The 72,089-nt window shown below is 40.6% G+C and overlaps 1 protein-coding gene and 1 long non-coding RNA gene across 3 annotated transcripts in view; one reads left to right on the top strand and one right to left on the bottom strand.

The window, feature by feature from the left end:
• LOC122773242 overlaps positions 1–5,319 on the bottom strand; it is a 16,988-nt gene extending 11,669 nt beyond the window's left edge. Inside the window, exons 1-2 of one of the 2 annotated variants that reach the window (XR_006360874.1) lie at positions 3,751–5,319; positions 3,382–3,513 (exon numbers count right to left, since the gene is read on the bottom strand). This is a non-coding gene — a long non-coding RNA (uncharacterized LOC122773242). Of the gene's footprint in view, positions 1–3,381 lie in introns of both variants that reach the window. The other variant, XR_006360872.1, reaches the window with a different exon arrangement.
• Positions 5,320–30,064: 24,745 nt separating this feature from the next.
• Positions 30,065–44,971, top strand: LOC122780876. Its single transcript, XM_044044240.1, has 4 exons — positions 30,065–30,093; positions 31,717–32,313; positions 33,748–33,818; positions 44,392–44,971. Exons 1-4 carry the CDS (start codon positions 30,065–30,067, stop codon positions 44,400–44,402), a joined length of 708 nt encoding a protein of 235 aa, XP_043900175.1. The 3' UTR covers positions 44,403–44,971.
• The last annotated feature ends 27,118 nt before the right edge of the window (positions 44,972–72,089 follow it).

The raw sequence follows: 72,089 nt of genomic DNA, 5'->3' as shown, positions 1-72,089 counted from the left end.
GAGGTGGAGCAGTGCGTAGACAATGAATGAATGAATGAATGAATGAATGGATGGATGAATGCATTTTATCAGCATTTTGCTGTATGGCCAAACAAAGTGCAACACAGTGTGATTAACAATGTTATTACTATCATGATGAAACATGATGTTTTCACACTCCTGGGTGAGGGTGAGTGTGAGTGTGAGGGTGAGACCCTAAATGTGACGAGAGTGTAGTTTGACTGTGTGAGACTGAGACTGTTGTAAACTCAAAGTATTTCTGTCGACACAAACTCTGCGAGAATGAAACCAGAAGCTTCTCCGTCCACTTCTTGAACATGTGTTTAATTCTAAACTGTCACAACTAGAATAACGTGAAACTAACTGTCCACAGAACTCACATGTGTCAGCACTTGAAACAGCTGATTACTTTCATGTCAACCAGTTCATTCACTGTGAACTTCACTATTATCTTCAGCTGCACAAGCCCATCGTGGCCTTCCCTCCGCCTGCTGGTAACCCTCCAGTGCTCATCAACTCATGAGCACAACTGGCCACCATACCATAATAACCTCCCAAGCATACAACGTACATACAATAATACAATATCCTCCTCTAGCAGCCATCTCAATAACACACATGATCATCACTAGTCTGTAATTTGGTACTTTTTCTTCACTCATTCTATAAATATGTTTTGCACAATAAAGAAAATTAAAAAAACCAAACAAACCTAAAGTATATGCAGCTCTGTGTTCTCCACAATAAAACAGAAAACACAATGATTTGACAGAAGAAAATGAAATGTGACAAGAAACAACATCCAATTTGACTTAAACGTGAGAAAAGATTTCCATTGAAATTCAATATTTTCTGTTCTTTAACCTCAAACTGACATCTTTTCAAAATAATAAGGTCACTTTATTTAACATGGTATTATTAACCTATGATAACAAAGTGATTGCTGTTATGACATAGTTATATCGTAGGTTTCAGTTGTATATTATGGGATGTAGCGGTTGCTTACAGCCTTTATATGAGAGACCTGTTTCCTTTCCTTCCACCGTTTGTATCCGGCGCTCTATTATCTATCAGAGTTCAACTGCAGTTTTCCACTCATTGCTATATTAATATTTTCACATCACATGCCCCGCCCCCCCCCGCCTCTTTCCTATTCATTCCTATCTGTCATCATTAACCTCCACTCCAATACTACCTTATTTTTTCCTTCCTTCCTTAGCTTTCTTGTTCTGTCACATCTCCTCCTCATTCCCTCTTCCCTCCTTTTTAATCACCCTCTTCCCTCCTTGTCTCGTCCCAGCTCCTCCTCATCCAGAGGGGCTCATTAAGGCAGCAAACACACACACACACACACACACACACACACACATAGAGAGTTGGTTAATTATTTAGGAAAACAAAGTGCTTCAGTCCCATCTCTAGAGGACTCAGCCATGTTTAATCTCCATAATGTTGCAGACACTATTTATCTATTTATTTGTTCATCTGGATGTGAATACTGATGTTGCTGGGTAGAACAGTCGTGGTTCTCATCACTGCCCAGCATTGTTCAAAGCCACTAACATACAGCACATACGTGATGTTGGCAGCTGATCGACAAAAACAAACCATACACGTGCCGACCACGTCACGAGCTTCTGTCCGTGTGTGAAACATTCACATCATAAGTCTATGACATCATCAGTATACAGTATTCCCTGACAAAGAAACAAACAGAGACACAGAACATCCATAAAGAACTCTGGTCCTCAAGCAAAATGGGACTCGGGACTTGGTGGAGAAACCCTGGTTGGTAAGAGGTCAGATGTGTCTTGTATTTGGTCACCAGGTTTTCACACATCTCAGGAGAGATTTTTACGCCTCCTCTTTACAGATACTCTCAAAATCATGTAGGTTTCCAGGGTGTTGCTTGGCAACTCGAGGTTGATGCTCCCGCTCCTGAATTTCTGTGGGACTGAGGTCCAGAGACTGGTCCAGAGACTGGTCCAGAGACTGGTCCAGAGACTGGTCCAGAGACTGGTTCAGAGACTGGTCCAGAGACTCCATGACCTTCATTTACTTCTTCTTGAGCCTCTTTTTTGTTGCCTTAGCCAATTGTTTTGGAAGACCCAGACTTCAGTGTTCTGACTGAGGTTCTGACTGTTCTCATCCAATATTATACAGTGCATGGCCGTGTTCTTCTGTCCTCCATGTTTGACAGTGGGGACGATCATATTCAGCATTTCTCTGCCTCCAAACATGTATATGTAAATATACATATACAGTGTATATATACATATACACTGTAAGTCTGGAACAGTCCGTGTAGATCTTTAGGTTGTTTATTTTTGTGCAGCATCAGTGAGATGGTGAATTTCAGCCCTGAACGCTGTTTTTAGTCAGTCCTAAAGCAGCACTGTCTTCCAACCTGAAGGTCAGGGGTTTGACCCTTGGATCCACTGCTGCACATGTGCAGCTATGAAGAACAATCTGAAGACCATGCTGTTGGTGCCATTTAGAATGCTTAAACCACAGTTGCTGACCAGTGACTGAGCGGATGTGACGTCAGTAGAATATGGTCCAGTCCCAGCGTCCACACACACACAGTGACAGTGTGTGTGTGTGTGTGTGTGTGAGTGTGAGTGTGAGTGTGTGTGTGTGTGTGTGTGTGTGTGTGTGTGCGCGCGCTCTCAGCCATGTTAAGAACTACAATCGGCCACAGTTCAAAGTGTGTTGATAACAAACAGAAAACAAGCGAGTGAAACAGCATTGAGCGGCCAAGCAACCCTCATGTTGACATTTCAAAGACTTTGTTCTGTAAACTAAATAACACTTTGTCCAGTGTGTATACAGTATATACAGTACATACAGTATATATACAGTACACATATATATACATATAGTGTGTAATCATTCTGTCTGGTCAAGTACAGCAAAAAGAATGAAAAGTCAAATCAAAACAGATGGGACTCTTTGTTTATTCAAAGCAATGTTTCATCGTTGGAGGTAATTTGAACCTTATTCCCTCGTCTCCTCTGTCAGTGTGACCTCCCTGTTTTTGCCCCCACCTTCTGTCTTCTCCCTTATACTCTCTTTTTCTTCCCAGTGTCCCATCAGGCCATGCCAACCTAATTAGGAGTGTTGTGCCTCAAACACCACTCGTGTTTATTGCAATTAGCACGGCCATTAACAAACACTTCACAGCAGCGGGGGGCGCCGTGCTCTGCATTATTTATCAAGTGAGGGAGGGAGAAGGGTGTACTTCCTGTCTTTTCTCGAGAGGGATGCTCTCACCTCACCTCTCCTCTGACTGCTTTAACGTTATTCCTGTATAACTTTACATATTATGTGAAGTTATGTATTCTGTCCTTCACTGAAGCTGTAGAACACACTGGTTCTTACCGTGACTCCAGTCGAACAGAAGTGGACACGTCTGACCCGAGGATTAGACTGCATGCGTTTGCTGTGTGCACTTGATCCTTCCACACCCACCAGCTCCGTTTACAGCTTCACCAGCAACTGGACAGCACATCCCTGAAAAAGCACAACAAACGTTCCTCTCACTTGTTTCTGATGTTTTTACAGAAATGTTGTAATATTGCAACATTGGGCCTCGACGGGACCAGAATATTTCACTGTCAGAACAAATATACAGAACTACTTACAAAACACTCCAACAGTAAATATCATGAATAATAAGAATCACACGGTCACATTTTTATGAATCATTAGGTTAATTATATAAAACTGAATGAAAAGTTTGGGGCAGACCCGTTCATGCTGGAGGAACCCAAGTGGGAGAAAATGACGATGTTCAAAACCCTGTGTCACTTTCTGCACAGTGTATTACAGTGGCCTTTATTACAGTGTCTGCAGCATCTGTTCTGTGTCTTCTCTGGGAAATGTGCCATCATGTCTTCAGAGCAGTCACATCTGGGATGTCAACGATGATGCCACTGTCTGACTGACAGGAACATGTTGGCTGTAAAACAAAATGAACTCAGACAAGTCAATATATTCTATTTGTAATTGCAAATAAATCTGAGGTAACTATAGTGCTGTTCTGTTTGGGTTGGTGGTGCTGACCCTCATGGAATAATGATGATCAAATGTATGGTATAGTATATAATAGTATGTATATGTGTATATATATATATATATGGGATATGAAAGTGCATTTGGTCCACTTCTTGATTGTTGGCCTGGACACACAACAGATAAAGTGGTGTCTACTCCTCTGCTGGAATGTTAAAGTGCAGCAGGATGAAATGGAGGCCGGGTTATCAGTCGGCTCTGATGGACTCTGGGTTCCACTTCACTGTCCTCTATGAGCTCAGAGGGCAATGGAGCATCCAGGAGCACGGAGTGATCCTCAGAAACTCCACAGACAGAGTGAGAGATGGCGGGTCACGGGCAGCGACGAGCCTCAGCTCATCATCTGCTGGAATGACTCCCAGAAATCCTTTTGCTCTCATCTGTAAGCATATAAAAAGTTCTGATAACAATAGTCAGGTGTAATAACTTGAATTATTTCCATGGAATGGAAGATTCCAGTAAAGACAGGACTTTAATCACGTGCCATGATGGAACTCTAGACCACGAGACTTCACTGAATCCTAATATTTGGCTATTGATCACAAGACTTGTTTTTAAAAGCAGGGCTAATTATTTTGTTTAACCTTTACGTGATACATTCACATGTGAACACAAATATGAATATGAATATATATATAAATATGAAACAACGTCTGGACCCAGAGCTCCAGGAATGATCCGTGGTTAATGAACTGGTCTGAACACAGAAATAACAGAATAATGTACATTTAGTCCACACTTGGTCCTAAGTTTGTCTTACTGAGGACAAATGCACCAACATTTACATCAGACGACTGAGAGTGACGTCCACACCATTTCAGTAAGGAAACGTGTTCTAGGAGCAACGGTCGAATGGAACTTGAAGACAAATACAAACTGCTGCTAGATGTTGCTTCTCAGTTCTCAGTTCTCTTGCTTGTCAGTATTGTGTTAAGCTTCTAATGATCGGTTCCCTTTTGTAGGAGATTGTGTAGCTGGTTAAAACTGTGTCGCATGAAGTTCACCCAGTTTAGAAACGTCCTCACTGTGATAGTAAAAAAAAAACAATGTCTTTACTCAGGTTTCTCTATTTCTGTGACAGCTGCTGAGACACACACACACACACACACACACACGTGTATCTCACCTTAAAATAAGGATTAAAAAAGAAACACATTTGACATAATATTCATGATTACTATCATCATCATGGGCCACACGGTAGTGTAGTGGTTAGCACTCTCGCCTTGCAGCGAGAAGACCTTTCTGGGCCTTTCTGCATGGAGTTTGCATGTTCTCCCCGTGTGTGCGTGGGTTCTCTCCGGGTTCCCGCGACCCTCTGGTGGAGGATAAAGCGGTTAGATGATGACTGACTGATTATCATCATCATTATTCACAGGATTCAAGTCAGTCGCCTTGAACTTTGAATAATTTATTGTAGAAAAACAGGAATTCAAATGCTGAGAAATTGCTTCCATAATTCAATTGAATCCGAACGTTAATGAAATAACAGAATAAGAGTTATTCTGCTGCCCCTCAGCAGCTTGTGTTCTGACTCTTGACAGACTGTGGATCATGTGCCACTGACACATTTACTGATCGTGGAAACTGGTGCAGGTTTCAGTCACGAGTGGTCGCTCACGGCAACGACACTATTATTCTATATCATTATTCTACATTAATATCAAACCTTTCTTTGACCACTGTGCAGTCTGACAGCAGCTTACAACTGTGACTTTGTGTTTAGCCACAGAATTAAACATGTTTCCACGCTTCTACATCACAGGTTCGTGCTTTAACCTTGTTCTTGTTCCTTGAAATGTGTCTTTTCTTTTTCGGCCGCCTTCGTTGCTGCTACATTCGCGGTTGTTTATGAGACAGCAGGTGTGAGCAGGAGGAATCTGACCCTCTGTCAGCAACTTCCTGCAGTTTTTGACAGATCAATGAGTATTTTGTCTGATTGTAGGTCACTCAAGTTTGTTCCCATTAACTTTTGATAAGAATTGATCCACTGATGACGACCGTCATTAAGTAAACCAGTCATAAATTGGGATGTTTCATTTGAGCAAATATTTCATATTAACATTCGATTCCTTTATAAACTGAGCCATCCAGTAGCAAGAGTTTAAAACTGTTTTCACGCTGGTTACTTCTCCAGAAACACGAGATCAGCACAGATAAGTGTGAAGACGGGATAAATAAATCCAGCATGTTATTTCAAACAGATACATACATCTTGAGTAAATGACTGTAAAAGAAGTGTCTTTAAGCACACATTCCCCTTGTTGTTTTTCAAGAGACCAGAGTCAATGGTCCTTATATATATAATGTATATATATATATACATTAGGTATATTGTGACAGGTCACAGTATGGACACATACACACGTGAATAATGAAACACTCATGGCTGAGTTCCATTAAGCATCTTCAGGTCATTCTCACAATGTCCTGACTTCCTCCTAAAATATGGAAAAACAACAACTTATTATTACTTCACTTTCAACTTTACATGCTTCCAAATGTCAGGTCTATGTTTGTTGACATTAGCTTCAGTCCCGTCTACGAGGATGAATAACATGTGATGACTTCAGGCTGCTGGTCCACAGCAGAGGCAGCACAATCCGTACGCTGCCGTGATTATTAGAGCTCAAATTAAATTCAAATCAGATATTAGTGATGCACAAGCGCTCGTCAACAGTGCCATTTCCCCGGCATATGCAAGACATTATCCAGAAAGCATTGCTCTCAGCCCAGTTAATCGCCCCTCTGCTGCTGATTCACCGAGTACTGAAACAAACACTTGGCCGTTTCAATACAGTCCAATTTAATGCTAAACTGCAACCAGACAACACAAAGAGCACAGCAGACACACACACACACACACACACACACACAGGGAACAATGCAGCTGTGATTAGTGATTTGGGATTGTTTTTTTACAGGGCGTATAAATTGAAAAATTCCAGTCAGTAAGCATGCAGAATTGATTCTGTTGAGGAGGCTGTGCCGGAGCGTTTAGCATTGTCTGCACGAGCAAAAGAATTCAATGCTAATAGGAATGGTGGCTGGAGAGTGAGGGGAAGAACATCCAGGCAACATTTCACTCTTTGTTGCTGGAGAGTGGAGAGCACACTGTGGCTTTATGAGAATCTCTTTGTTTTGTGCATGTGTGTGTGTGTGTGTGTGTGTGTGTGAGTGTGTGTGTGTGTGGCGTGTGTGTGAGTGTGTGTGTGAGTGTGTGTGTGTGTGTGACAGAGAGTGAGAGCAAATGGAGGTGAACGTTGTGTTTTCCCGCTCAGTGTGCTTTGATAATCGAAGGATTAGGGTTGTATATATTCCAACAGGCCCACACATTTGTATATACTGTATATCTATATCTATATACAGTAAATATGTATATACATATACACATCTATCTAGACTTTCATTCAAATGTTGTTGTATGTAACCAGCAGAGTCTGTCCTCTGGTGGCTCAGTGCTACGTTCATCCCATTTCTCAGGCTTCACTTTTCAAATGTCGATCTGTTGGAGCGGTAGAATTCACTTCTTTGTGCTTTTAGTCGTGCAATGTTGCTGTTGCCTCCATCTGTCGAGATGTAAAATGAATCACTTCCTGTGTGGAGCATGGTAATGTGACATACGGACTGAACATTGCGACACAGCAACACAGAGCTGATTGATTTCCTCAGCATTGTGTGAACTCATGTGAACTCACGTTTGTTTGATGGTTTTGAGAACTAAACACTTAAGGGTGGACACATAGTCCTCAAACTATAAGGGAAACAGGATAAACCAGGTCTTGTGTAACAATCCCCTCACAAAAATTCAACTTACAGTTCTTTGAGAATATTCCTGGTGGTAAGACATTGTGTGGATTTGTGTCAACAAAAATCAGTGTGGGTGTTCATGGCAACTGTGTATGATGACAGTGGAGCAGTGTGGCACACAGGAATAACAAGCACACTGCGCTCTCTTCACATCTGACACTGGTTTAAGGACCACAATGATCCAATAATCCACGTACAGACAAAACTTTTGACTGACAACAATACACTGACTTCCATGTCTATATCTATAATATCTATATCTATAATTTGGGAAGTGATGTTATCTTCCCAGCAGCCTGAGCCGAGTGCTCTCTGATTACGTTAACAAATAGCATTCCCCATTCAAGTCAACAGAAAGGTTTTCAATGACAGCTTGCTTGACAAAAGGTCAGCGTCAGGCTCAGCACTGCTAATTAAGTCCAATTGGTGAATGTCAGATCCACAAAGGGCAAAGCTAATCCCCAGTCTTGCCTAAATAGGGCTCTTTGCTTTGTGTGTGTGTGTGTGTGTGTGTGTGTGTGTGTGTGTGTGTGTTACCTCTTTAGGATCTTTTCTGACGTTGTCAGGACCAGAAGTCCTAACATGTTCCAGTGCATCTATAAATAATAAACTAAATTGATCAATGTATGAGAAACTCTGGAAATGTTCGGCTACTCACACAGGCTGGTGCTGGGGATGGCCCAGGTCTGGTCCGGGATGGCCCAGGTCTGGTCCGGGATGGCCCAGGTCTGGTCTGAGTCCTCCACCAGTGGGTTTACAGGGGAGTCTTTCAGAAGCAGAGGGATACCGTGTACGTCTGTCAGGTGACGCCTTGGGATGAGAACGGGTTGGTAGTCCTCATGAAGACCAAAACCTGGTCCTTATGAGGCAGAACCCCATTTCTGATGATCTGGTTAAGATCGGAATTGTAGTTAGGTTAAGGTTAGGTTTAGGCATTAACTTTGTTTAGCCTGTCCAAATAAATGAAAGTCAATACTATGTCCTGAGGAAAAGTGTGTGTGCGTGCGTGTGTGTGCGTGCATGTGTGTGTGTGTGTGTGTGTGTGTGTGTGTGTGCGTGCGTGTGTGTGTGTGTGTGTGTGTGTGGAGATGAGACAAAGTGATGACAGTGTGAGTTTGGGTGCAGACAACAGTGTATCAATAAAGTCCAGGAGCACTGAGGGGAGGTGACAATGTTACACTAAACCATACATATGTCATACTTAATATTGCTGTGCATAACTTTTAAATAGAATGAACTCCATCTACCGGCTAACTTTGGTGTCAAAGAGGTCCATGTTTTGCTATTGAGCAAAACCATATGGATTTAAACCTTGACCTTTTGAACTCTATTTAAATGTTATGTGTTCAGGAGTCTGAAGAATAGTTGTGCTTGCTATATATATTGTATATATGCTCTACATTGAGTCCATAGCTATAAATATACTGCTTGATCTCTTTTCCTTGCTGTTGTTTTTTCTGTGCAAATATGACCTTTATGGTGTGTATAATATATGCGTATAAAATGCACAGATATATTGAAACAAAGGAGTGTAATAAGACTTGTGCCCACTGAGTGAACTTTAATCAGGAGGGAGGCGTTGACAGTATTTACTTTCCCTGCTGTTTTTATCCAGAAATGCAGATCGGTAAATGCCTCCGTCTTCTCTCTCTCTGCTCGCTGTGGGAGGAACGTGTGCCTCGCTGCAGTGTTTGATTATCAAGTCCCTCTGGGGATGTGTGTGTGTGTGTGTGTGTGTGTGTGAGTGTGAGTGTGTGTGACAGCGAGGCCACATGTAGCTTTAATGAGCCCCAGTGGTGGATCTCCAGTGGGCTTGCCTATTGATCATTAGCCTGCTGTCCACACTTTAATTTCCAATAAGGAAGCACCAGTTACAATAAGAGAGAGAGAGAGTGTGTGTGCATGCGTGCGTGTGTGTGTGTGTGCGTGCATATGTGTGCGTGTAGCTGGGTTTGATGTGAGACGTGAAGGTTTGATGTGTGTGTGATGTGTGTAGTGAGGCAGCAGGCTGCCTCCACTTATTAGGTTGTTTAAAATCAGAAAGCCAAAGGTTAGCAAGTTCAGTTCTGACACACTGAGCTTGTACAGAGGCCCAGCGCTGAACACAGTGGAGCTGCTGCAATCGACACCACGTATGGTGGACCTGTCTCCTTCACTACAGCTTATACTCTCTGATATGCCAGGAATGAGTAACCAATCAATATGCCTGTGGTTTGCTTTATTTTTATCCTAATTATGCAAGATTAACACAACAACAACAACAACAACAACAACATCAGTTAGTCCTGGTAACAAAATGTTGTTTTGAACCAGAGTGAACCCTGTTTAAAAAAGGCAATTAACACCATTCCTATTGCCAGTGGTTCTTTTGCCTTGTGGTGTTTTTTTTTCACACCTGCATGAAATGTGGTGTCATAAACATGCGAGAAATTAGTCAGAGGAAGAGAAGAAAACAACAAGTGGAGATCAGAGACAATGTCACAGTCAATGCTTCTTCTTTACATTCAAACTCAACAGCGAGGGAACAATTTTCCAGTGCTACCAATAAAAAGATGACAAAGACAAAGATATGACGCGTTCTAAGGAAACACTCTGAACTGAACACCATACAAACACTGCTACTGTTATCGTTAGCACTTATTTGTTCTTTGTTTCACAGTAAATCGTCGTACACATAGCACTGTTTAATTCTTAATGCTTCACTGTTGCTAACAATGGCTAAACCAAGATATGTTTCCGACTTCTCAACTGGAACACAGTGAACTCGCAGTTCCGACTTACGAGTTGTGATGTAAATGCAATTCAGCGATAATGAGCTCTGTAACAAGCTCTAAACACATTAATGGCTATGCTAACAGCTGGAACATGAATACGTGTCCTATGAAGATAAATTATTGCGCTCATCCAGGTGTTGCTCTCATCAGCAGAGTCATGTGACCCTGGAGTGAATGAAAAAAAACAGTTTAAATAGGTATATATTATAAAGTTCTAATACTATTATAGCATAAATGATCTTATATATAATTAATAACATCACTAATCATCATGGTTTATGGTCTTAATCATTAGTTTCCACTCTATATACATCCTGGTGTCCACTGATAGCAAAGCATACGGTGGTTGGTCATAAACAATGTGTGTGTGGGTGGATATGCAGTGGACGAGCTCTTTGTCAGGCTCCGCCCCTTTCCTATTTCACTTTTTTCTGCTGCTGTGAAATATATTGAGCAGGAGTTATGAAAACACAATGCACATAATAGACCAGCAAATATACATATCATGAGAAAATAAAGTATCTTATGTAAGCTTATCAGATATCAGTCAATGAAGGTCTCACACACACACACACACACTCACACACACACACACACACACACACCACACACACACACACACACACACACTCACACACACACACACTCACACACACTCACACTCCACACCTGCACACACACACCTCACACTCACACTCACACACACACACACACACACACACACACACTCACACACACACACACACACACACACTCACACACACACACACACACTCACACTCACACTCACACTCACACACACACACTCACACACACTCACACACACACACACACACACACACACACACTCACACACACACACACACACACACACTCACACTCACACACACACACTCACACACACACACACACTCACACACACACACACACACACACGCACACACACACACACCTGATTTCCATGACAATTAAAGTGGTGCTGTTGGATGCAGGGATGCGTTTGCCCAGCAGGAGACTAATGTGAACGCCTGTATGCTCGGCCAGGTGTCTGTGTCCTCCCCCACTAACACTGACACACACTTTGGCTGGGGAGGAGGGGTAGCAATGTGTGTGTGTGTGTGTGTGTGCTTGTATTTGTTACCTCTATAACACCTCTCCTGCCGTAAACACTGACTGTCAGGACCAGTAGTCCCTGTAGAGACCAAAATCTGGTCCCTATGAGACAGAACATCATTTCTGAGGAACTGGTTACGATTTGAATTGCGGTTAAGGTTAACTAGGTTCGGGATAACTCTTAGTTTAGGCTGGTTCTATGACTGGAAGTCAGAAGACTAGCTGCACAAACGTGTGTGAGAAAAAGATAAAGAAAGCACAAATGATCAATGGTTCAAAATGGTTGAGCAGTGTATAACTAACACCCAGGCATTTGATTGTGATCTGCTATGTGACATGATGATGAAAATGATAAACATTCTTGTCCTTACAGGACGCTGAAAAACTAGTTCATGCTTTTGTTACATGTAGATTAGATTACAGTAACTCCTTATTATCAGGATGTTCCAACAAGTCTGTTAAAACTTCAGATAATGCAAAATGGAACTAGAACGAGAGACTATATCAGTCCAGTGTTAGCTTCTCTACAGCCGCTCCCCATACAGTTTAGAATTCAATTTAAGTTCCTCCTCCTCACATACAAAACACTTAATCACTTAATGGTCACGCCCCTTCATACCTGAAATACCTGGTCTTACCTTATCACCCTAACGGATGACTTCAGTCCCAAAATACAGGTATACTTGTGGTTCACAGGGTCTGTAAGAGCAGAATGGGAGGCGGAGCCTTCAGTTACCAGGCTCCTCCTCTCCTGTGGAACCAGCTCCCAGTGTTGGTTCGGGAGAAATGATGTTATTACATTACATTACATTACATGTCATTTAGCAGACGCTTTTATACAAAGCGAATGGAATTGAGCACAATCAGGGGTGGAGTCAAACTTGCGACCATTGCGACCATGGTGTCTTTCGCACACAGGGTACCGGTCTTAACCACTGAGCCACTCCACCCCCCTATGTGGTGCACTCACACTCTTTATTACATGACATTAACCTTGTTCTTTCTCTCCCTAGTTTGTGTCTTTCCTTCCTGTCCTCTCTCTCACTCTCTGTCCTCATCTTGCAGGCTGCAGGATCCAGATCCAGTTTTGAGGCCGTTATTATCATTAGCAGTAGTAATATTGTCATTATTATGATGCTATAATTGAAGTTGTTATTGGTATAATTTCTGCTGCTGCTTGTATAAATGATATTGTAGTTCTATGAACATGTCATAACTGATTCAGACCCGTCTCCACCTTGCCTCCCTCTTTCACTCTCTCTCTCTCCCATTTCTTTCACCCCAACCGGTCGAGGCAGGTGCTGCACATCTTGGTGGTTGGTCTGGTTCAGTGTTTGCACATTGTGTGAACTGTTGGGTTTCTCTTCTCTCGATAACGACAGTGCCTTGTGATTTTCATGTCCACAAATATCTGCTGTTTTACAACAGGTTTATTGAAGACATGCTTGATCATTAAAATACACATGTTGCAAACTCATGTGAAGTTTGCTAATACACAAGAACAACTTTCAGTCCCATCATTCCAGTCCAAATGCCAAAGATCACAGAGTTAGACGGACATAAGGACAACAAAGCTGGTGATGCTCTTTGTGGAGACTTTTGCTCAGTGCTGTACTTTTACTTTCTTGTTTGCATCACTTTTCAAATGTTTCAGGAAAAAAAGAACTCAATAACATTCTGGGGACTATTTATAGTGTATTCTTAGTCTGAATTTAATCATTTTTAATGATCTCATGTTCTTAACATTTCCCTTTGTTAAATGTCACCACTGTCTGTCGTTATTAGCCTCTCCTCTAATATTAGATGAAGTTCCTTAATCACAGTTCTGACAATAATTTGTCTATAATTAACAACTTCTCATTTTCACGAGAATTTGAAGAAGGGAAGGTCATGACAGTGAGTATTGGAGGTGTTTGAAAACCAAAAATTCAGCTTTAGACTGTGTGTTCACGACTAAAGTCCAGACTCTTCTCTCCAAAATTGTTCTCCAATTATTCAACATGCATTGTATGTGTCTATTTGTTCTGCACTGGGTTCAAATCAAGGTGACCATAATTCAAGTGGTCTATTCGCTGCTTTCAACTGAAATCAATCCATTATAATTCTTTACAAATGTGCCCTGGACCCCTCAGCCCATGGATACAAGCATAACTCATACAACTAGACCACTTTTACACAAACAATACAATCTAAATATAAATGGCAAAACCCAAATGTGAAGTCATTACTCAGAAAGGTAGACACATGTTTTCATCTGAACACGAGCGGCTCACTGGTCCCCGTTTGAGCCTCTGAGCATGTGAATGTGATGCTTTTCTTGACCCTTGACATTTCCAGTCTGCTTCTCATACAATTCTCTGGGCAGTGAAGCATCATGCCATGGGCTGATTGATCGCTCTGTTCCACTCACGCTGCTATAATGTTGTTAAAGAGCCACAGTGTAACCAATCAGGTGGTCATTTCCCATCCATCTGCTTCTATCCGAGGATTTGTCTTGTTAATGTTACAAGGCAGCTGCTTTAACCAGAAGAAATTCCCCAGACTATGAGATATGACACACACACACACACACACACACAGCACTCTATTCCAAACAATTGAATAAAACTTAAATTGTCATTGATTTTAAATGGTTTACAAATGTAGGTTTGTGACAGGCACAGTGGAATAGCATCACCACTGACAATGTGCTCGACAAAAACAACACAGCATTATCCTATAGGAAGGCTTTTCTTGCCAATATCAATACTTTCTTGAAATATAAATATTGAGTTTACCATCATTGTGTTAGCACAGTGACAATGTGAAAGTGTTCAAGTGATAAATCAGGAGTATTTGTGGCACTGACACAGTGCACAGTGTCAGTGCTGACTGTGCTGCGCCATGAACCGACCAATTTACCTAATCCCCATGCTGCATATGTTTGGACTGTGGGAGAAAACCCACTCACACGGGGAGAACATGCACACTTTACGGGTCTTTCCATGTTCTCCCCGTAAAGCTCATGTACCAGGATTGAAACATTCATCGTGTATATGATTTCTTGGACAGAGCCACTTTTGAATTAAGGGAAATGTGCATTGAACAGAGGCATCTGATGCTTTAAATGTTTAATTAGGGTTGAATCACAGTGACCACAAGGTTCCCGCCAAAATGGTTTTTGTTCTTAAGGCAAATCCCAAATAATTTAACAGCATTAAATTTTGATTTCATCATTTCAAAAACACCATTCACTCTGACAACAAACAAAGTCCAGCGTGACTGGAGAGAGCAGTGTGGTAATGAACAGTTTAATGACGCCCTCTGCATTTGTGATCCCACGTGCTCTATGCAAAGCAGTGGAGTCAGCACAAATGTGGCATTATCAACAAAAACAAACATGGCAGGTGCAGTCGCAGCAGGCCACTGAATTTAGTTTTCATTTCAGGCATAAAGTGTGGCATTTCAGTTACAGCCGCTGCTAGTGTTGAGCAGCAGCACAGGAAGTGTCAATATTCTGCATTTATTTGTTCATTGTTATGAAGAAAAGATGTGGCACTTAATCTCAGATCCATCTATTATCTATACTGCTTATCCTTTGAGGGTTGCAGGGGGAAGCTACAGACAATCCCACCTGATATGAGAGGCGGGGTTTACACCGGACTGACATACAGAGATAAAGTGTAATTACTATGTGAAAAACCCCCAAAACATTCCAGTCTTTTTTTTTCCATACTCCAACTCCAGTTTTTTGTCTTTGTTGATATTGTTATGGTCCAACCAGGGCTGCATGTTCCCCCCCATGCGTGTGCGTTTTCTGCAGATTCTCCAGTTTCCCCCAACAGCAACAGGTCTAAACACCTCTTTACTGAGAATCACAGAGTCTCTGAGAGGCTTCATGTGACAATGGTTTGAATCTTTGAATTTTGTCCATGTTGAAAAGTTGGTTGTGTCAAGTTTGAAAAGAATTCCTTTCAGAGATTGTTGCAGGACAGCGTTCATAAGAACAGATGCATGGACAGACATGGAAACGTTAATACCTGCAGTCATGGCTGTTTGGAGGTTGTGTAGCGGGATGATTTCTGTATTATGTAGAACCTGCCCTGACCACTCCTGGGCTCCACACCTCTGAGTTTTGTTTTGTTTTGTTGAGTCTAGACAGCAGCATGACTCGGACAAATAAAATAAAAAAAAATAACCCTCAACCACTCCCTCCAAACACAGAAGATTTCAGAGGCTGAGTTCCTGTTTTGTTAAACCCCCCAACCCATATCAAGAACCTGTCAAAAAATTAGTTCCACCTCGATTCACTCACCCTCTTCCTTTTCCTCCCACCCTGCCTCCTTCCCCTGCTCCGTGTGATAGCCCATCGCTCATGGATAAACACTGCTAATGTGTGCCAGCAAGTAATGAAGAGCCAATCGAGCTCCAGCACAACGAGAACAACTGTAGCAGAGACGGAGAGAGAAGCTAGGGTGGGAGGGCGTGTGTGTGTGTGTGTGTGTGTGTGGGGACAAGAACCTTGACAGTTAATTATCTGGAGAATATGGCAATCAGAGCAGCAATGAGTGTTTTTGAGTGTCTTTCTGTTATTTGGTCCTTCGAGATGTGTCGTCGAATCCTTTCAGCAGACAATCAGCTGAAGCCTGAAGGCCTCTCTGCTCCTCTCTGCTCAGCTGTGTCCGTCACCAGATCCATTCTTACTTTCTCTGATTATTCACAGAGATGGAAATTTCTCTCCAGCTGGCTGAAGTCATGCATTCACACAAAAAGCTGGATTCTTTTGATCAGCATTGAGATTTACATGAATATGAAGGTTTGGTCAAATGCAGTTTGGCTAAATAGTCCACTTTTTAAATGATCCATGACCTGATTTCCTCCATCCTTGCAGTGCAGGTGAATCACAGTCCAAGGTTTTAATACACATCAACTTTTTTTTCAAGTATAAAATAAAAGTACAAAATAAATTTAGCAGATTACCTCGTGTTATCATCCTGGGTTAGGACGCAGTACAAGTACAAATATCTTTCCATAAAATGACTTTGGTAGAAGTTAAAGTCACCTTTTACAATATTACTTGAGTAAAAGTCTTAAAGTAGCTGACATTTACTGTACTTCAAATCAAAGTCATTTTCTGATTATTAAATTATTATCTGTACTAAATTATTATTAGTACAGAGTAGTTAGTATTAGAAGTAAAAGTAAAAGTATTTAAATGTGAGATTTGCAATTACAATTTTGAATATGACATGTATTATGGCTTCTTAACAATAAAAGCATAATAATAGGTACAGGCGATCAACTTCAAACAATATTAAAATTAACCTTCGGTTATGAATGATGACAAACTCTCTCTCTCTCTACCTCCCTGTGTCTGCTTGTATTTTTGAAACTTTTGGAGTTTGTGGAACTTTGTGGACACACTGATAAATCTGTGGTTTATCTGCATGAGCTCGCTAGCTCACCGGTTGGCCGCTCAGCTAACCCGGAGACAGGAGACCAGAAACCCGGAGAGCAGAGCCTCGGTGTCGGACACAACGGTACAACGAGCCGCTGGTGTGTTTTAAGTCCACTTGGAGCCGAAATCTGCGGCTGACAGCTGAGTGGCTAACAGCTGGTGCCGCTAAAAACAACTAGCGACAACAAACGGGCATTACGCCACCAACTTAACCTTTATTTTGTAGTAACGAGTAACGAAGATGGTTAAGAAAAATGTATCAGAGTAAAAGTAAAAGTTATCAGAAATATAAGTAACGAAGTACAGATATGGGAAAATTCTACTCAAGTACATTATAACACTGAACGACATCTATAACCATCTGATAAGCTTTCCCTCATTCTATTCTGGAGCGCGCTTTCACATCACAATAAAAGCATGTCAAATAATGGAAACTTGGGTTACAATGATTGTGTCCCTAACCTTTTACATAAAAACTAGTAAAATCATGGTATGTATAATTCAAACCAAGTTTTCACTCAGGCAATACTGAAAAACAGTTTATTCAGAAAACAGTTTGGTTATACTTTCAGTGACCATTTATGAAGAGGTAATCGAGGTAATGAGGTCCTTTGTGAGTTATTTGCTGAGGGTCTAAGTAGAGCATACTGCGTGCTGATGATAATGTGGGTGTTGTGGACATGGCTAACATTACTGAGACACTTTATTAAAAACTGAAATACCTTTTTTTATCCAGAGCATTAACAGGGGCCCCAGATAAAAAGGGTTCACTGCACCAAAGACAAAGCTGTGAGTGCAGTAACTTGTGATTTCAGTTACTATATTTAGTTTCTGAGGTCTCTCATTTCCACCTCTGTTGCCATGGTAGCAGTTGTCACATGTACTAACTTGGTAGGGTGCAACTTGTGGTGGGAGCCCTCCTATACCCTTTCAATGCAAACCTGGAGGTGGATGATCCCTTCACTCCCACATTTGCAGGTTTAATTGCTTCAGGTCCAGTAGCATTTTTAATCAGTCGTTCATGACCCATCTTGTCCACTGAGCCAGACTGGAAACCATTTGGACTTACTCAGTCCTTCAAATGGCTCAAAAGCCAAAGTAGAGTTCTGCTAGTAGCATCACTGACTTTGTTTGGGGTTGCCTCTGGGTTGTTGTTGTTGAATCAAACATCTTGTCAGACTCCACCCACTGGCTTCAGTTATCCTGAACCTGACTTTCACAGTGTGAAAGCACTGAGGATAACCATTTACTTTGATACTCACCTGGAATAAAACAAGAACAACAGCCTTCGCTGAGCACTTATTATTCTCTGCTACTTCCTGTTGACGCAGAGTACAGCGCCAGACCACCGGGCAACCAACCTGCCACTGACACCTGCTGGTATAATTAAGTCTTTTGAGGTCAAGTCAAGTCTGAAGTGACTGTTTGGGCGACTTAAGTGCTTGAGATATAAAACAGACTGTAAAAACAACAGTTGTGCGCGGTTGGTGTCTCTGTGACTGGTGGGGTGTAGTTAATTATTGTTTTCGCAATGACACCAATAATTTTGTATTTACTTGTTTATTTTTTGCTATGTTTGTTGTTTGAATATAGTGACGATGCCCATGAGTTTTGAAACCATCCACCTCTTTATTTGTATTCACACAACCGCAGGTCTGGTTTTATATCTTTCTATTATGTTGATGTAGCAAATTTGATTTCCTCACAAGGATCGTCCAAGTGTCACCTTTCATCTTGTTTTATTCTGTGAAAGTCCTGCATTTAAACATATGCGTCTCATGTAGTGAGAGGAGCCATGGCTGATAATTGGGCTTTTCTGATTCAGTCAAAAAAGAGCCTGCTGCTTGCCGCAGGCCAGGCTGCCTTTCCCAAGGATCGCCTGTGGTCACAACCCTTCATTTACTTTCTGGTTAAAAACTGTATCTCACACACACACACACACACACACACACACACACTGGCTGAGGTTTGTGATGACTGTAAAATTATTGGAATGTTCAAAATAGATGGAAACATAATGAAGAAAATAAAACACGTGTACACACCCTGACTCATTACAGACCTTCAAAACACTGATCATTAATTGTTTTCTGTTTATGCAGTGGTGAAAGGTTTCTGTCGTCTCCGTAGTAACCACATACCTCCAGCTGGCTCTTCTGACTTTTCTTCTTCTTTTCTTTTTTTAATGGATCTGTTTTATGAAGGTGTTGATACAATTGCACAGATTTAGAATTGTGTGTCTTTACATAGCACTTTTCTTGTCAAGGCTCAAGGCTGGTGCGCGGTGAAGTTTTGCCACTCACACATTCATACAGTGCAACAGTGTGCATCTTTCACACCCATTCACTCACTGCCAATACACATCATGTATGTAGACTGTTGAAAGTCGAACCCACAACCCTCCAATTGAAAGGCGACTCGCTCTACCAGCGAGTTGATGGCGACACTTTCGGCAAAGTCAATGCTGGCAGTGTTTTGTCAGTACAGTGATTCAGATGTTACTGTATCAATATGAGAGATGCTGTGCACAAATGCTGTGATGGTAGTCTTGAGCATAGAGCAAATGCACATAGTCTTCCAGTTGCAAAATGAAGTCCTGTGTTGAGGCCTTAAGATTTGACCAGTGCCATGTCAGTTCTTTAAAAACCAGACTTTTGATGTCGTCACCTGCAACCAGGCAGATACTGCACAATATTAGCTGACACCGGTGTCCACTCACATGTGGCACGCTTTACCGACATCATGTTCTTTTGGAGAATCACAATCAGAATAATTGGGTTATAAATCAAGTAAGACATGCATTTTAGTTCTTTTTGCAACTAGCATAGTTCCAGGCTTCACTTCTCTGAGAATATGAGAATTCTCTATGAGAATCACTTGATTCCCAAAGACTCAGAACCTCTTTTTTTGAGTCCCCAAACGATATTCCCATAATTTACAAATTCAATCTCATGTTTATGTGCCATCTTTTAGAAGTGGGTCCCCATCAAGAAGGTTTTGGTAAACACTGGTCTATGGCCTTGAGTCACAAACATCACCTGAACTGCAGTTCTAAATATAACCAATAGGTGGCAGTAGAGTTCAACTGACATGATGCAGCTTATAATATATGTTACACGTCCATTGTTGTCCTTGTTAAAGCAACAACATAAATAGGAATTTATCTTCAAATAATGTCTCCAAGATAATTTATATCAAGTTACAACAGGCTGAACGCACCCCTCATCAAAGCCTGAGCAGGACCGCATCACCTGCTGACACTATGGCACTTTGGTTAATGGATCTGCACCATGGCACAAAAACATTACAAGCAAGTTCCCAGTCATACAGTGATATAGAGACCATCCTATGTATCATGCTAGCCCTGGTCAGGACCTCATACAACTGCACATAAAAACATGAACTAACCCTTTAAGTGGTGGAACATTGTGTGATCCTGAGCCACCAAAAAGTCCAAAAGCTGAAGCTCATTTGAGGGAAGAGAGCGACAGAGGAGTGCCGAGGCAGGAAGGACCGAGAGCAGCTGGTCGAGGCCGGTCCTCAATACTCGGACAGTTTGTACACAAATAAACAAAGAACAGAACTCTCTGCAGCCGTAAATACAGACGGTGGCACCATAACTCTCCTCCAACTGCATCGACAGGGGGAGGGAGGGAGGGAGGGGTGATTTGTGGGCTCTAGTGATAGAAAACTAATTTACGGTTTCTTCACCCCCTTTTTCCCCCTCACCTTTACTGCTGAACTCTCATTTGCATCTGTTTGTTTGTGGGTTTTATGTCCAAAGCATATGTTGAATAAGAATAGAACTTCCGATGGGAAGTATATGCTAACAATGCAGCAGCGATGCAATATTTGTTCACCTCTCTAGAACACTGGTGCCCCTCCTCTAAGTACACTCTCATCATGTTTCAAGATCTTCTGATTCAGTTTTGTAATGTGTCCACTTAGGACTGAGGCTGTTTGATTTGTGTATTTTGTCTCTGTCTGTCTATAATTCATGAAAAACCCTCTTTATCATTAAAGGCCTTTGCATATCAACAGGAAATAAATACAGCAAATAAACACCGTGGACATGTGAGTAATTCACGGGCGACAACAAAATGTGCAACAGGAAAAAAAACTGAGGGATTTAACATTCCCATCTTTTTTTTCAACACTTGTTTTGTGAGTTTCAATCTTTTAATGTCATTAAATGCAACAGTCTCTGACTTGAAGAAAATGATTGAGCATTTAAACCTATTTTCTGCACATTCCACCATATTTTAATAAAATAAAACCTCTGTTAACTTATATTTCTGCATATTCCAGCATATAAAATAAAATGAGTTTTGTGTTTATACTCATTTGAATAGATGTAAATAAAATAACTAAAATCAAAGTCTCTCCTGACTGAATTTTCACCTGTTAAGCAGGAGAGGGGCCGTCGTGGATCATCTGTCAGTGGGGGATCCGGGGCTTTCTCAATGAGTTTCACGTTTCTGTGCCAGCTTGCTAAGTGCTTGCTCAGATGTGAGGTGGAATTTTTCACTGGAGATAAAAGTTTTTCTTCTCATGCAGAGTGCACAGCAGACGCTAATGTTTTTGTCACTTTTTACCGAGTCAAACTCAAAGTAACGTTAGTTCTTGCAAGCATCAAACGCTGCATGGTCCTGCTCTCGCCCACGCTCCATCTTAGTGACGACACTCTCTGACCAATCCGTGGCCGGCAGTTTGTTGACGTCACATTTTAGTATCGGCTCAGCTTCTTTGCAACTCTCCAGAGCAGGAACTAAAGAAGCACCGGGTACCAGGTACTATCACTGATGGAAAAGCAGCCGAGTATAATGCTAAACCTGTATAATGGAAAAGGCCAATAATGCTGCTAATGATTCAGTCATGGGAAAGCTTGCACTGACTACACACAAGTTTGAAAAATATTGATAACATGCTACTCGTTTGCATGAGGACACAAATGGGTGGAAGTGTGATTGTACGAGGTACTGACACACACTGAGGTACTGACACACACTGAGGTACTGGATACTGACACTTGCACACTGACAGGTACTGACACACACTGAGGTACTGACACACACTGAGGTACTGACACATACTGAGGTACTGACACACACTGAGGTACTGACACACACCGAGGTACTGACACACACTGAGGTACTGACACACACTACTGACACATACTGAGGCACACTGACACACTACCGGACACATACCGACACACACTGATGACACTACTGACACATACTGAGATACTGGAGGTGACACATACCACACACTGAGGTACTGACACACACCGAGGTACTGACACATACTGACACATACCGAGGTACTACTGACATACTGAGGTACTGACACACACTGAGGTACTGACACACACTGAGGTACTGACACATACTGACACATACTGAGATACTGACACATACTGAGGTACTGACACATACTGACATAGTGGTCGGTGCTGATTATTTGCCCCTCGCACCAACAACCAGATAGTGACATGGACACTCACTGTTTGTGAAAACATGGCTGTGACTTATGAAAATCTACATAATCTACATGATATCTTTCAAAAGTGTCTCTTTATCTTGCTGTTAAAAATCAGCCTTCAGTGACGGTTCTACTTCTACTACTTCACCAAATTCCAGAGAAAGTCGCTGATTGTTTTGCTCACGATGAGACAGGAGGCCTCGATCTACGGCTGCTCGTCAGAAGGTTTGTGTCACTGAGGTAAATATCAATGAATGAACACAAAATACTAAATAACAACAATGAACGTGTTGACTGAGGCTGCAGTGGATCAACAGTTGCTGTGATGTCAAATTGCTGATCTCATAACAGCGAGATGAAGCGGCAAACATATTCTGAAGCATTTGTCACTTCAACTAAAGAACATCACTGTGTCAGATAACAAGGCAGACCAAAAATCCACAGCACCACATACGGTTTAGTTGTGCTGACTTACTGTCTACTCACAGGGCTTTTTGATCCATCACAACTGCTGAGCTAAGCTCTGTAACGTGCCAGCGAGCTATGACACACTATTGTAGTGTTTGTCAGTCCCCACAGGCTCTACAGCTTCTTTCTGTTTTCTCTCTGCAGCTCTGATGACTTTCCATTCACTTATTGCTATTTACTGAAGTCCCTATGAGAGAAGAAAACCTCCATAAAACAGAGACCTGGCCAAGACAACAAACAAACTAACACATATGCAACATAAAGTCCATAAATTTACCACAAACAAGCAATTTATTGTACTCAGGATTTCATTTTATTTCATCCAATAAAGACTTTTTAACCGAAGAGTGGGACAAAGCTTGCAGAACTAATGAGATTGTTCTCTAATGGGACATAGAGCTAACACAGTTCATTCACAATACACTCCTGTACTGCTCTTCCCTGTCTTAAAACTGCCTGCAAAAAAATAATACCAATAATAATTTGTGGAGCAGTCTATTCTCTGACCAATGGAGTTAAATAAAAGCCAATGTACTGGAAAAGAGTGGCAGTAAAAACAATGACTGTCACATTCACCCTGAAATGACTCTGTTTCAGGATTTGATCCATTTAATATAGAGGATAATGATGAAGTAATGACAAAAAGAATATTTACACATTTTGCGGAATTTTATTTCATGACCTCAGCTGTAGAGCAGGACTTTTGTGCCGTTCTCCAGGAATGAGTGGGACGCATGTTTGAGTGTTTTATGGAGTTTTCCTCGGTGTAGAAAAACTTTGCTGTTCTATTTTTCTGGTGTTTAAGTTTTGACAAAGAAAGCTCTATCGTAAGTCCACCACACTTGAGTCATACAAAGTCAGAGTAAACACATCGGCCTTCTCTTTTTCAAATCTTAAGGCATGCACATTTCAGTATCTGTGGTTTGCAGAAACATGTGCCCAGTCACGGCAAAACCAGCAACAAGTGGGCCGAGGGGCATTTTCAGTTATTTACTAAGCTTTCCATCAATGTCTAACACATGGAAATCTGAAGATCTTTGAAGAAGTGGCCATTAGAATGTAGACACTCCTCAAACTGCTTCAGGGAGAATTTTAGCCTCAAAGATTGACACCTTCTGGGAGCCAAGAGACAGAATCATCACATTTACATAGTCCAACCCCCTCCTGGTGTAGCTGTCAGTGTAAGCACACCTCTCTGTATGTGCCACTTCTTATCACAGGAACTGGAGCACAGACACTATTCTGTGAGCTACACTGCTACACACAACAATACATGTACAACACATAACACAACTGGACATAAAAACATTAACATTTGAAATGAAAGGTGAAAAATATATAGGAAGGAGGGTGTGGCTTATTCTGTTATCATTTCTTGTCCTTACACTAGTGTCGTCATATTTCCATCATCTGTTTGTGTTGTTGTTGTTGTTGTTTCTTTTCTTTTTGAAATAACACTTTGCAGTTGCAGTAAATACAGTTTCATCAAATCATTAGCATCACAGTCAAAGCTGCGTCATTCACACATTATTCAAACACATCAGCAGAGCCACCGCTCCCTATACCCCTGACCAATTATTGGGGCCCCCAAAAGCTTAGCACCGGCCCTGGTTTGTTATTCATATTAATAACAGACGCTCACATGCTCCAATTACAGCTTATAATATGATCACCTGATCAAACATTTGCATTTTAAAACAATACTGAGCTAAAGCTAATGACAATGTAGCCACTAATGTTGTGAAAGCACAGTGGATTATTACAAGACAAAAACATGTTTAATCCCTGTGTGTGACTTGAATGAACACTAACGTGACGTAGATGAACGACGTTAATGAAAACTCACCACATAAGAAGAGAGAAGGTGAAGAAGAGGTTCGTGCTTTCTTCTTCTTTTCTTTTTCATCTCAGAACTAGTCTTTCTGTTCACCTCAGGGTGTCCACTTATTCCCATGTTCTGTCACTCTCGTTCGGGATTAAATAATCCATCCGTTTGTGAATAAACTCCGGAGAAAGTGGGCTAGCTTAAATGCTAACGCGTTAGCATAAAGTCCGCGAGGACATCAGCAGTGAGAGCGGAGCCCGCGTGACCGGAAGTCTCTGCCTTCGTTCAGAAGTACAGCCAAAGATTTAGTTCTTCTGTCAACACACGCGCGCACACACGCACGCGCACACACGCACAGTCACAGTGAGCAGCAGCTGAATATTAAGTAGCCATGTGTTTCCTCTGTGAGGAGCAGCTGATTGGCCGAGAAAGAACAACTCAAATACAACGTTTATGGTTCTACTGTGATTTAAAGCATGTTGTGGATTCTTACAAACTTCAACTTTTTTAACCTAAAAAGTCCCTCATTTTGTAAAAAAAACAAAAAACTTTTTTCTTTGTTTACTCAGTTTGTTCTGTTCTTAAAAATCCTCCATGCAGATTTAGCTCCCATGACACAAACTTACCAAAGACACTTCCCTGCAGCTCACAGGGATAATAAACCCTGAGCTAAAACAGTGACTTTCTCTGTGGCGTTCGTGAGAGAGAGTGAACACAGTGAACGTGCTCGTTTCATGGTAAGGGTCACATTTGCCTTGTGTCCCTGCTGTTTGCCATGTTTTCAGTGATGGAGAGCGTCCCCACCAATGAAGCTAAGGTGTATTTTGCACAATAAGTGCAGTTTATGTGTTTCAAACAACTGGAGTTCAGAACACATGAGCAATCATTTTAAGCTAATAAAAAAAAAAACAATAAAACTGGAATTAGTGACTCATAGCCGAGGCCTGTGCACTGTACAAAGACAAAAGAAAGTTGTTTTGTGATAATCTGTGAATGTCTTATTGAAATATGATCAGAAACACATTTCACTGTCAGTTTGAGTCAAATTAGGTGAAAATCTCTCACGTTATTTCTGACACACGGTATCCACAGGACTGATCTGAGCAGACGAAGCGATTCACAACATGACCCCGGCACAGAGGCATAACGATGTCGCTCGGCTTGTAAATAGTACTTTGTGTTCCAAGTGGAAATCTGTCGTCACACAGGTCTACTGTGGATCATCACAAGCTTTTTCATCGTGATGAAACAAGCTCTGAACCTCTGATCCACAGCAACCTGCTCGTCGCTCGTGGCCACCCTCTGCAGCGCTGCACCTGATAACTGCCTCCCTCCTTCTGTTGACCTCTAGAACCATAAGCAGCATCACAATCCCGGGAAGACGCCGCAGTCATGCAAAGATCTGTGAATGAGGGCCAGAGGTCACCCATGAACAACCCACTGTGGAGCCTCTCTGCCTGGGCTCCGAGGCTGACGCCTGTTAGCGTGGAAGTCCAGTTCCTTGGTTTTCCAGGACGGACTGCTGTTCCTCATTAACGCTCCAGTGTAGCACTGACGCTGAAGCACAGACCAACAACTGCACGTGTGGTTAGACTTAGACTTAGACTTAGACTTAGACCTAGGGTTAGACTAAGACTTCCTTTTATTGTCATTGCACAGAAAACACAGCAGTGAAAACTGGCAACGAAATTTCGTTGCTTGGCAGCAGATAAGAAACCAACACATAGCATTGAATGAAGGTTTAATGATTCCCTGGCAACAACTGTTCTCATTTAGGCTCCATGTGAGAACACATGGCATCTGACTCTTTTTATATACATTTATTTCTACTAATAGAATAAGTAAACACATACATATGTACAGTATGTTATAGAGAGCCAGAGAGAGTTGATCCTTAAAAGGATCGATAACTAAGAAAACAATGGACGTATGATATTTTTCCATGTTCCACGATAGAGTTGCTTGTAGGAGCAATTATTTCACCTCCCTTGTCATTTGAATTAAACTTTGTTTGTTCTTACAATATGTGGCGTCATGTCTGAAACCATCCCCTGTAGAAAACCTTTGCTAGTCAGAAATACACATTTTAGAGGGGGATAGTGGTGGTACAGCACCCCCTAATGGCCACAGTGAGCATAACAAAAACGAGAAAGACATTTTTCTTTCCTTTGCAAAATCTTTTTAAAAGTAAGTGAGAAAATAAAGCGTTTGTCTAATCTTTTCATCTTTTAGTACTGACCCCTCAAAAATAAGCGATATTCACTTTTGTGTTTTTGCAAAGTTCAGCTCTTAAACTCTCGGAGGTCACAAACGTCAGCTCATTAGAAGTGATTCCCTCTCACATATCATAATGTCATATGGAATATTTTGACATCACGAGGACTTCTGTCAGTGGGAGTGTCTTTAGTTTAAGGCCTTTCACCACCATGTGAAGGGAAAGTGTGAGGTTTTAACTTTGCAGCATGAAACAATCTTATAAACTTCCATCTTACCCACCTGTATATACTGTATATGGTGAAGTGACTGACATCAGAGATAGAATGATTCCCTTTTCAACACATGGCCACTTTCATTCAACAACCATTCATTTAAAATAACTCCACGAAGACAAACTCACAACCAGACAAAGGAAGTGGGAGTGGTTAAATACACTGAGGAATCAGGGAGACGACAAGACACAGGTGAAACAGGTTGGGTAATCACAGAGGACGAAAAGGACTTCAAAATAAGAGGGGAACTTTCACAATAAAATGACAGTGACAATAGTTGCTGATAATCTAACGATGTGTATCATTAATGTTTAACTTGAGTATAAAATAATGTCTGGTTAGCACTTAAGAAACACTTTCTGCCTCTTATTTGACTCCTAAAGGAGATGCTAAGTGGTCAACTTTGCTTTGGAACCATGTTTTATAAAACAGTGATTCCCAAAGACTGGGTCGGGACCCACATATAGGCCGTGGGAGATTTTTTTGGGTCCCCAAACAAATTTGCTGCATTTGCCCAATCGCTTAGTTTTATATGTCATTTAACACAGAATGAATTTGTTATTCATTTAGCAAACATCTCGGAACTGATTCCTTCACTAAGTAAGTAAGTTGGACCATTTACTAAAAATGAACTTAAGACTTAAATAAATAAACAAAACAAAACCACTGTCACATTTCTTAATTGCAATTAAGCAAACTAATTTATGAATAATAATTAAATGTGCTTAAATTAGCTGTTGACATGACTGCATTAATGGACATAAATCCGTAAATGAACTTATTAACAGTGTTTTAAACAAAGAGTTATTTATAAATCGATTTGAACATTTGTTAACTGTTTTAATGATGTCTCCTCAACTTCTCCGAGCATCTGTTATAGAAAACGTTTGCTAATTAAAAATGCACAGCACCCCCTAATGGCCACAATCAGTATTACAAAAACAAAATAGTTTTTCCTTCTTAGAAAAAAGTGGGGAGCCAATCAAAGTGATTTCCCCTGAAATATTTGTAAAAATGAGCCTAAAAATGTTGTTGCAGTTGTGGAATGAAATAAAAAACGTGAATTTTATTTGATCAAATTAACTAATAAAATGAGACATACTACGATTTTATGAAAATGTAAGTGATACTTTTGTCAAGCTGTTACCAGAAACCTGATTTGTTCTGCACGTGTGCAGATGTGTGGCTACTTCCTGTTACTGCTAATAACAATGGATGTAAAACTATTTTTATTGTTAAAACTTATGGCAAATAGTAAGAAGCCACAGTCAGTGGCTCAGATTTTATGAAATAAAATAAAGTGCAGATGGTTGTTTCATGCAAGGATCCTCCACATCTCTTCTGTTTTCAGCTGCACAGTAATGGTGAAATAAATAATAATAAATAATAACTAAAACCAAAGACAACACAAAAATGTGTACTTTCAATTTCATAAGATATATACTACTGAAACCAAATATATTATAAAAACATCTATTTGATAAGAATAACATGTTTTTTATGTTTTACATGTAAATTAAAAATGTGCAGTTATTTTAATAAAATAATAAAATAACAAAAATAAGAATAAGTCACACTTCACTTCAGAACAAATGGGTAATGACAGCTAAAAACAGGAAGTGACGTCATGATTCAAAACCATCAAAAATACATAAATTATAGAAATGTATTTATTTTTGATTTATGTTGTGATTTGGGTCACGATATTTTCTTAATCTTAAAAAAAAGAAGAAGAAATATTGGTAAAAATCAATAATCTAATGTTAATGTGAATGGATCAAATGAGTATGACACACATCTGTATATGAGACAGGTAAAAAAACAACACTTTAAATTCATGACAGCAGAACACTGTAGGTTTTGTCTAATTAAGGCAAAGTGTCCAGAGGAAACCCAGCTGTCAACCCTCTTCCCCCTGCCATTGTAAATGGCTTCATAGGATTAATTGGCTGGTAATAGTTTATTGATTTCTGCTTTTCTTCCCCCCGTTACTGTCTCTGTGTGTTCCAGTCGTGTGGTACATGTCGCAGCACAGACGGCCTTGTGGCGTTTCAAACCCTATTCACTGCCTTTTGTGGAGACGGCTGCTGCTTTGAAAAGACGAGACCTTCCTGGAGAAGAAAAGCTGCCCAAAGCCTCATCGCACCTTTCTCCCTGTTTCAGTCTCTGTGTCTGTGCTGTGGCTGCATTTCTTTGTCCAATCAGATTGTTTTGGACATTAATGTTAGAATGCTGAACTGAACTGAACTGAAAGCCTCTTAATGTTATATTTCCAAGTTTTAGGATCAATGAAGTCCGTCCATCTGCTCTTATATGATCTCTGGTTTGTGCAGGAAAATCTCTTCTAAAGGCAGAAAGTTTTGTTTTCCTGTTTAATGGTCGATGTCAGTGCTTCAGCTATTTCTGAATACAACTACTAATAATTATCACCACTCACTGATTCCATTCACCTCCTGGCATTTTACACACAATGACCGGTGCAGTTAATCTGCCTTTGTCTGCCCGTCACAGATTTGGTTTCCTCTGTTGCTGTTTTACGTCAAAAAAAAAGAGAAGGACGTAGAAAAAAAAAGGACGGTTCTGCTGAACAATGAGCTCCAACAGCAGCAGCAGCAGCAGGTGACACACCTACTACATACCACTAGGGGGCACTGCACCACCATGAAACAAAGCCAGAACCACAGCTTCAACTAACTCCTTTGTCTTTCTCTCTCTCTCTCTCTCTCTCATTACACACACACACACACACACACACACACGCACATGTGTGTGTGTGTGTGTATACTAAGAAACCATCTCCATCCAAGATAAAACCTGTGTGATAATTTCACCGTCCACTCCCCCTCCGGTGTGACACAATCACAGTGGAATTGTTGAGAGATTTTAATTTCCTTTGACTGTGGACATTCACGCATGTCAGAGGCGGGAGCAGAAATGTTGGACGTGATCGCTCCGTCACTGAAATAAAGATGTTTTAATTGATTTTCATGTCGTATGAACGGAGCAAACGGACTCAGAAACAGTTCATCACACAACAAATGAATCTGTTGACTGCAAAAATGTCATTTTTCACAGACTGTGATTTCAGAGCAGCTAATGTAAAGAGGAAAGAGGGAAACATGAAAGCTTGTTTGATGCTTGTGTGCATTCCATGTCCCTCGCTGCTTTGAAAAAGAATGGAACAATATCAGTCCTGCTTTTCTTCTGTGTGTGTGTGTGTGAGACGTGGACACCTACAGGGAATCTAATACCATCTGACCATTATCTTGCAGTCAAAAACCTTGTCTCTCTTTCTCGCTGCTAAAATAATTTCAAGCCTCGCTAATTGAAAATGTCAGCTTGAAAAGTCAAGGCCTGTTGTGGCGAGTTAAGAGACCAGTTGGCATTAAGGAGACCTTAAATCAGCCCCCGAGGAAATTGGTTTATTTTTTCCCTCTTTCTCTCATTCCTCTGTTTTTTTTGTTTTTTTTTTTAATTGTGTTCCCTGCAGCAGCGTCCATGTTTCCTCTCACTCTGAGCTTCACACTGATGGACTGGCTTGACTTGATGATTCTATCTTAATTCAATTAATAAAATAATACTAATAATAATAGTAATGATGATGATGAACATGTGACTATTCATGGATATTTTCTAAAATGATGCTGCTGTGTTTTTTTATGGATTTAATCCCAACTCAGAATTTTGGTTCTTCATTTTTTTCCATTTTTACCTTCATCCATTCTTTCCAGTCTCTCCCTGATTTTGTCTGATTTCAGTGTCCATTAATAATCTTAATCCCACTTTCCACTTTTCCGAGACGTGGAATAGGGGACATCTGTATGACTCATGACACCTTATTACCTTTCCTTGTCTCCTTTGTGCCTCAACAAAGACAAAATAAAATAATTCAAACTGTTGTACATGTACACACACACACACACACACACACACTGATTTATGTGTGTGTGTGTGTGTGTGAAGATCAAATCTAATGTAATTCTTTGTTTTTTCTAATATCAGAATTACAGTCCGTTATAAAGACCGGTGGCTGTAGGTTTTCATTGCCTCTCTTTTTCTTTACATCTTTCTCTCTATTTTCTGCTCTCTCTCTCTCTCTCTCTCTCTCCCTCACTCCGTGTATCCTGCCTCACCCCACCTTTTCGCTTACCATCTTTTCTCCTCCTCCTCCTTCGTCCATCCTCCCACCCCCATCCATCTCTACCTCCGTATCCCTCTCTCCTCTCTATCACTCTCTCGCAGATGCCACATCACACCACATGCTCTCCCTCTCCCTCTTCCTCTCTCTCTCTGGTCTATCAGCTGCTCCCTCCTTCGCCCAGCCCCGGCTCGTCACCGGCTGTCAGTTTATTGGCGGCGGCGGAGCAACAACTGGCTCCTTTCTGCACTGGAGGAGCACAGAGGGGAAGGAGAGAGTGAAAGAAGGGGGAAAAAGTGGAGGAGGACGAGGAGAGAGGAGAAGAGAGGGAAACAAGGAGGAGATCTTTTGTTAAGCATCCCTCCCCTCAGCCCTCTCTGGCAGCATCATCAGCATCAGCACCACTGCTGCCTCCTCCTCCACCACCATCACTGCTGCTGCTCCCGCTGCTGGATCCTCCGTCTCCTGCCAGGATCTGCCTCCTCTTTCTCCTCAGGGAGCTCTTCCTGGAACTGGGAGGAGGAGGGGAGATCACCACCTCCCAGCTTGCTAAGCTCGCCGCGGACCCTCGACAAGGCGTCAGGAGAAGAGGAGGAAAGAAGGAGGGGAGGGAATTTTAGAAGAGGTGCACAGGGAGAGCGGAGGAAAAGGCAACACCCTGGGTTACAGGAGAGCAGTCCTGAGGAGAAGAAGAAAAGAGGGTAAGACCTGTTGTTGCACTTTATTTTCTCTTCTCCTTTTTATTTTACATTTTCTGTCTTCTTTTTTCAATCAGATTAAAGCTTTTGTTTTACCGCAAGTGTGTGTCATCCCCAATCTGTCATGTCATCGTCACTCTGACTATTTACTATATTAAAAAAAAAGAAAGACATTTATTTCATTTGTACGAAAAGAAAGAAAAGAAAGAAAGAAAGAAAGAAAGAAAGAAAGAAAGAAAGAAAGAAAAAGGGTAGAAAATGACACCTGAGAGGATGTTGCACTCACAGCCCATCATCATCATCCCTGCTTCCTCTTTCCCCGACAACCTGTGGTACTTTGTTTGCTCGGAGCTGAATTTCTAAGTGTGTGTGCGTGTGTGTGTGTGTGTGTGTGTGTGTTGAAGTTAGGATGAAAGAAAAAGGAAAGAAAATGTTGTTGGTGTTTGATTTGAGCTTTAGCTCCTGCTCTCACAGTAATCTGATGAGTCTCTGGGGTGATTCCACTGAACAATCAATGATAACCAGAGCTAGCTGACCTGAGTGTGTGTGTGTGTGTGTGTGTGTGTGTTTTGCTGCAGGTGGTAAATCCCGGTTCTCTGTGGCTCAGGGCTGCTTGTATGGGTGGGGGTCTTCCTGCTTTGGCAGAGTGTGTGTGTGTGTGTGTGTGTGTGTGTGTCGATGTGGAGGGGACGTACAGGAGGAAGAAGCTGGAAAGAAAAAAAAAACAAGTTCTAATCTGCTTCTCTATTCTCTTCCTCCTCCATTCTTCATCTGCCTCTCCCTCGATTCCACCCCTCCTCCTCCTCCTCCTCTCATTTTCCTTTCTTTTCCTTCTGTGCCCACACCTCCACCCTGCTGTCGATTCCATCCGTCAGTTTGTCCGTCTGCAGAGACAGACTTGTTTTCCAGAGTCTGTGTTTTTCCCACTTATTTGTTTGCAGATTGAATCACTTTAGTGTTTTTAGTTTCCCGTCCCTGTAAGAAAAAGAAAAGACCCAAATATCGCTCACGTTTGATGAACGTGTGTAATAAAATTGTAATTTGGCCCTCGGCATTGAGGACACACACACACACACACACACACACACATTACCAAGATCCCTGTTCCTCTAACCAAACCATCTGCAGAGTCATTGTAAATATTGATTAGAGGCGATAAATCAATGGAATGATTTCAGATGGGTTTAACTGGAGCATACTCTTTGTATTCAGCTGGCTAGTTCAATTAGAATAGAACGGAATAAATTTGCTTGAATTTATTTTTTCATACATAATTCATGGACCCGCTACAGCGTTTAAAAAGCTTGTCGGGGGGCAGCTCGAGCCTGACCTTTCTAACCCCAGCGTCTCCCTGTTATGTGTGCGCTCCACCCCTCATTCCATCCCCCGCCCCCAAACCCCACCCCCCACCCCCAAATCCCATTCAAACTCATCCAGGGCTGAGCAGGAAATCTGGCCGTCAATGACTTGGACGAAGTCTTCAGGAGACAGACCAGGTCCTGGCCTAGGTAAGGCACTCAGTGTGTGTGTGTGTGTGTGTGTGTGTGTGCGTTTAAAAAGCAAAGAATAACCTCAGCTTTTACACAATTCTGTTTTTCTCTCCACTCACACACATGCTGCAGTGATGGAGCCTTGCCACTGTCACACTGTCTCTGTCTGTGTATGTGTCTGTTTGCCACTGGAGCCTGAAGGGAGGCTGCTCATGGTCCTGATGCTGGTGGTGATGTTGGTGATGGTGATGGTGATGGTGGTGATGATGATGATGATGATGGTGCAATGGCAGCGGCGCTGCACACGTGGTTTCTGGCTTAGCTTCCCGTGTTTTCTGAAAGACTCTCTTCGGTGACGGGTATTCTTGGGTGGATAATACGGATCACGTTGTTATTGCTTAAGAATACGCGTAGTCGAGGAGAGTCCGCACTTCGCCCCGACCCCCGACTCCCCTCTCCGACACCCACCCACCCACCTACCTCACCCCAACCGAACCCACCCACCCAACCGACCAGGGAGGACTGTCAGGTTGGATGAAGCCACACCTCCACCTCCCACCCTTCCAAAAGAGACTTGTTTGATCTGTTTATTTTGCGATATGCATATTTTGTTTGTTGAGCCATGGTTTGATGTTGAGAGTCTGTCCCACTGTGCGTCTGTCAGTCTGTGTCTGTCTCTGTGGTGTTGGACAGCAAAGTGTGTCTTCTGTTGCTGTGTGTGTGTGTGTGTGTGTTGCTTTGAGGTGTCTCAGTGTCTCGTCTGACAGCAGTTTCTTCTTCTTCTTCTTCTTCTTCTTACGTCACGGTATCTGTATGAGCAGTGTGTTCACGTAATGTAAGACTAGCATGGCAGCGTGCACACGATCACCCACACATATGCATATATGCATGAGGGTCATTAAAGGCCGAAACCCTCGACCAGACGTGGACTGAACATGTGCGGTCAGTCAAATGAAGTTATGACACAATTTGAAAGCTGCAAACTTTAGTTTCTGTGTCTTATTAGAAACACAAGTCAAGAAAAATAAGAATAATAAGAACGACAGATGTGTTTTTCTAGTCAAATGTAGAAACATTTCATTTCCTGTTGCCACTGAATGAATATTCCCTGAATATTGACCTCGGGCAGCGGTCAATATTCACTGGTATCAAACACGTGCTGATATTTAAAATCCCTTTTAATTTGGTGCAAATGTGTCCTGATAATTCCTCTTGTTTAAAATACAAAATAACGACCAGACTTGAATCATGTTTACTTTATATTTTAATAAATCAATTTAAAAATAAACATATGAACAGACTTCCACTCTTGATACATATGTGAACCATGAAGTGCTCACACACACACACACACACACAGAAATAACATTCTTTTAAATAAACACAGTATTGACAGTTTGATAGTTTTATGTCCTTTTTTTTATCCCCTCGATACTTTAAACAATCAACTGATGAATGAATGTAAATCTCATCTTTTACTTTTGCATATAAAATGAATTATTTATTAATTCAATGGAGTGTAGTTATTTATAGAAATTAAACATTTGTTCATAAATAAATGCATAAATGACAAATAAATGAGCAGATCTTTATTTTATTAAATGTATGTGTTTATGTTCACAAAAATATACATTAAATCAAATCAAAAATGCTCTTTTGGAAATCTCTGGTTTATGTCTATGATGAAACAGAAATGCTCAGAAATATCATTATGAGTTATGACTTGTTCTCTTTAAAACATAAAGTGTTTAATCCTCGTGAATCATAAAGTGACATAACAAAGTTCAATGAAAGGCAATGAGAGTAATCACTACATGTTTCACACATGTTATAATATACACACAAATGGACTGAGACACTAAAGTGATTTAAACTGAAGTTTACTGATGTTTGGATGAGAGACTAATATGAGACTCCAGGGTAACTCTGATCAGTGTGCTAACAATGCTAACTGCTTTGAGACAGATGTGATTTAGTAACTTCCTGCAGAGGAAACAAATGCAGCATCTGCCTTTGCTTAAACTGCTGTTATTAGTGTATTTGTAGCTGTAGAAAGTCAAGTATGTGATATACATTATTTTATACAAACAAATACTGCTGTTATTAGTGTATTTGTAGCTGTAGAAAGTCAAGTATGTGCTATACATTATTTTATACAAACAAATACTGCTGTTATTAGTGTATTTGTAGCTGTAGAAAGTCAAGTATGTGACATACATTATTTTATACAAACAAATACTGTTATTAGTGTATTTGTAGCTGTAGAAAGTCAAGTATGTGATATACATTATTTTATACAAACAAATACTGCTGTTATTAGTGTATTTGTAGCTGTAGAAAGTCAAGTATGTGCTATACATTATTTTATACAAACAAATACTGCTGTTATTAGTGTATTTGTAGCTGTAGAAAGTCAAGTATGTGACATACATTATTTTATACAAACAAATACATACATGATAATAGTTCTTAAAAGAATGAAAGAATCCATGTTGACTGGCTGCTTTATATGATCATCTTTACTTTAGATCACAATTATTAATGAATAATCATTAAACGGCACAAACACAGCAGCGTGAAGACTTTTTATATAAATAATGAAGTATTTACTGTGTGTCCATGTGTCGGGTAAACAAACAAGGATGATTTGTGAGTCAGAGAAACACATGACTGTAGCTTTGAGTCGTCCATGATGAGAGGACGAGACGAGTGGAACCTCCTCTTATTCAAGTCCATGTCGTGCTTTTATTACGAGGCCAAGCCGAGCCTCTCACCTTCTCCCCCGGCGTCCCTTTTTTATGCTAATGGTCGCTGGAATGACATTTATCTCACGGCACGTGTCTCACAGCTGCCGCCGCCGCCGAGCCGCGCAGGTACACACATTCAACACACATTCAACACACATTCAACACACATTCAACACACATTCAACACACATTCAACACACACGGCTGAGAAAACAAAATGTCCACCACAAGCTCGACAGCTCAATTTGTGCATTGAGTAAAGAGGCGCCAGATAAACAATTACTCCCCAGCTCAAATGGTCTATAACTGCCCCATGCAGCGACGCTCCATGAATATGGATTTGCCTCCTCTCCATGTCTGATGGGCACATTCTGAGCCTTAACACCCATATAAAATCCATTTCAACACCTAATAGGATCAACTGGATTGTTGCAGCCACGTCCTCACACATGTCACTTCACATGATCACACGCTGTAAATCTGCTCTGGAACATCAAATGAGTCCATTTCTACTCCAGCGCTGGGAGAAGAGTTGATTTCAAAGTTAGCCACAGATTGTTATTCAAATCATACAATTCCATGTTTAACACTGGGATTAGGAGATCATTATATCTCTTTGCCTTGTGACATGCGGGAGTGTGTGGAGCTGTTTTATTTAGTGCAATCTCACACACACACACACACACATGCACTGCACTTGTGTTTGGACTGTTGTGTGTTTTCTGTGTGTTTTCTGTGTGTGTTGTGTGTGTTGTGTGTGTCTCTGCAGGTCAGTGGCTGACATGATACTCACCTCAGCACATTCACTGCAAGCCTTCAATCATTTATAAGCCCTCACATTGCATGTATACACATTTAGCCCCGGAGTGGACACAAGCCAGAATAAGACGTAAATAACTGAATATTCAGGCTACATTGTCAAACGTATTAAAGTGAAACTCGTGTGTTTTTGACAGTTAAGGCCTTCACACATCACTGGCAATGTGAAGAATTCAGAAGTTTTGAGCAGCCCTTACAATTCACATTAAGTGTGAACCCTAATGAGCAGCGCTGAGCTTCACTTAAACAAACACCTGTGCACAGACAACACTGAGGAGATGAGAGGAGACAAAGTTCAAGGATATTTGTCAGACAGTTGGAAGATTTGTGCAAATTGGCTTCTATGAATATTTGAAATGTGTTGCCAACGATGTGTGACCTGACTGCTCAGATGAGTTCTCTACAGAGACAACATATCATTTCTGTCCCTGGAGTGAAAACTGCGTCAACATTCAAACGAGATCAATGTGAGAATAAAAAAACAAAAACACATTTGAGTGCAAAGGCTTTTGGGAGGAGGCGTGACAGTGATGACGGTGCGGTATAAAGTGCTGTGTCACTGTGAGTCTGCATGTGTGTGTGTGTGTGTGTAAACATGCTGTAAAACACACTGCTGACATGTGACAGTTCAATATAAAATGGAGGATTTCATACGTGGCTGCTGCTGTGTAACTGTTTCTCTGCAGTGACTGAGCTGACACTGATGATGACGATGAAGATTGTTTTAAAAACTCACCAGCGATAAATGCTTCATTCTCCTTGTAATTGTATGTTATTCTTGTCAACTGTACATATCAATAAATCCCTCTTTTGGAATTTGAAATGTGAAATGAGGCTTTAATCAAATGTGGACGTGAGTTCAAAAAACAAAAAAAGAAAAGAAAATGGATGAAGAAAGTGTTTTTTTTTTGACGTAAATGTTGAAACTGGGAGGAATGAGCCATGGACTCATGACTAAACGTTTTTTTGGTCTTTTAAAAACCTCCTGGATCAGACTCCAGAGGATCTTTCCAGCAATCCCACAGACAAAGTCAGAGATTAAAAGAGTAAAAGCCATTTCTTCCTCCTCCTCTCGACACCAGGCTGCTACAGTAAGAAGAGAAAAAGGCTCATGCATCACTTTCCTCTTTGTTTAGTCTTAAAATCACAGCCTGGTCTTTAAATAGTTACACGGTGTTACATCACGATTAAGTGACGAGGGAATAAAAGAAACACACATGATCTCACCTGCACTAGTACTTTATTAGTACTTTTTAATGTCATGTAATGTATTTCATTTCATTTCATTTCATTTTTCTTTCAGTTTAAACTAATGAATGAAAGAGTTAAACATATAATTACTCAAAATTAAAAAAGTACATCACGCCATCACTTTTCCATGCAAACCCAAGCAGGTCAGATGTTAGCGAACACAAAGATGACAGATGAACATTTTCAGTTCACGAGGAAGCAGGAGGAAGGAAAGGAGGAGAGGAAATGGACATGGGAAGGTTAAAATATTTGAATATGTTGCTTCATGTTTTTAAGTCTGTGCTTTGTGCTCAAGGTGGTGAACAAACTATATTATATATATATATATATGTGAGAGTTAATGATTATTCTCTGCTGATGCTGAGAAACTGTCCTAAAATTCAACATATATATAAATATAATAATAAAATGTATTAGATCACCTGTGTGAATTCTTTTTACAGCTCAGAAAACTAAAATTGGATTATATTTGATCCAAGAATAACTATTTTCACTTCCTGCTTTTCCAAAACGCTGCAGTCAGATTTAAAGAAATAAACGTGTAGTTTCACTTTAGTGTTTTCTCAGGACTTCAAGGTTAAAACAAAAGCTTCATTTTATTTTATTCTAATGTATTCATTCATTTAAAGCATATTCAGAATGACATTTATTACAGTAAGACGTCTAAAGCTTGAACACTGACTCAGGAAAAATCACAACCATAAATGATTTTATTCTGAATCATTTGATAATTGTTGTTCCTCTGAAAACTACTCAAGCGTGCTGCATGTGGACTTTAGGCTGAAAACTGATGGTGAGATGTAATTAAACAATATATTATACATATTTAAATTCATCTCTTGGCTTTTATATTATTTAATAATTCTCTCAGCTGTTTGCAAAAAAACTCCTAAAATAATTGAAATGCAGGGATGAGACTTCTAGTTGAATATAATCATTTTTATAATCTATACAATCTGAAATATTTTTTATTAAAATATAAAATACAGAATATAGATAAAAACCATCTCCCATGTTTTTTGTTTTTAAATTCAAACATTAAGATTGAGAGAAACAAAGAAACAAGACCATTGACATCACATTTAACCCTTAATAATTAATCAATGATCTAAATAGTTGGCGATTCATTTCATATTTGTTTCATAATTAAGTTTAATATATGAATAATCAGATAATAATTGCAGCTCTAACTAAATTCACATGTCTGATTAAAAGTGGGCGGGTTACATATAGGTGAGATCATGTCACATTCATTATTATAAAGTGTGACTCTGTAAATGATCTAATCTGAGAGAATAACACAGCTGAAGACAGACATCAATATTCTGACGACATGAAACTGTGTGTATCACTGTGAGAGATAGTGGAATACAGATGGGATCCCTCCAGCTCATGACTATCATGAAAATCACCCAGAGCTTCACACCATTGTTACTCACACCAGATAAATGAGCCCGTGTCACTGGCTATTTACATCCTCTTATCACCATGCAGCAGATTAGCATATTACATCCTATTTCATTTAATCCCCCGTCCTCCGACACACACACACACACACACACACACACACGCACACACACACACACACACACGACACACACACACACAGCCACACACGAGCGTCTTAGTGCTTTGTATCTCATGTAATCCTGTTATAACAACAGTCATTAGAATCCTAAACCCTAACCCTGCTGAATCTGTCTCTCTCTCTCTCACACACACGCACACACACACACACACATAAAGCATTCCCTGGCCCATAACCCTAACCCTAACGATCACAACTAAAAGCCTAACCCTAACCTTTAACCCAAACCTAATTCTAACCCCTCAGAAGCCCTTTAAGTCTTCAAACCCAGAGTATTTTGGCTGCTTTTTAATCCTACAGTAATATTGAGATATAATATAATATAGAAACACATATGTCACAGTTCAAAGCTCATTTTTATGAAACACGCTACACAATTATTGTTACTTTATATCACACATGTTTTTAAAGCCTGAATATGGGACAGCAATTTACCACAGGTGCACCTGTGGCACAGATCCGTGCCTTTCTTTTTCAAAGACACAGATATAAAAACCCACACATACACACATACTTAAGAATAATTTCAATAAATATGTGACAGTTAATTAACCAAAGTGCTGCCATATGTTGAAATGCCATGTAGATATCAATATATGATGTTTTTTTTTAGATTTAATATGAATTTGTCATATATAAATATGTCGTCCCAAAAGACAGAAGCCATCTGCGAATAACTTCACAATATAAGTAATAAAAGAGAGTGATGATGATGATTATAATAAAAATAAAAAGCAATGAAGAAAGAAGGAACAAAGGTTTCTCAACTTCACAGTCTATTCATTTAGATCTTTCCCAGGATTAAGTAGGTTACCAACATCCCTAAGGTTACAATAGGTCATTAAAAGACTTCATGTGGTTACTTTTAACAATGAATGTTAACTTTAATCACTGTCAATCCATTTCCAGGCGTTTATTTTCATTCAGTTATTTTCTTTAAAACAAAAGTAACATTTTGAAACCGCACAACAAATGATCTGTGTGTGGCAGAAGCTGAACAGTGTTCTGATTCTTCTAGATCTTTGACATCATTGACTATCGATTATCTTGTTCACTGGGTTTGCGTTTCTGCTTCCCCTCCTAACTGGTGTCACTCCTTTATTACAAACTGTCCTCCACACAACCACTCGTCACATGTGGGGTGCCACAGGGTTCAGTTTTAGGCACCCTTCTTTTTTGTCTTTACAAACCCCAACATTATCTTTTCAGTGTCACGCAGACGATAACTTTTTGTTATTATTATGATGATGATGATGATTATTATTACTATTATAATAATTATTATTATTATTGTTTTTATTATTATCATTATTATTACAATTACAATACTACTACTACTACTACTACTACTACTACTAATAATTATTATTGTTGTTGTTGCCAAAAATGACCTCAGCATCAGAATCGGCCGTTGTTCGACCTCTGTGTGTGTGTGTGTGTGTGTTTGAGCTCAACAGCTGTGATCTCAGAATGAAGGATCAAATGTGTGGATAATTCACAGAGTTTTGTGCATTTCTTTTTGTAGCCTGATGGAGACTCCATTGGTTACAGCTGTTTTCAGGCCACTCATTACTTATTAAGCACACTATTAAGGAAAATTGATGGTAATGATGGGAAAGGATAGGACTCAGGCTCATTTGGCAGAAATGCCACAGGAAATATTCGGCTTTTGTACCAATTAATTATGCATCATCTTTACTTTGCTCTCTCTGTGGACTGAGACTGGGTGTAATGTAGCAGAGCATCCAATGGGCAAAAGTGCAAAGAAAAATCTGTATATGAAAAATATACTGGAAGAAATATTCTGATATGAAAAACCCTTTGCACAAATATAGATAAATAAGAAAGGATGGCACAGGAAACTAAAATGTGTACAGAAACAACACAAGGCACAAGATATTTCACGTGGGACACATCCGGCCCACCATATGATTGTGTTCGGCCTGCTCCTCCAAACATCACGTTATAAAAAGAACTTAAACCAAAAATAAATGGAACAAATTAAATGTGGACTTTGAAAACCCAGAGGAGGCAGCAATGTTGTGGCTAAGATACATGTGACTGCATGTCCTGAAATACAGCCGAGGAAATCCGGTCAGGCAGAAGGAAATTACATTACAATACAGCTGATTTCAATGGAATATAATTCATAAATTATTTACTGCTCATATTTACCACTCTTTCACATTTATGTTCTTTTGTGAGTACTTCATACTGATGTGTATACAACTTTGGAACAATTGTACAATGTTGATATTTAGCCCTTTTCAGACTATTTAATGTGTAAATAAATTCATTTCATTATTTAAAACTATTTTAAATTTTTACATTTTGATCTATAAGCTATTTTTAAAACTGTATGCTTGTTTTGTTTTGAATTTATTTGACCTCGACCTGGACACAGGCAGGTACAATTTGTTAATCCTGTGCTGAGGTTTAGAGAAAGATTTTTTTAAATATACATGTTTGCTACTATACCTCTGGTTTGACCGCTGTACATTTAAACATGAGTATAATGAATGGCTTTTAAAGGTTAAAAAAGAGAACATTTTGGTGTCATTGTATAAATAACAACGATCCTGAAATCATTACTTTCTCATCCCACATGAAATATAAAGTATTTCCATTTTGTTGTGTTTATCACCATGTTGATGGTAAAAAGACCTGCTTGGGAGTTAGAGGAGGTAGAGATAAAAAAAAAACAAAAAACAAAAAAAACATATGCAAATAAACAACAATGTCCTCGAATTGAGCAAAAAATTACTGGATTAAAAAAAAGAAATTTTATTAGTGAGGTATTATGAAAAAAGTCATATTATCTGTATTCCATTCCATCTGTATTCCATTTTTATTTGGCAGGGGTTAAAGAAAAAAGAACCTTATACCTATTGTTACATTATTTTATTTTTAAAGAAAAAACAAAAAAAAAAAACAAGCATCCTTGGGTGTTTGAAAGACACTTGAAATAAAATGTATTATTATTATTATTATTATTATTATTACCTCAACATGAGCCTTTTATGTTTATATCAGTATTGCTAGGTCAGCTCTATGAAACATGTTTTGAGTTTGACGCTAACTGACGGCTACGAGGCTTATTCAGCTGAAACTTCACCAGTAAATGTTCACAGTTATACAAACCCATCTTTAATGGCTACATCAAATATGATGAGGATATAATATCACTGATACACAGTTAAGAGGTTCAATAAAAGCAAAGAATGAGGCTCACGCTGACTCCTCGCGTCGCATGTTTTCTCCGTGTCTCAGGAAGGCTCAGCTTAGTCTAAGTGTCACAAACACAAACACAAACACGCTTCAAGATAAACCGACTTACTCTGCATTTACAGTCATTCGGTTTTGATTTTCTTTTTTATTTCAATTATTACATTATTGGGTTATTTTGATTTTGAATCAATGTTTATTTTAATATGCAAAATAATGTCAAATGTAACGGAGCATTGCATGGCAGACCATGAAATAATTAGAGCGGATATTCTAATTCTAACAGGGATGATTTAAACATTAACAGTAAAGTGCCTAAAATACATCGTCTCAAACTGCAATACAATCAGCCCTGTAGTGCACTGTGTGGAACAAACCCTGGCTCACCCTGTGCCGTCACCATACTCAGTGATGAGCACAGCCCAGGACAGTGAGCAGCAGCAGCATCAGCATCAGCATCAGCAGCAGTGGCGGCAGCAGCAGCAGCAGCAGCAGCAGCAGCAGCGGCAGCAGCAGCAGCAGCAGCAGCAGCAGCGGCAGGAATCAGAGGAAGCTTAAAGGCCCTATAACTGAATCGTGATATCAATTCTGGCTCTCTTCCTCCTCTCTCTCCTTCTCTCCTGCTTCCAACCCACCCACCGACCAGCAGCATAATGTGATTTCTGCCAACAAGCGCTGTCTGCAGTATTAATCAATTGGAAATGTGCTGCATTTCCTCTCATCCTGAGACAAAAGTGCACGCAGCATTCTATCTGCTTGGCCCTCTCCATCCCCTCCTCATCGCTTATTTCTTCCTCTTATTATTGACTCTAATGAAGGACTTGGTTGAGCTTATACACAAAATACAATGCAATTAATAACTGTGCATATATATATATATATATATCTCCCTCATCCTTACCCAGCTCCCTCATGTGTCCATGATGCATCTCTTTCGCTCTCTTTTCCCATTTGTTTTCAGAGGCCAAATAGGGGATGAGGGCTACGCTAACAGTATTCCACACTTAATAACACCGGGGTAAGTGGCTCTGCTATCATGCTATGTGCTGGCTCTCGTTTAAACAAGGGCCGCTATGAAATGTATCCACATCAGTGGCTCCAAGATAGGGAGCTAAGCAATCTATTTAAAAAGCAATCTATTTCTCGCTGTCGTGGAGATTGCACAGATTGAATGGGGGAGTCGGATTCTCAGCGGACGGCCCTCTCGATCCCACCCTCCACTCTCCTCCTCTCTCATCTCACAGCATGAATGTCTAAAGTGTCCAATTAAAAGAAATAACCTAAAACAAAATGATGTGAACACATTAACTTCATGAACACACTCTGACCCGTTCACAGCTGTAAAATCTTTCACCAGAGCAATGAGCGTCAACATGTGACACAAATAAATGATACATTATAGCTCTGAGGCAACACACACACACACACACACACACACACACACACATTATCATGAAGTTTAAATTCTTGGCACATAAATGGATACATAAACTTATACTTGCCGTCCTTTACCTTAAAAAAACAAACGTTTTTATTATTAACTGGAAAAAGTGTTTCCAGTGTTTATTTGTTTTGTTTTTTTAATACAAAGGACTAAAAATGAATCATTTATTTGGAGATTTATCGTGACATTTATTATCTTTTCTGAAGTTTAAATATTAAGTCTATCTTTGTTTTATGAACCTCAACACAACATGACACATATGCTAATATACATGTCTTATTTAACATATCACTTGATTTATAAAGATACAAAGAGATTTCAATCATTTATACCAGACACACACACACACACACACACACACGTGCCCTCAGCATCAACAGCAATAATCCGAGGTGTTGTCTGTGTATCCGTGGTTACCTACTGCAAATAGCAACTGTAATACCGGCTTGACTTTTATGATCCTTTTTGATGTACAGTTGATGTTTCCAGAGTTAAAGATCATCCCCTGAATGGCTGTGAAGCGACTCATGGACGTTCTATCCTCACCTCATCAGCTCATCATCAGTTTTCCCAATAAATAACAACAATTCTTGTACCTTTGTGAAGTTTTAATTTAATTGTAACTCTGAGAAATAAGATGACATATAAAGACTAATAAAGGACTATCTGTTCTGATCTTGACTTTTAAACATAACAAATGTGAACACATCCTGTCTTTAGCTGATCTATTGTGTCATGTGACAACAAAATAAGTGTAATATTCATCGACATCTCTGGCCACTCCCACAGCAGGTGCTGATTCTGTCTGTAACCTTGTCGTGTTATCCACTGATTTGGTGCACTGGCTATTGTGTCACTGACAGAACTGATGGTGGAGGCAGGTAACCATGGAGACAAAACATCATGGTTTTCTGTCCTTGATGAGCTCAGATATCCAGAGGGAACTCAAGTGTACTTTGGTGAGATCTTGTCTGGATGAGGAGAGAAGATCCCGACTCTGCAGGGAATACAGTACTGTTGTCCATCTGGACCTGGAAGAGACAGGTGGAGTGACCGTGTCCATGTGCAGCAGAGAACATCCAGACAAGTAGAGTGAACTGAAGTGAATTCTAAATCTAAATGTATCTGCCTGGCTAATAAAGGATGAATCATTGAGACCATAGAGAGACCATAGAGAGAACATACCCTGCTAACAGTTACCGTTACATACCATCATCTGCATCTCAGGAGGAAGAAAAAATGATTATCTGGGACTATTAGAGCAAGGCAAAATAGAGAAAAAGAGACAGAAGAATATACGTTAAGATGTAAAATCATAAAAAGGACGTACAGTGCAGAGAAACTGGTGGTTGTTTTCCACTTGTGTGCAGCATTAACAGCTAAACTCTGGGCTTGACTGTCTGACCTAAGTCAGTGGATTTTAGAGACCTATGACGTTTATGTTATTTTAACATGTCAACTTTAAAATTAGTAATTAACTGACTGGTATCTATTATACACTTTCATTTATTAACTCTACGAAAATAAAACTAAATACACAAGTCGACTTGTAACCGGAGGTAAAAAAACTGTAACCTAAACCTAAATAAAATGCAAATTCTGACTCCTAATTATCACATAATTGATGTTTCTCTCAACATCAACATCAACATGATGTGACCTTGTTACTCGTAGCCTTTATAGAGACACACTACTGTTGCTTTGATGTGCAGTGATTTGAGTGACAGTTCAGGGTTTTCTTAGGTGTAGTAGTGAAGAGACTGACGCACCGTCAGCCTCGGGAAGAGCCACTGACGGACAGACGCCTCGGGAAGAGCCACAGACGACAGACAGACGGACAGGCGCCTCGGGAAGAGCCACAGACGGACAGACGGACAGACAGACGGACAGGCGCCTCGGGAAGAGCCACGAACGAACGAACAGACAGGCGGACGAAGCGCCTCGGGAAAACCACAGGCGGACAGGCGGACGAAGCGCCTCGGGAAAACCACAAACGGACGAAGCCGGACAGGCGCCTGGGAAAACCACGAAGCGGACGAAGCGCCCGGGAAGAAACCACGAACGAACAGACAATGAGCGGACAAGCGCCTCGGGAAAACCACAGAGCGGACGAGCGGACGGCATACCGGAAAAACCACAGGCGGACGAAGCGGACAGAGCGCCTCGGAAAACCACAGAGCGGACGCCTGGAAAAGAGCCACGAACGAACGAACCGAGCGGACGAAGCGGGGAAGAGCCACGAACGGACGAAGCGCCTGCGGAAAAGAGCACGAACAGACAGACGAGCGGACGAAGCACCGGGAAAACCACAGGCGGACGAAGCGCCCGCCGGAAAAACCACGAACGAACGAACAGGCGGACGAAGCGCCTCGGGAGGAAGAGCCTGAGCGGACGGCGGACAAGCGCCTCGAGGAGGAAAACCACAGGCGGACAAGCGCCTCGGGAAAACCCTGAACAGACAGGCGCCTCGGGAAGAGCCACAGACGGACAGAAGACCCATCTTCATCATATCAAACTTTCCAGTCCAGATTAAATCATACACTGTCATATTCTTACAGTAAGCTTTTATTGAATAATCTTTGATAAATCTAAAAACACATATTACACACACACACACACACACACACATTCACGTCTACATTTAGCACTTTTTATATCACACATTATTCCCAGGTTAATCACACACTCCTTGCAGGAGCATTTTGGGAAGAAGAAGGTTGAGCGTCCAGCTCAGGGACACATCAGCATGTAGACTACTGGAGCCGGGGATTGGACCCCCTAAACTTGTAGTTGTAGCATGACCCGGTCTACCCGTTAATCCACAGCTGCCCCACTGTGTCTGCGCTGAGTCTCAGAGTCTCAGTGGTTACAAAGATCATTGTGTCCACTGTGGGATCAGACTGTAGTGTGTGTGTGTGTGTGTGTGTGTGTGTGTCACTGTGCTCACACTCACTGAGGACCCCACACCTAATCTCATCAGTGTGCCCACATGCATGCAAACTCCCACTCTGATGGTAAACAGTTGTGAGAATATGGTGAAATAATAGTGATTTAAAGAGACACACACACACACACACACACACACACACACGAGTGCTGGGCCACTGTCACCCACTCAGTGATCTGCCGTCACCACGTTCTCAGCTGTTGTTCACAGTTTGTGTCACACTCGTCTCACAGCTGTTGGCTTTGTGTTAACAGGTTAGCTTCACACTGGGGATCAGGCTGCATCCATTCACTGGATCCAAACAATCTGTGTTTCACCTGATAATCTAGAGTAATCTCAAACTAACACACCTGAAAATGTTTGTGTAATGTGTAGTTGAATGACACATTTTCAGGTGGCAGTCGACCAGTCACTGGGCAGATTAGGGCTGTCGTAAAATCCAGTTTCTTTCCATTCAGGCAGCTGAAATTCTCTCACAGCAGCACTTTGAAGCAATAATCCACGCCTCTGTCGCCTCTCAGCTGGATTATTGTGATGTTCTTTATGTGGCGCTTAGTGGTTCGTGCGTTGCCCGTCTTCAGATGGTGCAAAACGCCGCTTGCACACGTAAATATTTTCCCCATTTTATCTTCACTCCACTGTCTGTCCACACATTTTAGGATCATTTTAAAATGCTTTGTTTTTAAATTCCCTCATGGCCCCGCCCCTGCCTCTCTGGACTGATCTGCCGTACACATTATGTTTCATGTCTTTTTACTGATTTTAGTTGTTGTTTGGATGTAGGTTGTTGCCTCATGTTTTAACGTGCTTGACAAATAAAGTTGGACTGGACGTCACACTCGTCACTCTCCTGTCGTTTCCCTACTGTCTTACATCCACGACAAGCAGGCACCTGAGTGTGTATATAAACGTGGAGCTGTGGTTCTGATACTCTGGACGTGTGTGTCGACGTAAACACGGAGCTGGTTCTGTGTGGGAGCTGGTTCTGATACTCTGGGCGTGTGTGTGACGAAACTGTGGTTCTGAATCAAAAATACTCTGGGCGGTTGTCGCGTAAACGCGGGCTGGTTCTGATACTCTGGACGTGTGTGTCGCGTAAACACAGAGCTGTGGTTCTGCTGTGTGTGTCTGATACTGTGTTGAACACAATACACGCTGGTTCTGATACTCTGGGCGTGTGTGTGCGGTGTGGTTCTGATACTCTGGACGTGTGTGTCGACGTAAACACGGAGCTGTGGTTCTGATACACGGTTCTGGTTCTCTCTGCAGCTGAGAACTCATTTTTCTGTTCTGACCCGATCAAGCACAAGACGATATTGACCGAACCCGACCTGAACATCCCGTATTATTTGTCTGTATAATAAAATGTCAGCATTACTCACCACTAACAAGCGTCCGTTCTCTTTATTAACGCTTGTCAAACTGTAAGTGCTAATAAATAATGACATCATCCAACCATTTTAAGTTATTGTGGAGGAAAAGGACAACATTCACCGTGGCCTTGTGTTGCATTCACTGTCCTGTCGTAAAACTGTAAACCCCAGTTCTTAAATGTTTACACCTTATTTTAAAGTAGGCAAAACAACCCTGTTTAGATTCACCGTAAAGTAGAATTTTGTAGTTGTATATGTGGTTCATGTGTAGTTGTATATGTGGTTCATGTGTAGTTGTATTTGTGGTTCATGTGTAGTTGTATTTGTGGTTCATGTGTAGTTGTATCTGTATATATCGTGTAGTTGTATATGTGGTTCATGTGTAGTTGTATATGGTTCATGTAGTTGTATATGTGTACTCCATGTTGTATATGTGGTTCATGTGTAGTTGTATATGTGGTTCATGTGTAGTTGTATATGTGGTTCATGTGTAGTTGTATATGTGGTCCATGTGTAGTTGTATATATGTGGTAGTTGTATATGTGGTTCATGTGTAGTTGTATATGTGGTTCATGTGTAGTTGTATATGTGGTTCATGTGTAGTTGTATTTGTGGTTCATGTGTAGTTGTATTTGTGGCATAGATCCAACAGCAGACGTTACACAGGTCCAATAAACTCTGAACATCAATTTCTCTCACTGTTTTCCACACATGCATCGAGCAGCAAAGCAGCTCTGAGGGAAATGTGGTGCTAATATTCTCACTTCAACGTGTTAATTATGTCAGAGATGCTGCTCAGCTTAGTAACTCAGACATCAGGGTGAATTTTGTCATGTTTATGTGAGATGGTAATAGCTAGCTAGCTATAAGCTGGTACATTTCTACGGTGGCCGACGGGGGGCAAACACTACAACTTACAGTAAATCCCTGTGTCCCTGTGTCCCAGCGTCAGGTAGTTTGAATACAGAGAAACGAGTGTCGGATAGCTTGACGACAGTCAGATAACCTCTTATTAAAGGTCTTTTAATAAAGTAACAATTAAGTAGTCCCCGAGCATCGTAACGGCTGCTCGTATAGCTGCACGAAAACGAGAGCTCCCACAGACCGTTTTTGAGTCCACGTCAATTGGCCGAGAGAGGCAAACGCAAATGTTAGTGCTAGTGTTTTGGGACTTATTGGCGTTATGGGACTTGCTAGTGTTTTGGGAATCCACAGCGTTTTGGGACTAGTGTTTTGGGAGCGTTTTGGGACTTGTTGGCTTTGGGACTTGCTGGCGTTTTGGGACTTGCTGGCATTTTGGGACTTGCTAGTGTTTTGGGACTTGCTGGCGTTTTGGGACTTGCTGGCATTTTGGGAATCCCCAGTGTTTTGGGAATCCACAGCGTTTTTGAATATGCAGCTTGTTTCTCCTCTTGCATGTGGTTGGGGTCGTTGCGTGGCGTGCGTTTGCCACACAACGACGCCCTGTACAGATCCAGAATATCTTCTGGATCCAGTGGATCAAAATGTAAACATTTCAGTTGCCAGTATGTAAAACGCAGGTGACAGAGTGTTTAAGCCTCAAGCAAAGGTCTGCACTCTCTGTTCTGGTATGTAAAAAACTGTCTCCAACATTACTGTGGTTACTGTGTCAGCTTGGAAAAAATGACACACTTCATAGATATTCCCCAAAGAGGAAGTGAGTTTGTTCCTCTTGAAAGCATTAATTTCTCCAGAGAATAACTGCGTGAACATCATGTTATTTCTGTGGTTACAAATTTACAAGAGGGATATCTTGAATATCTTGCTGTCATACTCACCGTAAAAAGAAACTTGGGGTCCAGCATCCAGGCAAGCAACACTAATCACTTCAAGTGGTGAGATTCTGGTGAGATGAACAACAGCAACACCAACAGCTTTGTTTCCAGCTGACACTGGCCAGTTTGTGCAGCTGTGTTAACTATTCTCATGAACTGTTAGACCTCAATTCAGTTTTTAGATTTAGAATCATAATTGTTTTGTTCTTTTTTTGCCTGGAGAAATGTTTGATACATGTCAGGCAGCTTGTTTGTGAACCTGCTGCTCGTCAAATGATCATCTCAGAATTCATTCATGGAACAAATGCTGAACTGGTAGCACTGTGGTCTTACAGTAAAAAGACTGAACTGAGGACCTTTCTGTATGAGTGTGCAAGTTCTCCCTGTGGACACGTGGCTTTCCTCCCACAGTCCAGAAACATGCAGAGGTTAACTGGGCTGTAATGACACGGGCATTACAGTTCACTCTACACCTGATTCAAACGAATGGGTCATTATTAGGCTTTGAATCAGGGCAACATCTAAAACATGCAGGGCAGTGGGTCTCTCAGGACTTCAGTATTTGATATACTAAATATAAAAATACAAAACACAATACTTGCCACCCGCGGCCGCGAAGATGGCAGACTTTGTTTACATTCTGGGAATGAAGTCTCATCCCCCTATGGGTGAATCTAAAAAGTGCAGAACTGGCGTTGTTTCAAACCTTGACGCGACGTTTGCTCTACACTGAGTCAAATGACGAGAACGTCGTTGGGCAAAATTGGAAAGGGAAAAATTTATTTTTTACAACTCAGTGGAAAACACAATTCTTAAAAAGTACTACTGCTATTCTAGAAATACAAAGCCACATGCAAATCAGTGAAGTATTCCTTTAAATGATGTTTCATGTATTCTATATTTAAGTGGGAGCCGGTGAAGTGATTTTTAAGAGCCTCCTGTTGGAGCTGGTTCTAAGTCTGGCCCTGCACTTGGAATTAACTGAGGCTTACGGATGTTTTCATGAGTGAGGTGGGAAAATAACACGCTGCAGTGAACTAAACCAGAATTATACAAGTCTTTTTTAAAAGTGTTTAAAATTGTCTTTGCTCATCTGATGAGACAAAAAGCTCAGAACAGAAAGTTTGATCCTAAAATGAGAGGATTTTAACAATATGTGGATTCACCAGGCGGTCCTCAACAAATATCATGCCTTTTTTTTAAATTAATAAAAAGTTGTTTTATTTGCATTTATTCTGTATAGATTTATTTATTTTCACTAATATTATTTTTTGTTTATTTATTTTTATGCTGCTCATTTGAAAGGAATTAACCCTTAATTATCTATTAATCTTCCACAACATTGATTTTGTTAATTTACCAACTGTGGAACATGATGACAGAGGTCAGTCCAGAGCACAGTCATTTACAAGTCACCTATAATTCCATTTAAATGTCCAAAAAGGATTAAATGACACAAAATTACACATGGACCTTATTTAGCTGAATATTAGCATATATAATAAATATAATATATAAACATATAACTATGTTTAGTTACGTCTGCATTACAACACATGCCTGTATTTTCCTTCAGTTTCAGGTAAATACACAGAGGTTTTCTGACGTCTTTCAGCACATTTGAATTGTTGAAGTAAATTACTATTTAAGATGGACAACATGTTTTTTTCCCATGTACTATTTGAGCTATAAGTGCCCTACTTGAGTATGTGCCCCTTAAACATCTGTGCATTTTGTATATTTTTGTTTGGTCAGTGTCGGTCGGTTAACTTCACTGTACTGGACCAAAATCACAGCTACATTTCATAGTATGCCCTGAACATATTAGCTTATTGTTTGTTAATAATTTAAATGGACCACAAAAATAATTTAGTGCAGGAGTGTTTTTTTTTCCGTCCACACAGAGCAGTAGTTAGTATTATAAAGGATGGCTCTCATGTGGCGTGAAGACAGTTATTAAATCATAGCTTATGGAACACAATATGGCCTGCATATTCAATATCTTCATCAAACAATTACTGGGCCTTTGTTAAATTGGTTGGCCAACTAATCTGGTTGAGATTAGTCATTTGCCTGAGGCCTAATTTCATGTAACGTGATATTAGAAGCAATATGACTATTTAGAGGTGTCACTGTAGCTTTCAGACGGCTGCTATTGTGTTTATAATAGGAAGGAGGCATTCTTTAGATGTAATGAGGGAGGTGAGGAGACATTTTATATAATGGCTATTCTTATCATCATTTAGAGGACTCCTGAGACATTTAGGACACATGTGTTAGGTCTTTCCTTTTTTCACAGGATAAAGACAGAGAGCGCTTTCCGTCTCAATATCTTTCCATCCATCATCAATTTTTTAGAAGATATAGCAGCTAATTAAAGTATTTAGTTTTTTCTAGTGTGGTTGTGTGAGGTACTCACACATACCAAGTGCCCCCTGAGCTGTGTGTGAACCCTGCTGTCCCATATGCAGAGAACAGCATAAAATAGTCCCCAACAATCTGTGCTGTGTACAGGAAAGGGAAAGTATGTGGTGGGGAATTGAAACCATGTCTGCACCAGCTGAGTTTTATGCAATAAGATTCACGTCCCGCTAAAGTGAGAAACACAGACAGTGTTGGGATGAGCTGTAACATTCATTTATTTACATCTATAAGATACTCACTACAACTTTCAGATACATTTTTTGCACAATGATTGAACAACTGTTTAGGATTAAGGAAAATGGAACGTGAACAGTTTCTACAGATGTGGAGGAGAGTTGTTTTCAGTGCAGTGTACAGTAGAGCCAGCAGGCCCATGGCAGAAACCTGGACAGACAAACAGTCACACATGTGTTTCTTAAACATTACATGGATGTTAAGTTTATGTTATGTTTAATAACCAATAACCAATAACCAATTGAATGGGTCTCCTGAGAAGCAGTTGATAGCAGTAACAGAGACAGACCACCTTACTTCAGACTAGTGTGGCCTCTGCTGAATTCACTATACTGTCACAAAACACACAGTCACCCAAAATCAACGGAGGTGTTTCCTTCGCTAGCAGCTCTGCCACCTCACAGGGATTAGTTCAAAGGTACAGCATTTCTCCCCCTGAGCTCTGGCTTCATGGTTTACCGGCAACTCAGCCCCCTAACAAGCCTTGACACCGTGCAGGCTGCCAGCTTCTACTGCGGCACAAATAGCACCAGCAAAAGCAGCAAGCTCCGAGTGGCGTTTAAAGACTGGAAATAGAAGAGAAAGAGAGAGAGGGAGAAGAGACGAGAAGTCTTTGTGTGTGTCAGCATCTCCAGGAAATCGGTTTTTCTAATCTGTCTGCTGTTAGGACTACTATGCTACGCCCACTGTAGGACATACACATAAACACAGCAGTACACAACAGCACACATGAACTCAGACTGATGCTGATCTTTGGTTCTGGCTCTTTGATAGACCCATTCATCGTGGAGGCAATTGGGCAGTAAAGCCACAAGCCAAACTGCCATAATATATTTGTATTTCAAATAAATATAGTAAGCAAATGTGGACCAGGTGGATCAGGTCGGTCCAAGTTAGTTTAATTAAGTTAAAATGGCTAATAAAACCAGAAGAAATTAAACATTAATTAAAAAAAGGTGAATGTTCAGGTGGTGAAACACCAAAAAGGCCAGTTAAGGGTGAGGTCACAGGTAAAAATATCGGATATCTGATATCGGAATCTCTTTTCCAAGGGTGACCTGGCCAAGAGGTCACAATAAATACCAGATTAGATAGGAGACAGGTTAGGAACAATCATTTTGAGACCAAACGGAAAAAAAGGAATGTAACCGTGTACAATGTAAGTGGGTTGAGGTCACAGTAATACATTAAAAATACAGGCACTCCTTCTCTGTCTAATAACATCCAACAAAACGCTCCAAGTGAAATCAGTTCAGACATTTTCAGTTCAGTCAGGGGAGTTTTCCATGCACAGGGAGCGACAAAGCTGAATGCTCTTTTCCCTAATTCTGTTCTAAAACGTGGAACAGAAAGATGGAGAACGTCAATAGAACAAAGAGAATAGTGGGCTTTAGTGTGCAGATGAAGAGAGCCAAGTCAAAACGACAGCCAAAATGAGGAGAGGGAGGGACAGGCCCAAAACCTATGAGAAAGACAAACTGGTCCAATGCGACTTCATCACAGTTTGGGTCAGTGTTGCTTTTTGACGAATGAATCCTATGAACTATTTTACACTACAAGACACCGGGCACAAATAGTATGAACACATTTCAAATTTGATCACCAAATCGCAGCATTTATATCTATAATGAGATCTTCAGCGGTAGATAGTTGACATTGTACTAAACAATCTGAGATGGTAAACATTAGGAAAACAGGAAACATTAGGTCAACCAGGGAAACAACAATCACATTAATTGATGCGTTTTCTGTCGCTCACATCATCTGGATGGTTGTAGGTCTATATATGGTTGTACAGAGGCATTTGCACCTATGCCCCTTGGTCGTGCCTCTTGCAAGTAGGAGATGACACACATATCAAATGAGATTGAGATGCAGTCTGGCATTAGCCAGGCTAACCTAAAGTAATACATTCACATGAATGGGACAGACAGACCTGAAAAAACCTGAAAACACAACATGTTGAAATGTGACGGTGGTTCATCGTGGACTATGTGCACAGGAAAATATCATAAGACAAAGTGGAATACAAAAGTCTGGAGCCACTTTTCAGCAGAGTGTAAACAGCCCTCATGTTGTTGTTGTTTGTATAATCACTGTTATTTGGTCCACTGACCTTGCAGGAAGAGGCAGCACATCATCATCAGTGGCTTAAATGCCAAGTCACTCAGTCACTGGGCGCAGCTTCCTGTGGTCACACAGAGAGAGACTCATGGGGAGAAAAACTATGAAGACTTGCAGACGACATGGTGACAGGGTGAGGGCTATAAGCAGATGTGAAGGCCTTTAAAACCAAGTAAAACAAAATATATACATTTTGCAATTATAACACACAGATAAATGTAATTAAGAGATTTAAGACTAACGTGTTAGTTTGTTCTCTCTTAAAAGCAGAGTAGTAAAATCAGAATCTAAAATTCTGTATGAGGTTACTAAATGTAAATAATTAAGTGTAGAAAGTACTGCATAAGTCAAATAAAATCCTATTTAAAATTAAAACAAGGTTGGAAATTCAAAATGTATAATAAAACTATACTCAATTTTATCATCTAGTTTATCCTGGGGTTCACCACTGACGGCTACATTTTGATAATGTATGATAGTTTTTTTTATTTTTTATTGTGATACTAAAAGAGCTGAAATGCTCTTGTTTGCCTTAGTGAATACTGTAGTGGCGCTGTCCATGGTACTGATAAGGAGCAAGCTCTAGAAAACACAATCTCATTTGAGATTGTGTATGAGTCTGGAAAGGGTGGAAAGTTGCCTCCCACTTACACATTAAGAGGCGTGACCAACGGGCCTCTGTACACAACTGGACAGACCTATAACCAATCAGAGTGATGGAAAACAAACTTACTTGCTGTTGTTTTCTAGGAGCGATGGCTAATTTTTTTTGTTGGAGATGTGTTCTGTCCACACAGAGACAACATTTTAAGAGACCTGAATTGGTATTTTTTTTTTTGTGTAGCCATATAATGCGATACTTTAGGAGAACGATGACACCATATTCCTATATTCTCTTGTGCTGTCATTCATTATCTTGTGTTTGGAGATTGTTTCACAGTGTTACCAACTAGTGTCTATGGAAAGTCACTAAAGTCAGCCTGAAAAGACGCTAGATATCACTGGAACACGTCATGTCTTCAGACATTTCACACAGGGTGAACAAAATAAAGAGAAAACAAAACCTATTTTTACTTGAATAAACAAAACATATTAGTGATTGTTCCACACACTGTCAGCTGCACTGAACATCCACAGCTTGCCTGTGACTCTGTTTATGTGTGCTGTGTGTGTGCACTGCACTCACACAGCTCTTCTCTGTGTGTGTGTGTGGCCGACTCTCCACCCACAGTAAATATAATTAGATGGATCTCACTCGTTAAGTTGTGCATTTCCTTCTATTTAGGTTTATGACAGAAAGTCGGTAGATTTGTCGCTTCTTTTAAGAAGAAAATAAAGCTGACTGGGGTCTGTAAAGTCGTAACGACACAGGGTGAAGAAAGGAACGAAAATAAGGAAATACAATTTGTTTATTTTTAACAAAGTAGTGCATTTGTTGTCTACATGAAAATGCCAGGGTAACATTGAGATCTTTTTCCACTCTTTTTTTTTTTCTCCAAAAAATAGCAATTCAGGGCTCCCAAAGGCTCTGTGTAGACAAAAAAAGATGAAATATGATAAAAACAATAATAATTTAGCCAATTCTCCTGAACTTGTTTTCATGTGTATGACCCCTACACTGTGTTAATGTACACACAAAACCTTTGTCACTCTCTGTGTGAGCAGCAGCAGAGTCACAGCAGTACAGAATTATCACACAATGAGGCAGGAAAAACAACATGAGTTAGATCTCATTGTCTGAAGCCACACCAGCATCTGTCTCCTCTCTACTTTCAGCCATTTGTATTTCCTCATCTTTAATGCACACTGCCTTCTCAGACATTTTTGAGAGGGGGAGTGAGACCTCTTAGGTTTGGTGACATATTAAAGTGCTACAAGCCATGTGACTGGGTGGGTGGCAGTGGGTGATACAACAGACCAAACCACACAGTGATGCCAATATTGATGTCAGTGAAGCCAATATTTCAATTTGATGTGTCCTTAATCTCTGATGACATATGATGACCATTTCATGTCTTGATAGAAATGCATTTCTTACATAATGTACATTTAAAATACCATAGATTTGCTCTTTAAGTTTTAAACTGGGTTCCCTTTTCATGCACTTCATTTTCTGTTCTTTAAAAATCCAGTTAATGATTGTGTCTCTGATTCCAGAATGAAAGAATGAACCTTTTGATTGTTAATTTGAGCTGCTTAGGTATTCAAGTGCATATCTGGATATTAAGGACAGAAGAGAAATGTAACCTGCCAGTGAGGGTGGGGGGGTTAAGGGAGCTGCCGAGCAATGGTGCAAACGTCAAACCTTTTATTAGTGTCTTCATTTGGGGACTGGTGACAACAGTGGCACGACCTTTGCGGAACATTGGGCACTTAAGTCTGGGGGATGGTGGGTGGTGGAGTGCCATGGATGACTCCCTGCTGCTGCTGCTGCTGCTGCTGCTGCTGCTGTTGGAAATATCTTTTGCAATCTCATAATAATAGCTATCTTTGGTGCAATTAAATTGTCCATTTTTTCCCCTTATGGCCTTCACCTCCTGTCACCTACATGCTTCAGTTTTAATACCTAGCACAGATACGGAGAAGAGAAGAGGAGGAAGACAGGAAGGAAGGATTCTCGGACAACTGGAGAATATGCGCAGGTAGGAGGGGGTGCATGAGGAGAGAGCGAGAGAGGGAGAGTGAGGTCAAGAGAGAAAGAGAGGGTGAGACAGAAAGGGTGAGACAGGCCTTTTGTGCATGCAGATTAATTAGAATCCTTCTGGACTGCCATTAGAGCTCATTAAAAGGAGCTACAGCCATACAGGCATCAAACAAAGAGCCAGGACTGAACCACGGTACAACCCCCACCACTCAGAGACACAGGGTGTGTGTGTGTGTGTGTGTGTGTGTGTGTACTTGTATATATATACCCTTATGATGGCTATTCAGACTTATAAAGGAAGCACTTTCTGTCTGACTTTCTGCCATACGTTAAAAGGGCTGTTCATGGACCTGGTTCAAGGACCTGGTTTTAGGGTTAGAATTAGGTTTATGTGAAGATTAGGTGAGTGTGTGAATATATCTGCATGTGCATACTAATGTTGAAGTTTGTGCAGAATATTTATAGCCACAGTGTACTTGTGTGTATTTATAAACACATGTATATGTTTAACCTAAACTTGCATCTTATCTTTGTTAATGTGTATATTTATGTATATATAATTCCGCATTATATATAACCTCATGAATGCATTAGTGCACATACACTTCCTCTAAAGTATGACAAACTATGAGCATATATATGTATGCATGCGTGTGTATACAAATATATATATATATATACACACACACACACACACACATTGTCTGTGTGTCTTTGTGTGGGGGCAATGAATGGTATGTAAATGAAACATTATGTTAATAATATTTCCCCTCTCTTTTTTGGCAGTGTCTCCACAGACCCTGTTAGCATTAATGATGTTCCCCCAGCTAGCTGACTGAGGCTCGTCCATTGCCACTAAAGGGATGAATTAAGTCTCCGAATCCCAGATCAGATCCTTGTTCATTTTCAGTAAGGACTGGACTGGGGTTCCAAATGCATTAGGAGTGTTTATAGGTGCTTATTAGCGGGCGCCCAGGTGGCAACAAATGATAATGTATATCAGCAACGTAAAGATCTGGAGTTCTGCTGAGACAATGAATATAATATCCTCTGTTTTTTTTATTTTTTTGGGCAAAAAATAGTTGGTCTTTTATTCAGACTATTATAGTTAGTTATTATGGTTATTTTAGCTTTATATTCTTTTCATTTGTGCCAATTGTCTTTGGTTGCTAAACATAATATCTTCTCTGTGGCACCTCTCCAGTGATGCAATCAGAGAAGTCTGTGCTTTTGGGATAGTGACACTGTTTATACTGTTTATTTATGATGCTGCTTGCATTATATTTCCCAGTGTTGTGCAAATGAATTGTCATTCAGTGAATAACATATAAGTACATATAAGTGTGAATAAGTACACAAATCAGTTTATAAAATATTAACAATCCTTGTCTTTGTTGTTTTTCTTCAACACAGCATCCATCCATCCATCTTGCTTCAGGAAATGTCTTCATCCATAAGAAACCTCCAATGACCGTAAAATTGCTGAAGTACATATGCCAGGCCTGTATGTGGCGCTGTAACGCTGCTACACCAAAAAAAGCATTTGAAATCAAATCAAAACCAGACAATAAACACTCTCTTTTTATGCAAATTGTGGCCACAAAATGGGTCCCGACATCAGACACACAGGTGTCACTTCTGTTGTCTTTGTTTCATTGGACATATTGATTCAAAGAAGCGATAAGTGTTATGAACTCTCACAAGGCTTGGACCAGATTCACAAGGCCAGAAACAGGAGAGGGGTTTTAAAGAGCTTTATTGCCTCCTTTAACAAGAAAAGAAAAGGGGAGTTGGAACAGCTCAGAAAAAGCTAAACCCTAAGCTAAACTTGACTTTAAATAACTGAGAAACAAACAAGAACATAAGCTACACCAACACCACAAAAGATCTCTTATGTGGTTCAAACCCTGAAGTGGCCCAGACGCTGACAACACACGTATGACGCACTGGCAACAGAACATGGGAGCAGGGAGTATATATAGGGAGTGAGGATAAGGAGCACCAGGTGAAAACTATCAGGGAATCAGACCACACAGAACAAGGCAGACATGGTGCTCACAGGAAGTAGAGAAAACCCCTTACCAAAACAAACAGGAAGTGACACTGAACTAAAACTAACACAACTGACGGTGCAGGACAATAAGTTTGGCTTTGTTTAGACTGCAGCCCAAATCAGATTTTTAAGCTTATCCATTTATCTAGCTTGATTTATTTGGAAGTAAAAAAAAAAAAAACACAAGATCCAATTTTTACAAAGCTGATTCAAACCACATGGAGGTGGTTTTGAATGTGATTCTGATCAGATTTGTACAGATCTGTTTCAATCTGAATGATAGGATTTTGAGTCTCAGCTTCTACCAAATCCATTTGTGTTGTTGTGCCGTCAGTCTGTTGCTACCACAGAAAATACACAAGTGTTCTACTTTAGCACAAGCAGGACAGGAAGTCAAACACTCATACGACATTCATACGACATTATTAATCACTTAGTTCTTCACTTTGACTACGAAAGTGCAAAAAGTGAATGCTAGGCCACTTTTGTGATTTTATTATCCTAAGCTTAAAAACAAAAAGTCAAACTGGTTCCGGTATCTATAGTAACGTTTGCTCACCTTATGCAAATGTCCATATTCTGGCCCATACATTACTTTACATACATGTGGGACTGATGTATGTTGACCATCCAACAACCACCTCGGCTGGTCATTTTTGCTCAAATTTAAATGAACCTTTTTCTGGATGTTGGTTTTAGTTGCAGGTTATTGTTGCGAGTTTGTCCAAGAGTAGTGAGTAATAGTGAGCTAGACCTAGGATGATGTATTAGTATACCTACAACATGCCTGCTAATACAGACGTAGCACACGTCCTCAGCTGGAAAGGTGTTTTTACTGGTATTCAGGGGTAAATGCAACAACCTCACTGCAAATTCAGGAAGGTGAGAAATGTAGTGTCATTGTTGTTGTTCCGCAGTTTATCCACCCTGTGCTAATCCTTATTAAGCAGAGGGTAATGATTTGCTTTTAGGTGATTAGCTATCCTACAGAGCCACCCCACTGCTTGGATTAAGATTAAGAAGTGTCCAGTGTTGACTGAACGGCTTCTGCTGTTTACCATTTGCAATGTTGCAGGTGCAGTAACTTCATATTCATTCATATTGAAGCCATGGACAAAATAATCTGACAAGCTCTCACTGTTATTCACCATCTCAAGCCCCTCTGTTCTGTCTCTCAGCAGAATCCATATCACTCCCTCAAGCAGCAGAACCTGTCCTGCCAAATCTATCAAATGTTAAACCATTACCAGGAAAATATGAGAATAAGTTCACTGCTTCATGTCGCCATCAGACAGCCAGAAAACGCTCAGCAGCGAGAGACAGACAGAGAGAGATAAGAAAATATTCTGGGTTTTTGTAATTCCTATTAATGCACATGAATAGTGAAAGGATGTTTACATTCCATTTGTAGTTCACAGTAAAACAACAGTATCTGAATTGAACTATGCTTCCTCTGTTTCAACTTTGCTTTAATACATTTGAACATCAAATATTACAAGCTACTTGGGTTTTAATACGGATTCAACTACATTCCCTCTCATCTTCATCATTTAGACTTTTAAAACACTGACCGTGTCTGGCCCAGTAGTCCTCATAGAGGCCAAAACCAGGTCCCAATAAAGCACAACCTCATTTTGACGAACTGGTTAAGTTCAGGGCTAAGATTTGAATTGTGGTTAAGTTAAGTTTAGGGATTAGGGATAGGCATCATGAAGTGATCATAGTTAAGGTTAAGGATAATGCTTTGTGTCGGTGGTACAAACAAATGTAGTGTCCCATGAAGAATAGCTGCACAAACCTGTGTGTGTGTGTGTGTGTGTGTGTGTGTGTGTGTGTGTGTGTGTGTTCAGAGCGAGTGCCAGCTTACCTCAATAAGCAACATATTGTAGCAGGCTTGCCAGTTGGCGGGGGTTGATGCAGGGCCATTGCCTCTGATTATCTTTAACATCTTGCTGAGTGCACTACACTGTGCGGCTGGCACAGTTTCAGCCACATACTCACACACACACTCACACACACACACACACACATACAGATATGTGGCAGTGGAACCAGTGGACTGCTTATTACTTTCTTGGCGAATATAAACAGGAGTTTTCTTTTTTTTTTTAATAAATCAACAATAATGATTCTCTCTTTCTGTGTGTGTGTGTGTGTCTGAAACATGAGGCACTGAGACATATTCACTTGTGTCAGTGTTTTCTCCGACTTTCTCCCACAGTCCAAAAACATGCAAGGACTGTGGGGATAAGGTAAACTGGACACAGCATGAATGGTTGTTTGTCTCTATGTGTGGCCTTGGGATGGACTGGCAAACTGTCCAGGGTGAACCACGCCTATCGCCCTCTGTCAGCTGATATTGGTACAGCGGCCCCCGTGGCCCTCCTGTGGAGGATAAAGCAGTAGATGATGGATGGACGGATTTCTGTCAGGGGACCAGTGACAAGGTGAAACAAACATATAAGGAGCTTTTCTTTGACAGCTAATATGAACCAGTCAGGAAGCAAATGCAGTTTTGAAAGGTCTCTTGTTGACCAACAGCATTTTCAAACTTTCAAACTTTCAAACTGAGCAATGTGAATGAAGCCATAGTCAATGTTGACTGTGCCGTGAACCAGCCTGAGACACTTATTGTCACTGAAAACATGTCAATGCCAGAGGGGACACAAGGAAAATCTGATTCGAACCACGTAACCACAGAAGCTGCTCGTCTACTCCTGTGTCATTTGGTAAAATTGATTCGCTTAGTTAAATGTGAATAATCTCAACACTGAAGTCACAAACTAGCACATTTAAACCCACTGATGAAGGCAGCAGTGCATCAGCCGTTCCTACGTGCTGTGATGTGAAATCACTTTATTTCTCCATGGACTTCGGTGCAGCAGGAGCTCACAGCACAGTCACACAGTCGTCGTGTTATTACGTCGCACAAACACAATTAAAATAACGTGAATATCCCTTTAACTGGAAGGCCGGTATCCCTCCCAGAATAATGTGTGTGTCAGTAGCTGTACAGCTCCCAGCTGAACTCTGTCAGTGGAGCTTTTCTGTCTCCATGCGCTGTTATCACAAGCATTTCTGGGTCATCAAGTTTCTATTTCCTTTCTACTTCATTTAACTTCCTATCTCATTTGTAGCTAATTGTTTTCCGACCACCAACATGGCCAGGGACCCTCAACTATAAGACCAACAAATTAATTTTTGGACCATAATGGCACCCAGTCACTCTCTTGCCTTCTCTATCACACACATGAATGTGTCCACCAGCCATGTTTAGGTTATACACTATGTTTTATTATCTCTCATTACTGTTCCAACTCCCTGTAAAATAAGAAACAGCTTTCACTTCATTTGCAGCTGCTTGGGCATTCTGGGATTTAGGCAGGAACTCTGTGATTATCATCGTTTAAATGAAGACAATAAACATTCTCCATAATTGAAATGAAAGTGCTGTCATCACAAAAAAGGGATTTCTCTGTCATTCAGGTCATTGTCACCAGGAGTTCACTCTCGCTTGAGTTCGACTGAAGACCTTTCACTTCTCATTTAAAGGGTTCAAAATACCCTGAATAACACCAGCTCTCCTGCGTGGTTTGAAAAAGATTACAGGCATTTATGTGCACATCCATGTTATCCGATGATGTGCTGTAATAACTGAATAAATGAATAAACAAAGTTTAATATTGCATTCACAGCTAGAGCTTGTGTTAAATCGGCACAGTACTAGGGCTGCCACTTTTAAAAAAAATCAAGTTCATTTGATATTTGTGAGGTTGATGCCTCCTCCACTGCTCCCCTCAAGTGGCGCTTACAGCTAAGCTAACTGGTGAGTCTGCAGATTTGTTCTTAACTTTGACATTTATGAGTCAAAGTATTTCCACATGCCACTTTTCAGATGCTTTAACTTTGTGATTGTGGAGGAGGATCAGCCAAAGCACATAACATCACTGCATAATCTTTGTAATGGCAAAGGATTCACTCATTAAAAACAATCTTTGTTCAGTATATTTTGAACTCAGGGTTTTAGGTAACAGCCTTAGTACAATTATAATTGCAAATGCAACATATGTCTTGGAGGCCAGACTTTCAAAACCAGGTTCTGGGTTTTAAAACTTTCACCCTCTTTTTTACATTTTATTCATCAATAAGTGTTCAGCTCTCTGTTATCTATTGTGAATGTCTTCTTTTGCTAAGATCCAGTTTACTACTGGATTACTATCATCCTCTTCCTCTTCCTCTAACAGATACAAAGCAGGAGGAAGTCAGCTCAGAGCACTGCAGGCAAATACCACTTCATTTCTACCAGACATACTGGTCTTTAATCAAAATTATACCATCATGCAATGCAAGATATTTTGCATTTCACATTGTCTTCACTTTTTTACATCAGTCTTTCAACCCTGGACTGTGATTAATTCTCACATTAGTAATTATGCAAACATCAGCATTAGTGGACGTATATGGCTGAAGTGGCATTATACAGTAGGTGTGAAAGCCATCAGTGCTTGACACAGAGATCAAGGTGTGCTCTGTGCTGCTGAGCTGCAGGAATACATACATCATTTACTTCCCCATTATACCAGAGTAGGTAATCATAGCTCCCCACTGATCCCACCGTGTGTGTCTGTGTGTGTGTCTGTGTGTGTCGTCAAACTCTCCCTGAGTCCAGGAAGACATTATGACAACAAGATGGCTGCTGTCCAACCTCTGGTCAAGGGGAGGACAAGTTTGGAGATGCTGGATCAGATTTTGGAATATTTAGTCTGGCACTGGTGGAGAATGTTTGCCACTTCAAAGACACTGTGTTGTTGTCAGCTCTATCACACCTGACTGAGGGAGCATTTGTGTATACAGCAGCAGTGCAGGAGCAGACAGACAGACAGACAGACAGACAGACAGATGTGGGGGTGTGGGGGGACAGATGACCATTCACTGTTAAAAAGCCTGATGGCTGTGGGGACAAAGAATTTCCTGAAGCTTTCAGTCCTGCTTCTCTGTCCACTCAGGATGTTGTGGCGGGGGTGTTTGTTATTGTCCATGATGGCATGCAGATGCAGCTTCCTGCCCATCTGCTGCTCCACCACATTTCTGCGAGGGACCAGCCCCCTGCTGAGTACAGAACTGGCCTTTTATACCAGTTTGTCTGTGCATTGCTGCTCCCTGTATTCCCCCTCCTGTCCACCATGCACACACGCCACAACAGCTGTATCGTCTGAACACATCTCCCTGCCTGACAAACTGCTGGATGACTGTAGAATTCACATCTCCACAGCCTTTGAAACAGAAAACTCACACTCATATCAGACATAAAACAGATAGAGATGTAGGATATTTATATGTGGGACACTGCAGTCTATTCCCTAACTGATTTTTCTCCTCCCAATCATTGTTTAACTGAATCAGATCTTACTTTGCTCTCTCCATTTTCTTCTCCATCAATAGCAGACTCCTCTAAATGGGTTTCTGTGAAAGTCACACAGTCAGCTCCTTGGTTGGGTTTTTGCGATTCAGCTACTCAGAAAAGCTGTGTTTTGTTTTAAGAGCACTTCCTCTAAGACACTGTCACAATGTGGTGTGAGCTGCTATGGCTGGGCCACTCTGGAACACAGTGCTGGTAAATGAATGAATGAATGAATGAATGAACGGTTCATTTTGTCATTCCTGTTGTGATGAAGGATGAGATTAAACTCCATACTGATTCACTCCGGGTTGATGCCTGTTACACAGCGGTTAAAAAACGTTGCCCCTCCCAAGGCCAGGAGGGACAACAAGGAAAACAGATTTGAGCAACTCAACAGATGGTTCATGCAATAAAATCTACACCTGCATAAGTCTCTAATATCTTAAGAATTGAGTTAGTTTTGTAAATGCCTCAGTTCCAGCTCACAGCGGGTTATGATCCACTGCTGCCTCCATCAGTAAATTCAAATGTGTTGTCAGATTTACGTTAAGCCCGAGCCACACGGAAATGGAACAAAACATAAATTATCTATTTTCTTTGTCGTCTTCACACTTTTTTTTAATAATGCTTTATTTGAATTAGTATACATTACAATGTATACAATCACAGAGCCGTAATGAAGAAAGGGCAACTAGGGGAAGCAAATACAAGTTTTCATAAAGCAAGACCAAACAATCACAAGAAGATGAAGACGATGAAGATAAGCAACTGTGAAGAGAGAGGACGATGACAACATCATTTCCTCCACACGACAATGTAAGGGTGGCATTTTGAGATTTTTCCACTCTGGGATAATGTGGATGAAACACCAATACAATAAAAATATTAGGCGGAATCACCTATGTTTGTGTGGACAGCACTGTAGTGGCACAATCGTACCAAATGCAGTAGACCAGCAGCTCCTGTGTCCCCACAAGCTAAAAACACAACATTTCTCACTTGAGTCATTCTCAAGTGACTGATTTACAAACTTCATTTTCTCGTCAGAAAAACCTGTATTTTAGGAAAGTGTAGCTTCTTCCTGGTGTTCCCACTGGCAGCCGTGTCAGAGCTCGCTTTCACTGATGAGCTCTGACACGCTTTCACTGCTGGCAGCTCCAGAAATGTGCTTCCCCTCTTGCTCTTCCCTCCTCACTGAAGGAAGGGTTGACCTTCTCCAAAGCTTTTGTGTTAACATACATTGCATTTCTCCATCCACATAATAAAGGCTCAGAGTGAATCTCAAGCCTTTGGATGTTTGCCTTTGGTTTTGTTATTTAATCCTATTTTACTGCTGTAGCTGGATTGGCTAATCTGGCTCTCACTAATCTGGTTCGCCTTTTTATATGTATTTTTTTAAGCCTGTTTGCTAATTAATTATGGTCTGTTTACATTCCCAACACCGTCGCCTTTGTCTCACTTTGCAGGTGCCATTACACAAAAGAGTGTGTGTGCTTCTGTCATAGACTGTTTTGGCATTATATGGCAAATATATTATTTGAGTGATTCTATAATATAGATAGAAATTTATACATATGCCCAGGGAGGCTGTGTTAACAACTTTGACTCTGTTGATTTGAAAGATGAGTAATATTTAGCGCCTGAGCCACTTTGTTAGGAGTCTATTGTTATATTTAAGATTATTATTACTATTATTATTATTGTTATTATAATATCCGTGGCTTTGCATTCATTTTTGAGGGTGTTAACGTACATAAAAACTCTTGAAACCTGGCATGGAGGCCAGGTCTGGTGTGGGGACGCGAGGGCCTTATCATGACTGCATGCAGTCCTAGTTTATTATATTCTTTTACTGACATCATACAGAGTTAAACTGGTTTATTCTGCAAAATATGATCAAAAGCCAAACAACAAACCAACACAAACCAACGTCCTGCATTAAGTACTAAGTGGGCATATGGTTTCAGTAACTTAGGCCCCACAAGGGAAGCTCATGTGGGGCTACCATGGAAACCCTAGACAAACCTCACATGGACATGCTCGCTGGTCTCCGTCCTTGTCCCCTGGCTTGGGTAACTGGAGATTCAGAAAAGTTGGGGTGGTGTTGCTGTGTTTTTGCATATTTCGCACTTAGGGACTGACAAATACCAATCACAAGACGATTAGGGGACAGTTGACCTGGTATTGTAGAATGCGAAAATCAGCGAACAAAGCTCATTCAGCAATAACCCTGCTCTAATTGTCATCATTATTTTTCGTCATTAGTGATATTACTTAACTCGTACCACGACAACAAACTCCAAACTTCAATCCATTCACTGCTCATTCAGCCAAATTCATCAGTACTATCAGCCATTCCTTCTCGTTCAGAAGCTTTAATTAAACACATAGTATATTACAGGATATAGAGGACAGGAATACAACAAAGGATGTTAATATACTGTATTTCGGTGAATTTAATGACTCTGTGAAACATGATTGGTGTAGCTTCCAGCCCATTTCCTGACTGTCTGCCAGTGTTTGGTTTTTAACCGCTATCCACAAATCCTCGCTGCTCTTCTTCCAAGTAAATGGTCTCTGGACATTTGCATTCCCCCATCCAACAATATAATCTCAGTACTTTCAGTCATCAGCCTGGAGCGTTCCATTTCAAACATCGATGAACACAAAACTGCAAAAGCACACTCGTGTCACATCTCTCGTCAGAAAACCCCAACTAAATTTAGAAAGTGTGGCTTTATTGTTGCAGCCGGACGTCATGCAGTGCCCTCCAACAGCACTTTATTACCTGTGAAATAAAAGGATTAATAGGGTGATGATGACAGCTGTGGTGATAAGAGCGGCTGGACATGCCACGCAACTAGGTCCAAACTGTGCTACGTGAATTTCAGGTTTCTTCAGAGCCCGTGTTGCCATCAGAAATTAATCTTTTCGCTCACTCTCCCACTGTGAACAGAATAAAAGAAGTTTCTTTCCACTTTGTCAAATAGCCTGTGGGATACTAATGGAGATTTGCCTCTGAAGTTACAGGTAAAACAGAGGAAACATAGCTGAAGAATTCTCTGCTGAGGGTTGTAAAATAAACAGTCTTTTCTGTTTGCATCAGGGAAATGACTGTAGTGAGGAGGATGATTTGCTGGAGAGCCGTGGGGAGAAGTTGCTGCTTTTCTATTCAGCAATGGCATCAAGGGGATAGTTCAGGTTTTTCCTTTTCGAAATGTGGTTCAAACATTCAAACATGCATGTGGTTCATTTATTTATTTGCACAGGAAGTCTATCATGTTCCTCCCGTTGTCAAATGTGTATTTCCATTTCTGATTCTGTGATGTGAGGCCACCGGTCTCAGAGGTGTTTGACTTCCTGTTGCTAGTAGGTGGTGCAATGAGCGGCTTTGCAGTTTATCATCGTGGAACAATTGGCCCTAAAAATAAAATGAAAACGAGACTGGGCTGAAGCTTGCTGAGTGATATTCCTGCAGTAACCAGCATGCAGATCAAAGGCAGGTGAGGGCGGTGTCCATCTGGGTGTACAGTAAGTCTGCCGTATGGCTAGTGGGAACACACAATGTGAAAATGTGTTTGTCTCTATAATTCCTGCAAAATTCATTGGATCGCCCTAAACCTCAGTCAGACTGCTATTACCACAGCTGCTGACAACAGCTCCACACAAAGTCTGGTCAGTTTTGTGCAATTAAATTGCAAGTTAGAACGGATACAACATATCCCTAAGAACAACTACAGCTATGGCAACTGCAGCAAAACTGAACACTTAATTAGAGCAGACTGTGTGTGATCATCTGGTCAACTCCCAGTGGCAGGCCCGTCAGGACCCAGATACACAGAGTGTTCTGCAGCCAGAGGGCAGGAAAGACCCAAGGCCACTCATCTCAGGGACAGCCATGTGCCCAATCCGAGGGTGATGAGGCAGGCACCCCCATGCCCAGAAATATGAGTTTATACATATATGGTCTGCAGTAACATACCATCCTGAAAACCATGTTGGGATGTTTCATTGAAGTTCAACCACAAGTGAGAGTCGTTGGAAGTAAAACCCTGAAGTAATCTGTTAATGGTTCACTATGTCTTGATCAGGGTCACAGTTAAAATAGAGTCAATGCATGAAGTTAAAATGTTATGTGCTGTCGTTGAAAAAAGGCTCCATTACAATGACAGATGTGGCTTTAGGTAAAAAGCTTTTAGGTTTGTTGTCCTGATCTCAATTTTCACAAATGTTCACTTTGTTGTTGTTGTTTTGTGTTGGTGAAACAAAGTGCATTTCCTCATCTAATAACTGGAGCTGCAGGTATTTTAACAACCTGTGGAAGAAAACGAACAATTTTCCCCACAATCCTACTTTAGAGACAGTGTTAAACACAATGAGCATGTGTGTATGTGTATGTGAGTGTCGGCGTGCCAGCTGCTGTGAAGTGGAGGAGCTGCTGATTGCTGATCAGTGTTAAGCTAATGCTAGCCTACAGCCTGGCCCGCTCTTTCAGGCTGAGTGGGGCTACAGGTGATTGCAATGGAGTCCAGCTCTTAACGTTCTGTTGGCACAAGTGCTTTTACATTTATTAGCTTTTCAGCACAGAAGTACAACTCGACTGGAGACAGAGATTTTGTCACGCAGACAAGAAGATCACCTAAAAGGTTAAAGGTAAACTTGATTTGGAATCTGATGTTGGCGTACATACAATGTAGTTTGTAAAGCATGTGGTCAGAGAGAAGTAACACACCAGCTATAGATACTATACTATTATTACTGTATTTTGAAGTAGTCAAATGATATGACTACTGCTACTACTGTTGCCTCACAGTAAGAAGGTCTGGGTTGACGACACAGTCTGACTGAAGGCCTTTCTGGACTAAACTAAAACTATTCATCTTTAATGATTTATTTCCTGTATGGTGCAAAGCAAATAAACTGGATCATTACAAACAATGTAGTGATTCATTAGGTCAATTAATAATGAATTCATCAATTAATCATTGCAGCCCTATAGAGCATAAACCTTGACATTTGCAGTGCAGAGACAGTTGGGATCAGTATGGGACTCTTCTCTTTCTCTCTAAGCTTCGATCTGTGTCAAATATAATCACATGTGGATACATGGACACACTTAAAGATCCATCATTAAGAGATTAAAACGACCCATCAGTGAAACTGCCAGTGTGCTGTGTGTGCAAACAAGCAAGAAGATTTTAAAAAGTGAGTCAAGTTTAAAGGTTAGAGTATGGCGGTGTATTTACTACAGATGGAGTCGGCTGTGTGGACCGATCCAGCCCGCTCACATGTGTTCATAGATGGTACAGTCCATTGATCTTTGAACAGACTGAGTCTGTGCTCTGTAAGCAGGTTCCATTCTGAAGACAGATGTAGTGAAACCAGCAGGTTGTATAGAGGGTTAGGATGCTTTTGATGAAGCAGTAATAAAAGTTAACAGATTCTGTCAACTTTAAAACCATTATTGAGATTTGAGCTCTGTGGGGCTATAACTTCTATTGTAGATTAGATGTGGTTCTAATCCCAAAGTACATGTATGTAAGCATTCCTATGGAGCATCCATGTTAAATGATGTTTTGACATAGGCTACCGTGAGGCCAATGCACAGAATAATCACAATCTCTCTGGTTCTGTGAGTTCAAAGTTCAGTGTCAGCTTGTCTGCTCACAGTAATGATGATACTGCGTCTGTTACCAATCAAAAATAAAAGTACTTGTATTTGTTCGACTTGTTTTTTGCGAGAATGTATCCAGGTGTGCATGAATATAATTATAGTCATATTTATAGAGTTATACTTTTAGTATCTTTTAGTATCTAATAATTATGAGGTGCTTAATCATAATTATGAGATTCAAAGTCAATAATTAGATGCTATCTCAAAATTATGACTTAGTATCCTATACGTATGACTTAGTATCTAATAACATTGAGGTACTAAATCATAATTATGAGATACAAAATCTGCAAAGTGAATATTCATTCTTAATTTTCAAATGTCTAATTCTAATCTACAATAATCCAGTGCACCAAGCAGGCAAACAAAATCATTCTACAATGTACCACTTCCCCACTGGCTCACTGCTCCATATCCTTGTGCAAAGATGTGGCCATGTAAGAATTTAAGCTTTTCCTTTTTTCCTGCCATTGGGGTTCCTTAAACTGTCACATGGGCCGACCTCAGTCAATCACTTGTCAGTCAGTCAGACAGATGTCAGTGAG

Source organism: Solea senegalensis, linkage group LG1, assembly GCF_019176455.1.
Source record: "Solea senegalensis isolate Sse05_10M linkage group LG1, IFAPA_SoseM_1, whole genome shotgun sequence".
Taxonomy (NCBI): Eukaryota; Metazoa; Chordata; class Actinopteri; order Pleuronectiformes; family Soleidae; genus Solea; species Solea senegalensis.
This window is presented reverse-complemented; position numbering and strand designations above follow the sequence as displayed.

What these genes read in the sequence shown, in the direction of transcription:
- LOC122780876 (XM_044044240.1), top strand. Translation starts at nt 30,065, where the DNA reads ATGAGCTCCAACAGCAGCAGCAGCAGCAG. An exon ending in AACAGCAGCAGCAGCAGCAG is followed by an intron (nt 30,094 to 31,716) that starts GTGACACACCTA and finishes ACTCTCTCGCAG; the next exon opens with ATGCCACATCACACCACATG. An exon ending in GAGGAGAAGAAGAAAAGAGG is followed by an intron (nt 32,314 to 33,747) that starts GTAAGACCTGTT and finishes AAACTCATCCAG; the next exon opens with GGCTGAGCAGGAAATCTGGC.